Source organism: Lactuca virosa, chromosome 1 (genome assembly GCF_052849685.1).
Source record: "Lactuca virosa cultivar CGN04683 chromosome 1, Lactuca_virosa_CGN04683_v6, whole genome shotgun sequence".
NCBI lineage: Eukaryota > Viridiplantae > Streptophyta > Magnoliopsida > Asterales > Asteraceae > Lactuca > Lactuca virosa.
In genome coordinates this window covers 225329681-225401769 of record NC_136426.1, presented here as the reverse complement: position 1 = coordinate 225401769, position 72089 = coordinate 225329681, and the positions used below count along the sequence as shown (strand labels likewise).

The 72089-nt window shown below is 34.5% G+C and overlaps 2 protein-coding genes and 1 pseudogene across 2 annotated transcripts; 1 reads left to right on the top strand and 2 right to left on the bottom strand.

Moving 5' to 3' along the window:
* Positions 1–42537: 42537 nt before the first annotated feature.
* On the bottom strand, positions 42538–43119 carry LOC145127634 (uncharacterized). Its single transcript, XM_079062790.1, has one exon. The coding sequence runs from the start codon at positions 43117–43119 to the stop codon at positions 42538–42540; it is 582 nt and encodes a 193-aa protein (XP_078918916.1).
* Positions 43120–43285: 166 nt separating this feature from the next.
* Positions 43286–44620, bottom strand: LOC145127626 (uncharacterized). The gene has a single exon (XM_079062782.1). The coding sequence runs from the start codon at positions 44618–44620 to the stop codon at positions 43286–43288; it is 1335 nt and encodes a 444-aa protein (XP_078918908.1).
* Positions 44621–49221: 4601 nt separating this feature from the next.
* LOC145127618 (secreted RxLR effector protein 161 pseudogene) lies at positions 49222–49842 on the top strand (annotated as a pseudogene).
* Positions 49843–72089: the final 22247 nt, after the last annotated feature.

Below are 72089 nucleotides of genomic sequence, written 5' to 3'. Positions count from 1 at the left end.
TACAGTCGAACTTTGACTCCAAAATCGACATCACAGTCTATTTGTTCAACATCAACCCAAGAACAATAATATTCGAAATCAGATCCAACCAACCCTTCGTTACTTGCCATCGATCATTGAAATCATCCACATCAATTTAGCTTCTCAGTCGACACACACCTTTCGTTCATTATCGCCCCAATATCACCAACCCAGTCTAGCGTTCGTTCTTTAAAATCCTTTGACTTCAAATTATCGAAATCAAGTCATCAAAGTCTTCGGCCGTCGACCTTCCCATTATCAATTCATTCCAGTCGATATTTACATGAACGTTTACCACAAAGACTTCCAATTTCGAAATCAATTTCAAGTGACGAACAAGAACTTATGTCACTGTCTTTCACACCAGAACAAGAACACATCGAATTTTCGAAATTAATTCCCAAATTAGACTCGATTTCCTCATCCAAATCTCATATTCAACTCAAATCCAACGATTTCTACTTTCAATTCCCTGAATCAACCCATAGAACTCATGTTTGACTTTTCTATTTAATCAAAAATCAACATCTTGATCATAATCGATTTTATATTTGTAAAATCTAAATAATATCGATTCACAGGATGAATTCAATCAGCAACAATCGATCGATAAGAATGAATTGATGAAACTGAATTCATATGAACACAAACGTAGGAGAATAAGTGAACAAACACTTCAATTTCGATTCCAATTTTAGAAATCAAACAAATATTGGTAGTCAGATGGAAGATGCGATCTTAAACTAAGCGACAACAGATGAATATTTGAACATCTGAAAGAATCGATCATTAAATTGTATTTGATTGATATTTGAGATACGATGAACAGTAATTAGATGCGAACTTGGATCGGGCTTGAATAGTAACTGATTTATTGTTTTGGACTCAAGATTGGATTACGAATAGTAATGGATAAATTGGGCTAATTAGATGAATATGAACAGAAAAATAGAATGAATTATTTGGGCTTGATTCATTTGATCAATGAACAGTAACATCACAATTTTGGATCAAATGAACTTCATGAACAGTTATTGGACTTGAATATATCACGAAGTTGAGCTTTATGAAATATGGATCGAATCAATAGTATTAGATTGAAATTTTGATTTTGGCTTTGGACTTGATCTAAAAAAAATTATTGGATCATCAATGGGGTTTTTTAAGAAAAATTTGATCCAACGAGTCAAACGATCACAAATCAAAAATGCAACGCACGAATTCAATGAAATTAAGAGAGATCATAGAGAGAGACTCACCAAAAATTACTCCAATTGTGACAAATGTTGCCATACCGAGAATCGTTCTTCAAAAATCACGTTGATCTTGAAGACCCGCTCTGATACCAATTATAGTGATTATTGAACATGGTTTGGCATGCGGAATTAAAGATTGCACAATGAACATGGTGATTTTGGTGTTTAAGAGATGTATTGAATATGTATGGTGTTACACAAAAAGGGATCTAGATCTAAATCTACATAAATAACACACACTTACACACTCACTTTTACACCTCTCAAGCACACCTCTACAAGTGGACTAAACCCACCTTATATAGAGGTGTTTACATGTCTCTCTCTCACTCTCTATGTCATGCCACAATGCTAATGCACGACATGCAAGTGGGTCTACAAAAGTCAAACATTACAAAGTCATTCATGGAAAACTTTGTACCCCAACACCAGGGCGATTCACCCCACCGGGAAATAGATATCCCTGAACATCCCGCTTAGGGTCTTGACATTCTTTTTTTCATGCAAAACTGCGGAGACTCAAATGTATTCTCGGATACATTTCCCACAGGTAAGGCATTAACAGTTATTGGCATTAGGGCGATGCACCCTGCAAGGCACGATTATCGTTGAATGTCCCGCCAAAGGGCTTTGACCTCGTGTCATGCTAAACTGTGGAAATATGTCTGTTGGGTTTTGAGCATTCTAACACTCCTATGGTGTACATGCAACCCTATAAACATTGGATCTATGTTTTCTCTATTATACATGTAAATATTAACTATTCCAAGGTTTCATCCTAACTAGCATATTATGAAGCACCTATACTACAAAGTTCTAGTTAGATGACATACCTTTTGATGTAGCTTGATGTCTTCAAGCTTTAAGAGCTTAGCCCCAATAGTGTGGAAGCCTCAAATGGAATCACAAATCACCAAAACACCTTGGAAGAACTTGAGAGAATATGTATGCACACTAAAATCGACCCACTCTTATTTTGACACACTTGTGCCAATTTTGTGAGCCAAGGACCCCTTTATATATTATGGAGGATTAGGGTTACATCCATGGAAACCCTAATACCCATGACCTTTCATTTACATAGGATCCATGGGTTAAAAGCTCCATGGACCATCCATGAAAGCTTAGCCCAACCTAAATGAACTTGGCCCATTCCATATATATAAGAGTCCATATTTAATTAGTTCTTTTTGATCACTTAATTAATTCTTGATCAATACTAATTAAATAATATGATTCCATATTAATATATTAGAACTTATAATATATTAATATAAATCATAAATATACTATTCTCAAAAGACTATCCATATAAATTGTGTCGGTGAAGTGCAACCCAAATGGACCATGCCGGGTCGGGTCAAGTACATACCAAATATAGTTATGGACTTAGACATTAATCCAACAGTCTCCCACTTGGATAAGTCTAAAACTATTATTGAGTATGACTTCAAAACCTAACTGGCAATCGTAGCTCTTAAAGCCGTTGTCGAACTCTGACCTTGTCAATGACTTGTCCATTAGATAAGGGATCATATATTCCTCCATTCTAGATATCATATGGACTGAGACATGGATTATAATCATTCTCTCTGTCCATTTGTTGTTTCCCGATTTTCGATTTATGATGACTGAGTCATTGAACAAATCAAATCAGTCCTGGCTTGGCCAAGCACTCACATGTGTCATCGCTAAATCATCGAGGGGCCCACAAATATCGCTTTTATCCTGAAGGTAAAAGGAATGGATAAACTTCGACTCATATGGCTTGTTCTACTACTTGTTGAATCATACACAAAGGCACGTTTTATAACATCGAGTTACCAAATGCGTTTTCGTGCAATCAATGTATAACCAACTCATAGTAACAACTCATATCTCTAGGTTTGAAGAATATAAGATATTATCGTCTCATGATCACTCGTGATAAAATCCATGAAGTGATTCAAATGAGCGCGGGTTGAATCCAATACTCAGAACTTATGAGCACTCATGAGTGTTGTAGCACCACTTTGTCCACCAACTTGGACCTCTACAAACCAACCCATGACAGTCTTGATTCATATCTACTTCCAACATATGACCGACTGTGGATGGTTTGAATAACTTAATCATTCAGGAAGAGCGACTTAGTTATTCTGGAAGTCAAAACATGCAAAGTGAAACACAAGAATAAATGAATCAAATATGGTATCCAACCCTATGAATATAAATAAACACTTTTATTTATCACCATACTGATTACTCATTATTCATTGTTTCGGTTTTATCAACTTTATACTTGAATTAAAAACACTAGTTGTCCCATGCTCCAAGCATGTACACTATGTTTTTCTTAAACAATAGCTTTGCCATACACCAAGTATGCACTCTATGTTTGTCTATGATCCTTACTTTGTGAAATAAACCAATTGAACATAATTTCAATGATTCTAATTTCACACTCCCAAATCCTTATCGAAAAATGTGAGAATTTCAAATTCCTATCATTTATCGAAATCTGTTTAGATTTTAAACTTATATGCACTGACCCTCCTGTAATGAATATGTACAAAGTCACAAAGACTTGCCAACGGTCATTATAAGGTATTCCAATGGAGATCAACTCCATGGAAACTAAGTCTCATATTCAAAGTACATTGCTTTGGACATGCTTCTTGTATTAAGTTTTCTAATCTTACACATATAACTTCCACCTATGGAGACAACTCCATATTCTCATTTTGACTATCACTTCTGAATAAGAGATGCCTCTTTTCAGAATATGTCAATATGGTCCTTCCAAAATTAGCACTATACTTCCAGCTGTCCCTGAGCAACCAATTCTAGACCTTTTCCCTTCTTAATGCCTCTGGGCATTTGGAAAAATTTAGATATGACAAATATTATAGCACATGCAATCGATCCTGTACCCAAAGCAAATGGTACATGATTCATGATGTCACATAAAGACATGATTCTAGACCAGTCTTTTGCTACAATATTTTTATTTGCCATGTTTTCAAAATTTGACTATGAAGAGGGATACCGTAATCATAATCGAATTTTGAGAACGCAATATATAGAATTTCCTTAAGTTGAACCAATCCAACATGAAAATTCATATATATATTCTTGACTAAAGATGATTAAGGTCTCGATCTAAGCCTTTAGAACTGAAATGAAGTATATCCTCTCCCTTAATTATAGCAAAACAACTTTTTCAATCCCTACAGCCTCACGAATTGAAACTTTTGTTTTCTATAATTAACATTGCTAACTTGCAACACTAACAATAATTATCATGCTCCCACTAACATGATGATTATTAGCATAACACTTATGTTCCCACTAGCTTTGACATGTACTCAGAAATCAGCTGGACTTCTAGAAATCAATACTTTATTGACTTTCTTACCAAAGTTCAGATTTCTGATACGAGATGCTTTGATAAAACTTTATCAAAATCATACACCTTTCCTTAGATAGCATGAATGTGTGTCTAAACAATTTCAGAACTATGAAAAGGGATACCGTAATCATAGTCTCAATTGTTTAGACCTTTTGCCATCTGCTTCAAATCTACTTGGTGGAAGTGTTTCCTCACCATCATTTTCATGAATCGGAGAGAAACCTTATGACCCTTAGATTTTATGGTGTATGTGTTCTTATCCATGTGAATCGTCAAAACCATAGTCACAAGACAAGGATAATGACAAATCCAAACTCATATGGACCGAACTTATGCAATCTTAACTTCTTGCCACCTGGCAGTACAGGGCCTGTCATTGCTTCCAAGTTGTTATGCAACCAATTGAGAACTTTCAGAACTCCTATGCAAAGCCAACTTTAACTGGAATGGGCACAGAATATGTCAACACGATAGGTTATAAACCTCAAGTCGTGTGCTAGTGAAGAACCTCAGGTTTTATTCTTGATTAGTTCTTGAAATTCTTTTTAGGATCTTTAAGACTCCCACTATCCTCTTGACATATAAGACTATCTTGCCAAATATTCAAGAGATAGTGCAGATTCTTTATCAAGACAAACACTTCACACAATTCGCCTTAGTTGGTCTTTGTTTTATCCAAAACATCACAACTTACCAATTTCAAATGTACAAGAGTAGGACACTTTGACTCTTACATTTGACAAGTGTTTTAAACCTTTCTTTAAGATATGCCACTCAAGTTACAATCTTGGAGTATGACTCTAAGAATTGTTTTGGAACGAAGTATGACTCATCTTCCTGATCTAACCATTTCAACAATTCATGACTCCTCTTCTTAGTCATAAGAATGCACTAAGATGACCTTTAGAGGACTAATTGTGATATGATTTCTAAATCATTAAGATGATCACAAACATGATACTAAAGTACTCTCCTATTTTTTCAGATTTGAGAAACTTTTATCTTTCTGCCTAATTTTATTCTTCCCATTCGTTCTGCCATACATTGAGACTTTTCCAATGTTTCAGAATTATACTTAAACTTGTAAGTATAACCATATTTACTAAACTTTAGTAAATCAAATAGTCTTAACGAGCTTTGTGGTGGACATGACCAGTGCACAAGAATGTGTACTCGATCCCTTTAGTCCTTCACTTGACTCACACATCCATGTGAACAAGTAATTAGTCTTGATTTTCCAATGCTTGAAAGTTCTCATTCATCATACTATTCAACTTGCATGATTCCAAGTTTCGGTCCAATTGAAACTTGGGTGATGAGGAACTTTCCTGATTTGGTAAATTTAGACACTACCACAAATGAAAGAATCAAATCCATTTTCCAATATTGTTGTCAGTGGAATCATATAAGCAACAATTTTCCACAAATGCCATTGTAAGGATACTTCAAATAAATAAAATTAAACAATTTTCTTTTATTTTAAAACTTTGCGGAAAAACTTATCCTTACAATCCACATGGAAAATTGTTGTTATCTATTCCTTAGCAATATATCATAACTTCTTAAGCAACTGCTCAAAATTCTGATGCGATCGAAATCCACCTTTGCGATCAGAATCAGCATATACTTCCTTTAAGATTTCTCTCTATTCTTTGATTCTTAAAACATCAACATGTGACCCAGTCACATCATGTAATGAGGATCTCAGAATAGAACTTAACAAAGTTAGATAATGGGCTCTACCTGATGTAGAGTCAAACTTATTGACTTTAACATCCTTAGGTAAATTTGGCAGCTTTGCAATGAACGCCCGTTCCTTTGGCAAAATAAACATATGGACCATTTGGTAATAGGACTATCTCAGACTTAGCCTTTCTCTTTACCATTTGGTCAACCGGGTTGACTATGGCCAATCCCTTTCCATTGGGAAGAGAATGCTTTTTCTGGATTTCCAGTGTCACCATTGTCACTGTCCATAAAGTTTTTGGGAAGTTGATCTTCTAATCAAATTTGCTTTACTATCGTTCCAAATCATTGCTGATTCAGCAACACCAAGCAAATAGATATGATCATTAAGGTTCACGTCATAGTCTGTTTCATAGTAGTCCCAAAGGAACTCACTATGTGACTTAGAAAGTGATTGAACATCCAACTTTCTCAAGACTTTGACACCCAACTCTCCCGGCTTGTCAATATGTGACTTCATCTCTAAGATGTGATCACACATTGACCTTGCTTGCCATTAGGGCTTGAGTGACCTTGAACTTGTGGGTTAGGGAGAATAATTGGAGGAGGTGGAGGAAGAGATGTATGACTTCCATGAGCCAAACTCGGGAAGTCATATTCATTAGGAAAGCTTGGTTTGGGAAGATCATTGTTGTCTAAACCAGACATCAACAATGGGAGAAATTCACGTAAAGTTGATTTAAGTCCTTAATATAACACCCAATATGATATATTAAGGCTAGGACCCAACAAACTATTTTATAACTTGGAAGAGGGATGCCGTAATCCAAGCTATAAAATATTTGAAGGTAGGTGAATGACGATTCACCAATTTCCACCAAGATAAACGAAATGTATTATTAGGTTTTAATTGGTTTTGAAACTCCTAGATTCTTTTGAGATTCATTGAACTTTTCAATGGCATGTTTCAATCTCGAGTGTGCCCTTCAGGTTTTGTGACTGGGATGCCGAGGATCACAAAACAAGGTGTAAAGTAACCATGCAAATATACTTGGTACCCTTAATATTTACCCCTCAATCGATGTGCCGGTTAACCACACACGCTCCAACGATACTATGATAAACATTAAGTTACCCTTTGCCTACCTTGTTAAGTCTAGGTTAGTGTGCCGGTTAACCACACACGCTCCACTAACAGCTTAAACAAAATGCAAAGTGTAATTTCATGGATTAGCACCTTATTCACATTTTCCTAAGTAACTAAGATTGGGAATTTATAAGTGTTTAGTTACTTAGTATTTATCATTATACTTATAATGAAGGGAGAATTATAGTCCTTGTCCTACCTGTTCGGCTAACGACCCTCCACCGGTCAAGGAAGCGGTGAGTGAGAGTGGACACTCATTAAACTGCCATTTTATAGGCAGTAACCTTATACCCCCATTATAGACCGGCTTCGTGAATGAGGCCTACTAATGGTAAGACGACTTGCTCTTATACATATAATATATTAAACTTTTAATGTTATAATAGTATAAGGGTGTATTTTAGACATTTAAAATACTTGGTGGTTTAATCTATTAATTAAACTAGACTTTTAATTTAATTAAACTCAAACCATATATTTATGGATTAATAATACTCTTTTAATTCAACGCTTTAATTAACTATTAATAAAGTCCATAAGAGTTAATTTGAACTATTCAACAAAACATCATAACTGCAATTATTAAACTCAAAATTAAAACCATTTAATTAATTGTTTAAGTTATGAACCCAAGAGTTTTAGAATTCAATTCTTTTTTTCATAAAAAACTTTTCTCAAATTCCAAAACTTGAGGGCAAGTTTTGTAATTCTTGAAAACCTTTGGATTCCATAACCTATGGAATTAATGGTGTTTTATGATGAAACTTTCCATGTTCCATAACTTAAGAACAAGTTATGGAATTCTTTAAAACATTAACACCAAATTTTGTAACTCCATAAAAACTTTGAATCAATTTTTTTTTTTTAAAAAAAAAACTTTCATATCCATAACTTATGGAAGTTTCAAAAACCCTTAAGATCACAACTTAAAAAAAAATTTGAGCTCCAAAATTTTATGACAAAATATGTAACTCCTTAAAACATTTAGATCAAACTTTTAAAACTAATAAAATAATCATATCATTTTATCTTTTACTAAATTTGACCTAATTCAACTCATATAACAAATGATTCAAATTTTACAAATAATTCGTTTTTCACAAAACAAGTAATTATCTTAAAATTTGACAAACGTCATGTTTTTTTTTCCTTTTTTTTTCAACTTGAAAATAAAACAGTTGCATCAATATAACAGAAAACAACCCATGTCTCTGATACCACTGTTGGGTTTTGAGCATTCTAACATTCCTATGGTGTACATGCAACCCTATAAACCTTGGATCTATGTTTTCTCTATTATACATGCAAATATTAACTATTCCAAGGTTTCATCCTAACTAGCATATTATGAAGCACCTATACTACAAAGTTCTAGTTAGATGACATACCTTTTGATGTAGCTTGATGTCTTCAAGCTTTAAGAGCTTAGCCCCAATAGTGTGGAAGCCTCAAATGGAATCACAAATCACCAAAACACCTTGGAAGAACTTGAGAGAATATGTATGCACACTAAAATCGGCTCACTCTTATTTTCACACACTTGTGCCAATTTTGTGAGCCAAGGACCCCTTTATATATTATGGAGGATTAGGGTTACATCCATGTAAACCCTAATACCCATGACCTTTCATTTACATAGGATCCATGGGTTAAAATCTCCATGGACCATCCATGAAAGCTTAGCCCAACCTAAATGAACTTGGCCCATTCCATATATATAAGAGTCCATATTTAATTAGTTCTTTTTGATCACTTAATTAATTCTTGATCAATACTAATTAAATAATATGATTCCATATTAATATATTAGAACTTATAATATATTAATATAAATCATAAATATACTATTCTCAAAAGACTATCCATATAAATTGTGCCGGTGAAGTGCAACCCAAATGGACCATGCCGGGTCGGGTCAAGTACATACCAAATATAGTTATGGACTTAGACATTAATCCAACAATGTCCTCCTATATTTTTTTCACATGATGGTTTTGTGAGTTATTCCTAATTAACTCTCACTGGCACTAGAATGGTACACTCCTCTGAGATTCAGAAAGCATTGAACGTCTCGCCAAGGTCCAAGTTAACTTGTTAACTTGAAAATCTGCATTAAGATCTTTGATCAAGGATATGCAGGGGCTAACATCAAAAATAGCCATGAGTAGTTCTCTGATACTTAACAAATCGCAGTGCGTTCACACAGATACTACGAGTAGTCTCCATCTGAGCCAAGGCTGGGTCCTTGAACAACTTTGGTGAGAAGGGTCTTTATGACTCTGTGATCCACAGGGACTTTTTAGTCATGGTTACTTTTCAAGACGCATATGTGATCGACAAAGAATATTCATTTGAAGGAACAAGAAGTGAAAATTACTTTTTAAACACACAACCTTTCAACCCCAGAAGCAAGGTGAAGCTATATTTGAAGTTATGTGATGAGTTGCATTAAAACCTCCTCAATCAATTTGCTGCTATCTATGAACCTGCTGAAGTGATCCAGACGAATTGGTCTCTCTGTAATTATCTCTGAAGTATTTCAAAGCTGAATGGGCTGATTTGCAAGAACCTATACAAGAAGCCCCTATACCCAATGTGCATTCAAAGTCAAATTTTAAGGGAAGTCCAACTATTCAAGATGAAGTCATTCATGTGGAAATGCATATCTTCATATTGAAGTCGTAAAGAAATCGAAGACAAAAGCTGAAAGTCAAGATCAATGAGAAGATTAAAAAGAAAAGAAAGCTATAAACCAAGGAAGAGATTGTTAGGACATAATTTGTGGTTTATACTTTACTTTATATGGCTTTTAGAGCTCTCGGTCTAGGACCGAAAACACCATGAATTCGGTGGTGTTTAGACCGAAATCACCATGTGATTTCGGTTGGGCTTAATGATGCTTTCGGTTGTGTCTTGGGTTGGGCCTTTGTAATTAGGTCTAGGTATATATAGTATTGTTTCAGCCGTGTTCAAGGTTTGTCATTTCCATAAGCCGATTTCAAGTTTAGAGAGAGATAGAGAGAACCGAGATACATAGAGATCTTATGTACTAGACTATTGATCAATATAGTGTGCATAGAAGACTTGTGATTGTGTTCTTAACTCGTTATAACTGCTTTCGATTGATACATTGGATCGGGTTTTACATCATTCCAATTTGACCTTGGGCACGTGTTCATTAAGTCCCTAACTCACTCGAATCCTTACCATATTTTACAAAACCTATTCATGGTTCTACTGAGTTCGAGTATGTATCATGTGTGTATAATAGTACGGGCCCTATACTATTATACCCACATCATACATAATCGACCTTGAATTACCACTAAAAGATTATGATCCACTGGTTTAGCTTGTCCATACACTAGTCTTACTTCCATTACTCACTATAGAATCACTCAATGTAGCAATGTACAAGTTCATCTAACTTGTCTAAAGCTTCATAATAATCTAGCATGGCAATTCGTTTCTATCATTTGTTGCACAAAACTCTACCCAAATCGAGGCATAGCAATCCTATGACACATTCATACTTTCCATAACAAAATTCTAAGCAAGCATAGGAGTGGAATGATCCAATCCTAATACGCTTAAACTATGCTCTAATACCAAACTGTAATACCCCAATTTAAAAAAAAAACTTTTCAATACTATGGTTATCAAAATCATTTCCGTTGTTAACCCACATTTAACAAAATCCGCTCCCACAAAAACATTTACAATTAAAACATTGGTTGTTACCATTAAGCATCATACAACCATTTACAAATGTGAATTACATCAACACAATTAAAAAGGAACTTAAGAAGTTCCACTCCATTCTCTATCTTTTGACTTCTAACTTTCATCTATCATCCTTTCTCCTTAACTATAATTTGAGATACGTGGCATTAAAAGAGATATGTAAGATAATAATGTTTTGTGAGCTACATGGCTTTGTGAGCTAAAACATTTATCACATTTTCAGCAAAAACATTTCGTCTTTGCAAAAAAAAACAAATAGTTTTAGAATAAAACATTTTCAAGGAAAACTCTTTTTTCATTTTTTCATTTCTTTCAAAAATACATCTTTCTACATTTCTTTCTCTTTTATCAAGTGCTAACTCCGATATTAAACCGTTGCCTTTTTTATACTTAGGGTACCCCTAAGTGTAGAACAAGGTCGAAAGAAAAAATCAACCCACCAAGGCATCATGCTAACTAGGACATCTACTTCGCGAAGGGGAAGGCGCCACCCTAGTAGATTTTTCTAGATCCTATTATGGGGACATCATGGCTCGAACAATATATTCTTTTCATTACTTTCCAATTCTTTTCATTACTTTCCAATTCTTTTCATTACTTTTTCGTTTCTTGTCATTACATTTCATGCTTTACGCATTTCATACGTTAGTATCAAAATACTCACTTCTATACTTAAAGCATCTATATTTCAAAACATTTCAACACGTTATCAAACATTCGTTCTTCCAGAACGTTTTTTTCTTTCCAAAACATTCTTGACTTCAAGGCATTCTTTCAAAACATTCTTTTTAAAAACATTTTACAATTTCTTTTTAAAACATTTTATATATCAAAACATTGCATTTCATTATCATAAAATCATTTTACCATGTACTTTAAAGTGGGAAAAATGCCAACACGTACTCACCCCAATCACACGTAGATTAGCTAATCCTCTTCTAGTTCCTTTCCTTAGGGAAACACTCTCAAATGTCACCTATATAAAAAGTAGGCAAAGACAATAAAATGACGAACATACCCCTCAAGGGTTCCATAACTAATTTTTATTGCTTCAAATTGTTCCTAATTATAAAAACTATGAAAGTAGGCAAAACTCGTGCATAAATCTGAGTTCGTATGCAAAAGTTATGAAGAAAACAAGAAAACCTCTAACAGAGGCTTCCACGAGTCCTGGAAATTAAGGCATGAATATCCACGGGCCGTGTTTCAATGTTTGCACACACAGAAAACTCGATTTTTTCTCAAAATAACACCCTACTTTGCAAAGTTCGTGAAGACCCTTTTCCAAATGACTTTGTACCCTTTATTTAGTTTCTCACACATGATTATGAGTTGTTGTTATCATCCATACATACCCCACTTAATTTATTAAGTCCTCACTGAAACCATTAAGGATATAATGATCCTTAAGTTCAAATGAAATTTTAACTAGTCTACCTTCCAATTGCATATTCCAAAGTTCTTAATACTTTTTCCCAACTTATTGATTACCCAAACGAATGTTGTTAAGTACATAAAACCTTATCCAACCCCATTGCAAGTGTTTAATTTCACAATGGAATCCTTAATTCCATTAATACACTCTAAATTCTTATAATTACTCAATTGAAAGGGTTAAGAGTTCATGTTGCTCAATAACACTCTTCAACCCATAACACGTATTCCCAAATCATCTAAAACATCATTGGGTGTTGTCAAGTACTTAACATTACACAAATCTCATGTTAATTCCTTAATGGAGTTATGAAATGTCCAATTCCATTCCAACTTTCCCATTTTGTCCTTAAAACCAATAACTCCTTATATCAATCTAGGAATCAAACAACATATTCAGTTTTGAATTTAAATCATCCCTATAGTATTCATTCATGCTTATGAACTTCCTTTATACATCAATTGTTCAAATACAAAGGATTCCATTATTTTCATCATATTGTCCCAAATCCATTTCAATCCAAGCTTATGCATGATTATACCATCATGGATGAGTTTGAGCATTCCCATTGGGTTTATTGCTGCCAAACTTCTTCTAGGTCATTGAATCCAATCCATTTACACCATCACTTGCAATATCCCCAAATTAGATTTCTAGGGTTCATGGAGCTTCTTTCCCAAATCATCATTTCCATCAATGAGATGATTGGATTGAGATTAGAACCATGCAAACCACTCAATGGAAGTTAGAAAACCAAACCCTAATCATTATTGAAGCCAACATTCGAGATTGGGGGTTCAATCCTTAACCATGAACTCGAAAATATAGTTAGAGGGGAATGATTTATATCTTCTTAGCCTTTGACTACATATCTTCTTACTTGAATGTTTCAAAAATTCACTTGAATCAAACCTGAATTATCACTTCAACATAAAATTAGTTTTAGAATATACTTCCAATGTGAAACCTGAAATCAAGGTATAAGGGGTAGTGTTATACCTTAGAATCACAACATTCTTCACACTTGATGCCAAATGAACCCTAGCAAACTTAGAATTGAATCTACAAGTTGATCTTTATGGAAATCGCCATTCCCTCCTTGTTATTCCTCTCCAATCTATCCATGTTATGAAAATACAAGAGATTGTGTTCTTATTTTCCGATTTTACAACTTATACCCTCTAATTTCACATTTTTGGCAAAAATGGTCCCCTATTCCAATATGTGTGACTTTTATTTGAAATGGGACATACTAAGTCCCTATCCATCCATTTAATAACATTGGTAGTCCCTTACACTAAATCAATCAGCCCTTTGGTCAACTCACTTTGTCAACTTGACACTTTTGGTCCTTTAACTTTTAAAATGTTATCATTTTTTTAACTTTCTAAACTTCATATGAACTAATAATATGATTATTCCTTAATGATTTAACTTTATAAATCATTTTCATTTATTTACTATATTAGTTTAAGAACCCGGTCTTAAATTTTAAGATGTTACAACCATGATGAACTGCTCGGTCTGATAAATCCCTTGTCTAACTGCTTCTGTAGCTGTGTAGACAACTCTTGCATCTCAGACGATGCTAGACAATAGGGTGCCTTGGGTGTTAAAGCTGCACCAGAAACCAAATCAATCTAAAAATGATTTTTCTCTCAGGAGGCACGCTTTTCAAATCCTTAAGAAACACGTCGGGATACTCCCGAACAATGGGCTCATCATCAATAGTCTTCTTCTCCTTAACTCGAGTATCCATCACATAAGTCATAAATCTAAAACATGTCTGCTGAAGGTATCTCCAAGCTCTTACAGCTGAATAGAGAATCGGTCCACGCTTATCAACCTTTCTATATATAACCAGTTCTCCCTACTTGGGGTTTGAACTCTCACTAACTGATGCTTGGAATCAATTATAGCCCCATTGGGGCTTAACCCGTCCATGCCCACACTAATCTTAACCCCTTCCATAGGAATAAGGAATAGATTAATCAGATACTTCTCAAGAATGCAACCCTGATAGACACTCAGAGCACTCACTGGATGGTCTACTGCAATTTATACCTTCAGCGGGTAATCCAAAACTCCTGGAGAATCACTAAATTTCTTGCTAAGCGCAAGAGACATGAAAGATCGGGTAGCACCTGAATCAAATAGAACATGAGCAGTCAAACCATTAACTAAAAACATTCTTATACACAATGAGATAAAACATAAGCATAAATAATGAAAACAAGAATAAACATGATAAATATACATACTAGTGACAACATTTGGTACTGCTCGAGCCTCCTCGGCAGTCAACTGAAAAAAGCTATGCTCCTCACCACGAGAGACTTTTCGTCACCCTGGCGTCCCTCAGTGAACCTCAATGTAGCAGGGACAGATGTCGACACCGCTCATCCTAACAACCTCGGACAGTCGGCCTTATTGTGTCCTGTCTGATTGCAATGGAAGCAAATCATACTCGATACCTGAGTATAATCCCTACTAAAATGAACAGTCTTGCCGTACTTGTAGCAGCCTGAACCACCTACTCGGTACGCCCCTTCATGCGATTTCCCGCACTTTCCAAAACGGATCCAACCCTGCTGGCTTCTAGAACATGAGTCAAAAGTATTGGGCTTCTTTACCGGGCCCACCGTTGTCTAAACCTGCTCTGGCTTGCACTTCGACCGAAGCTCCAACTCAATCCCCCGTTCCCAGGCTTTGGCAATCATATCCTCCAAGGTCCTACAGCTCGACATGCTCAGAAACTCTTAAATGTCATCCCTGAGCATGCCATGATACCTCGTCTTCATCATCTCCTTATTCACAACATACTGCAGAAATAGTAAAGCCCATTCACTGAACTTGGGGGGATCTTCGCCACAATCTCCGTTGTCTGGAGAAGGTCGTGAAACTCCCTCGCCAACTGCTTCACCTCAATAGCATATGCGAACTCCGCTCTGAATCTCACCACAAAATTAGTCAAAGTCATGGGCGCCACAGTCTCAGCTCCTAAGGTATGACCAACCTCATCCCACAAGTCACGGTCTCCATCCCTCAAAAGGCAAGATGTAAAACCCACCTTCGATCCCTCAGGGCATAAAATCGTCTGTTGAGCATTCTCCATATCACCAATCCACCATCTACTGGTGTGACAACCGTCAATATTGGTCAAGCAAAGTCAAACAAAGTCAACTAAGTCAACACAACTAGCATTAAGATTTAAGACAAAAGTTAGGTTTCCTAATGTACGACTTGCAATTATAATACAAAATATCTCTCACTCTCTCTCTCACTAAACTTTCTCTATCTCAAATCTCTCCCAAATCTCTCTCTATATCTCAAATCTCTCCCAAATCTCTCTCTCTCTCTCTCTCTCTCTCTCTATATATATATATATATATATATATATATATATATATATATATATATATATATATATATATATATATATATATATATATATATATATATATATATATATATATATATATATATATATATATCTCAAATCTCTCCCAAATCTCTCTCTATATCTCAAATCTCTCCTAAATATCTCTCTCTATATATCTCAAATCTCTCCCAAATCTCCCTTGATAACTAAAATAACACTTCTCACCCCCGGAACACTTCTCAACCCCGAACACTTCTTAGTCCGGAACCCTCTCAGTCCGGAATCCTCTCAGTCCGGAACCTTCTCACTCCAGAATCCTCTCAGTCCGGAACCCTCTTAGTCCAGAACCCTCTCGCTCCGGAACCCTCTCAGTCCGGAACCCTCTCAGTCAGGAACCCTCTCACTTCGGAATTTTGACAGCTTCGGACTTTTCTTCATTTTTAAGAGTTTTGGCGTCGAGATTTCCATCAAACTCATATTTTCCACACCTTAGACCCTCTAAACTCAGATTTTAAGCCCGTCTTGAAGCTTTATTATATATAAAACACATTGCATAAAATAATATCTAAGATTATAAAGATATTATGTTACTTCTCCTAGCCTCCATTAGTCAATTCATTGTCCCAATCATAACTCCTCCCATCCACTTGCTGCACTTCTTCCTTATAACCCACGATTCACCAGTTTGTTCTTCATTTTCACCATTTCTTCCACTAATTAACATTTCTCTCCAAGAATAACTCTCACACTCTCTCTCTAGCAAGGACTTTTTCCAATATTGTTCTTGAATCTTTTTGGTAAGCATTTTCCTTCAACTTCTAATACCTCTATACTAATCTTGAAACTTTTACCCACATATTCATATATTAATGTCCATGGGACCATCAAATCTTCAATTATTTTTCAAGTGTTCTTAACTTGAAACTCCTCATGAACAACCTCCCACTCTTCAAGAAAACACATAAGGTGAGTTCATGCACCCACCATTTTCGAGTTTTTCCATATTTTAGGGGGGGGGGGGGGGAATACGAGTGAGATACTAGTAAACAAAATAATATACAAGTTGTTATAAATATTTACTTGTATGTTACGTAACAAGATATTTTCTAGCAAAAATGGTCGTAATCCGGCTATAACATCATTTTTGCGGGTTTTTAACCAAAGATATGTTGTTTAAAACATATATATATATATATATATATATATATATATATATATATATATATATATATATATATATATATATATATTCAACTAGATCAAAAAATCTCAAAAAGGCGAAAATAAGTTTTACGTAACCATATTCTCGTTATTTGCCGTTAGTAACAGTTATAAGTCAAAAACTAGTAAAATGGACGTTTCATGCTAAAAACTCATTTATTTGCATTAAGTATATAATACTTGTTATTTAAAGTATTCTAACCCACTTTCATATGTGGAAATACATACTTTTGGGTACGAAAAACCTATACTATAACAAACTATTTATAGTTTACGAACCGTTACACTTTTGTAACCCGTTGAGCAAAGTGTATAATTATATAAAAATACATATATAATTATTTCACTTTCATATTAATTTTATCATGGTAAAATGATAACATTTCATACAAAGGTTTTCATTACAAAAACACGTAAACTCGTTGAATCAATTCGTGTGAGACATTGTCTTCATGTACCTACTAGGGTACCCACAAAAGTCATGTTTTATAACCAGAGTCTCCCATAAGAGAGTGTGATACTTGTCTTTGATCTATACGGGAATAACAATCCCGCACCTAAGCTGCTTGCAACAGCTAGACCGACAGGTCTGGGGTGACAAATGTCATAACATTCTGACGCTCGAAGAACGTCGTAACAGGGCATCTATGTCTTTAGCACGGTTATAATAACTCACATGGGAAAACAACGATACATATAGTTTACAAGGATACATTCACTCAAATGGTTTTATATAATTTAAAACTGCATATACTATCATAAGTATGGAAAATACTTATACATTTCGGTCTTTGGATTTTAAGACTACAACTCATTTTTAAAGGAAAATATTGGATTTTCTGGAACGAACACTATCTGTTTATAAAGAAAGGCTTTCAACTCTACATACAAACACTTATGAACTCACCAACTTAACTGTTGACAATCTTTCAAAACTACTTGTATTCTCAGGTAATCACTAAAACATGTAACTACCAGCTTTTGAGGATGGGACGCTAAGGCGTCAGACAAATCATTTTAATCATCATATTGTAATTCATTTTGAAACATGTAACTCATGAAACAATGTAACCTTTTCAATTATTTTTGTGATGCTTGTGTTTGCTTTGGTCACTATTATTCTCTATGTTATGATACAATACATGAAAGTCATCCACCCCCAGACGTTTCCGCCATCCTGGTTTGGGGGTGTGACAACTGGCCATAAGCTCCTTTTTCTCAAAGAACTCTGTGGTCTCGCAAGCCTTGAACTCCCAAAAAGAGAAACTTTGTTCCCTGAACTGACTAGTTTCAATCTCAGAAAGAAAGGCCCCTAATCAATCATCCAACAACTACATGATTCCCTCCTTGAGGGTACCGAACATCTTCTGAGTCGCATCCAAAATACCACGAGTGATCTCTGACCTAATGAACTCGTGTATCCTCTCATCAATCGGCTTAGCACCAGAGGCTGAACCAAAACCTGAACCAGAACCTACTCCTCTAGTGCTCACCACCATAACAAAAGGCAAACATATACATGATCAGTACATACTCGAGGGAACTCTCACGCTACAAGCTCTTTAATATCTATGTGATTTTCCCTGATTCGAGTATGAATCTTGTGCTTTCAGTAGTACGGTCCCAATACTACCTTGAACACCTATTTGTACTTTCCTCAAGAATCACCTTGGATCCTCTAAGTTGCTCCACTATGGCAACTCTCATGAGCCTTATACTAAACAGGATACATATCTCGCTACAACACTCCCTAGGATCTCCTACAGATCCTCACTCACTCTCTTCTGCAATACTATAAACCTCTACCAACACCGCTAGTTGCCTTATCCATACAAATTATACACAATACGGGATCAAATAGACTGTCGAATAAATGATTCTACCCAGACAAGGAACAAGAAATAAGGCTAAATCAATCATTCTATGGCTATATGATAATAATCGTATAAACTTTTGAAACATACACTTAGCAATTAACTTTGCCAATATAGACTCCAAGTAATACATATCACCCAATTCCTCCTAGGCTACAAGGCATCACACAAATCATATAATTCTATCATGCAATTCATGAAGGTATCCTTAGCCCTATTCTAGCATGCAGTTCACATAAGCGCATAATACTCATGTATGGGTATTTTGGGAATCGCTTACTTGAGCTCGGCTAATTGCACGCATCATAACCCTTTCTTTATGAAAATCTTTTTTAAATTTTTTTTTTCTGACAAAAAGATTTATCAATTCCCCAGTTTGAGTTCCGACATAACCGGAGGTGTGCCTTAGTCTCTCAACCCAAGGCTCTGATACCAACTTCTAACATCCCAAAAATATTAGTAAAAATTTTTATTTTCAAACCACCAAATCCATACAATCATTTGTTCAAAAACCAATCATAGTAAAATGTATCTCTCAAACATCATAATAAAACAAATAATAATCAATGCGGAAAAAGCCTTCAGGGGATGCAGTGTGATCAATTCGGGCCATTCCCTTTGGAAATGGAAGTAACTGAAAACATTAACATAAACCGTAAGCACAAAGGTTAGTGAGTTCCCAAAACTACCATATACCATACATACATTCTCCATTGGCTACCCCCGTGGTCTTTCCCAGAAAGGTCATGGGCTACCCATATGGTCTTACATCTAAGTGTCATGGGCTACACCCATGGCCTTTCCCTGAAGTGACATGGGGTACCCCCATGGTCTTACATCTAAGTGTCATGGGCTACCCCATGGTATTTCCTTGAAATTCCATGGGCTACCCCCATGATATTACGTCCACGTGTCACATGCTACCTCAATGGTCTTTCCCTAAAATGTCATGTCCCACCCCTATGGTCTTACACCCAAGTGTCATGGGCTACCTCCATGGTCTTCCGTGCAAGTACAACAAGACAATTAGCATCCTACATAGTATAGTGAGACGACTCACCTTACAGATGTAGTTAATATCTAACTGTTGGATTAGTGTCTAAGCCCATAACTATTTCGGTATGTACTTGACCCGATGGTGCATGGTCCTTTTGGGTTGCTTTCACCAAAGCAACTTGATAGGATGAATTATGGAGAGAGAGGATTAATTATGATTTATTATATTATGAGAATAATATATTAAAGGAGAAATCATATTGTTTAATTAATATTAGTCAATAATTAATTAAGAATTAATTTTGTGGCTAAAAGAGATTAATTAAACTTAGGGGACTAGAACTATCAATTGTGTGATAGTTGAATATTGGGCTAATGGACTTCTTATTAGAGGGGTGGACGAATTCTATGGGGAAACCCATTAGAAATCGTCCAAGGCCTCTAAAGGAGGAGTCCATGGGTTGCTTAGGGCCTAAGCAGTCAAATTAGGGTTTCCTTGTTTGATAACCCTAATAGCCTCACTATTTAAGCACCCCTAGGGCACCAAAAACGTGGCTAACTGATTCCTTAGGGTTTCTAGATGTTTTTGAGTGCCTCTCCTCTTCTCCTTCTTCACCCTCTTTCCCTTGGTGTTTGTGAGCCATTAGAGGAGTGACATTTGTGACTCTAAGCTTTTAGAAGCCAATTATTGGAAGGAATAGATTGTTATTGCTACATAACAATCAAGGTAAGATCTAAACACTATTCTCATGTTAATATTGATTATCACATGCTAGATCTAGGGTTTATGGCTTTGGATGATTATTGCATGTTCATTAGACAAACTAGATCCAAAGCTTTAGGGTTTGCATGTACACCATAGGAATGTTGTAGTGCTCATAATCCAACAGTGGTATTAGAGCCTAGGGCTGTTTGTTAATGAATTTGATGCTTAATTGATCGAAAATTGCTTAAAAATCGAATTTTTTTTTGTTCTGACTGCTTGACTCGCCGAGTCACTTGGTGAACTCGCCGAGTCGGCTGTACTCGACTAGTCCAGGCCTGGACTCGACGAGTCAAAGGGTCTGGCAGCATTTTTTTCGCGATTTTCTTGCTGTTTTGGCTTGGGATACTTACCATAAAGTTTTTAATTAGTAAAATCCGATTTTTATTGATTTTGAGTGAATATCCTTGTCAAAATAGTAGATAATTTCCAATTAATCAAATATTTGTTGCCTTATATGATAATGTTTAATTATTTTAGTTATTTGGTGAATTATCTTGCAAGTAATTGGACTAGGTCAAAATTAGATAACCAAATTAATTGTTAATTGCCTTATTTGAATTGTTGATCTAGAATGTTCATGATAAAGTTTGGAAAAGTTTCAATTTTTCACCCTTTAGGTTTTATAGTTTAAATTTGAACCTTAAAAATTTTAGTTTTGAAATTTAAATAGTTAAACCCTAATGTTTTGAAATGTTTCAAAACTTGCCCTCAAGTTTTGGAATTAAAATTTTTTGATTAAAAGTTTAATTTTTGAAATTTTAAATTCTAAAACCCTAGTTTTGAAAAAGTTCAAATTACACCCTTATGGTTTTATTAAGTTAATTAAAGGTATAATTAAAAGAAAGTTAATAAATCCATTTTGATATGGTTTATATTTAATTTAAATTAAAAGTGTAATTTATAAAATTAAACCACCTAGTATTTTAAAAGTGTAAAATACACCCTATACTATATATAACATTAAAAGTCTAATATTATATATGTATAACTTAAACTGCTAGTCTTACCGTTAGTAGGCCTCATTCACGAAGCTGGTCTATAAGGGGTGTTTAAGGAAATTGCCTATAAAATGGCGATTGAATGGGTATCCACTCTTACCCACCGCACTCTTGACTAGTGGAGGGTCGTTAGCCGAACGGGTAGGATAGGGCAAACCCCTCTCCTCATTAAAAGTATGATGAATAAAGTAACTAAATGTTTTACGAAAGATCCCAAATCTTAGTTACTTTAGGAAAAAGTGAAATCGATGCAATTCCATGGAATTACACTTTGTACCCTTGTCAAGACAATTAGTGGAGCGTGTGTGGTTAACCGGCACACTAAGTTGGGTTTGGCATTGGTAGCGAAGGGTGACTCGGTGTTTGTCATAGATCAATGGAGCGTGTGTGGTTAACCGGCACGTCGATTAGGTGACTGTAACATTAAGGGCACCACATACATTCGCATGGTTGTTCACACCTTATTTGTCATCCTCGGCATCCCAGTCACAAACGAAGGGCATAATCGAGATTAAACATGACATTGAAAAGTTCAATGAATCTCAAAAGATATTTAAAACTTAACCTTCTTTTCGTTTTTCATGGTGGAAATTGGTGAATCGTCATTTACCCACCTTCAAATGTTCTGCGAATTGGATTACGGCATCCCTCTTCGAATTTGTAGGATATTGTGTTGGGTCCTAGCCTTAATATCACATTTGGATGTTTTATTAAGGACTCAATCAACTAAACTTGAATTTTCACCCGTTTCATAGATGTCAAAGTCTGACAACTATGGTCTTCCTAAATCCGTTGGAAAAAAGTTTTCCATGTGAAGATGATGTTCCACGATTGTATTGTGGAAATGGAAATCATGCTTCATTTCCTCCACCTTCTCCAATAGTTCTCCCTGACCCACGTGTTCGAAGACTTGAAAAGTTCAAGGTCATTCAAGCCCTATTGGCAAAAGACATGAAAATGGAAAGTCTATATATGCTCATGTCTTAGATAAAAGATTACATATTGATAGATTGGGATTGTTAGGTGTCGATGTTTAAAGGAAGTTGGCTGTTGACTTGGTTCTTCACTCAATCATATGGTAAGTTCGTTAGAGAGTACTATATGATGGACCACGGCATGACCCTTATTGATTTGACTTATTTGCTTATTACTGCTGAATCAGAAATGATTTGGCGCACTGGTCAGCAAATTTGTCTGGTAAATCAATATCCCAACCCTCTAAGGGAAATGGTAACATTGGAAGTCCAGAAAAGTTTTCTCTACGCAAGAGAAAGGCTGAATCTGAGATAGTCCTGTGTACCATTCTATAAGAATCCATGTGTTTCTACTGCCAAAAGAAGAGGCATTGGTTACGAATTGCCCTGACTACCTGAGAGATCTAAGAGATGGGAGAGTCAAGATGTATGACTCTGCTTCAGGTAAAATCCACTATCTAACTCCTTAAGTTCCTATTTGGAGATTCTTAATACATGATGTGATAAGATTACATTTCGATGTTTAGAAGGATCAAAGAAAGGAAAGGAAGCTTAAAGGAAGGAGCAAGCTGAGTCTGATCGCGAAAAAATGGATTTTGATCGCATGATTCAAGGATCAGATATTTAAGCTACTACTTTAGAGTTAGGATAAATTGCTAAGTAATATTTACATAGTTTTCATTTGTAGTCGCATTGTAAGGACAATATTTTTCCGCAATAAAATAAATTTAGATTTATCTTATTTATGTTTCCTTGCGATGGATTTTATGAAAATTGGTGTTTGAATGGTTCTATTGTTATCAATATTGTGAATGGATTTGATTCTTAGTTATGTTATTTGTGGTAATGTCAGAAATTTACCAAATGAGGAAAGATTCTCATCACCCAAGTTTCAATTGGACAGAAACTTGGAATCATGCAACTGGTATTGTGTGACGAATGAGAACCTTCGTATTTGGAAAATTGAGACTAATTCCTTGTTCACATAAGTATGTGAGTCAAGTGAAGGATAATGATATCTGGTACACAATGTTGTGCACTGGTCAAGTCCACCACAAAGAACGATACGATTATTCGTCATGATTTACTAAAAGTCTAGCAAACGTGATTATGCTTACAAGATTAAGTGTAATTCTGAATCATTGAAAAGTTTCAATGAATGACAGAATGAATACGAATAATAAATTAGGCAAGAAAGATAAAAGTTTCTCCAATCTAAGAAGAAGGGAGAGTACTTTTGTATCATGTTTTATGATTCTCTTAAAGATTATAAGAACCATATTACAATTCATCCTCTAAGGACACCTTAGTGCACTAGTATGGATAAGAAGAGGAGTCGATAATTGTTGAAATGGTTAAGTCAATAAGATGAATCGTACTTCGTACCAAAATCAATTCTTAGAGTCATACTCCAAGATTGTGAATTGAGTGACATAATCTTAAGTATGAATGTTCTTACATTTGCACATTTTGATAAGTTGTGATGTCTTGGATAAGACAAAGACCAACTAATACCAAATTGTGTGTAGGTTTGTCTTGATAAAGACATACACTGACTCTTGAATATTTGTTTTGTCAAGAAATGTTTCTCGACAAAAGAATCTTATATGTCAAGAGGTCAGTGGGAGTCTAGAGATCTTGAAAAGTTTCAAGAACAAATCAAGAAGTAAACCTATTAAACACTAGCACACTACTTGAGGATTGTAACCTATCGTGTTGACAAAATTTAATTTATGTGCCAATCCAGTTGAGTGATTATGCATATGAGTTCTATTAGTTCTCAATTGAATGAATAAGGGAAAACACCTTTATCAATGAAAGTACATTGACTGGCATAGGTGAGCTGCTAAATAACTTGGAAGCAATGGTGGGACCCTTGATGGCAAGAAATCAAGAATGAACAAGTTTTGTACATAAGAGGTTGAATTTGTCACAAACATTTTCTTACGATTATGCTTATGACAAATTTGCATGGATAGGAACACATGCACCATAAAATCTAATTGTCATAAGGTTTCTATCCTTCATGAAAATGAGTGTGAGGAAACGCTTTCACTAAGAGAGATTTTAAGGAGATAGCGATTATGTTAATTGCATTCTCAAATTCGATTATGATTACGGCATCCCTCTTCATAGTTCGAGTTGTGAGATTTGGCAATTAGTCTAAACATTTGGGACTTAGTGATATAAGTTCTGAATTAGTTTAGACACACATGTGAGCTATCCAAGGAAAGGTGTGTGAATTTGAGAAGCTTAGATAAAGGCTTATCGAAGCACATCGTATTGGAAATATGAACTTTGGAAAGTCAATAAGTATTGTTTTTTAGAAGTCTGACTGTTTTCTAAATACATGTCAAAGCTAGTGGGAGCATAAATGTTATGCTGGTATGGATATAATCATCATGTTAGTGGGAGCAAGATTATTATTGCAAGTTAGAAATATTAATTATAGAAAACAAAAGTTTCACTTTGCAAAGTTGCATAGGTTGAAAAGATGTTTTGCTATAATTAAGGGAGAGAATATTATACTTCGTTTCAAATCTAAAGGTTTAGATCGAGAAATTTTTAATCAAATTTAGTCAAAAAGATATATGAATGTTATGTTGAAAGGATTCAACGTAAGAGAATTCTATATATGGAAATAATTGTTGCGTTCTCACACTCGATTATGATTACGACATCCCTCTTCATATTTCGAATCGTAAGAACATGGCAAATAGAAATATTATGGCAAAGACTGGTAAAGTATCATGTCGTTGTAATATTCGACCGTCCTAAAATTTTCCAAATGTATAGGGCATTAAGAGGGAAAGAGGACTAGAATCGGATTTGACTGAATTAGTTAAACAACTGTCAAGGATAATCTAAAGTTCGCCAAGGATTGGTCGCTTGTGAACAGTTGGAAGTATAGTAATGGAAGGACCATATTGACATTATTATTATTAGATATGATTCTATTAATAATGAGTTGTCATATGGCAAATATGGAAATGTTTCCTTATTGGGAGTTGGACGTTAAGAGTTTATGTGTAGATTAGAAAAACGTTTATGCAAGAAGGATGTTCAAAGGAATGTACTTTGAATGTGAGACTTCATGTATATGGAATTGTCTTGTAACAATCTCCAATAGAGCATTTTTGTAATTTCATTGGCCGAGTCTTGGTGACTTTTGTGCCATGACATTACGAAAGGACTGTTGCATAAAGTGTTAGAATCTAACATATTCTATAAGTGGCAAGAATTTGGTATTCTTACACTTGTGGTAAGGATTGGGAATTGTAAAATGAGTGTGATTGAAAATGTTTTTCAATTATACTATTTCACAGAGCAAGGACCATAAGTAAACATAGTGTGCATGCTAAGAGCATGGGACAATTGTCGTTATAATTCAAGTAAGAAGTTGATTACCCGAAACAACAAATAATGAGTAATCAATATGGTTATTGAATAAAAGTGTTTTATTTATACTCAAAAGTTTGGGGCCATATAAGATTAGTATTATTCTTGTGTTTCAATTTGCATATGTTGACTTCCTAAATAATTGAGTTATTTGAGAATAATCGAATTATTTGAACGTTCCACAGTCGCTCATACTTTGGGAGTAGGTATGAAAGAAGATTGTCATGAATTGGTGTGTAGATTGTCTAAAGTGTATTAGACATAGCAAAAGTTTGCTACAACGTTCATGAGTGCTTACGAATATGATTTGAGCATTGGAGTAAACCCACACTCACTTGGATCGCTTCATGGATTTTATCACGAGTGATTGGTGAGACGATAATATCTTATATTCTTAAAACCGAGATGTGTGAGTTGTATCTTGCGAGTCGGTTATACATTGATAATATGTAAACGCACTAGTAACTTGGTTTTATAAAACGTATTGTTGTGTGTGATTCGGTGAGTAAGTACAAGCGAGCATTGAGTCGAAGTTTATCCATTCCTTTTACCCAAATTGGGATAAAAGCGATATCTGTGGGCCCCTCGATGATTTAGTGATGACAAAGGAAAGTGCTCGGCCGGGCTAGGACTAATTTGATTTGTTCAATTAGTCAGTTTTCATAAATCGGAAATCGGGAAACGACACATAGACTGAGAGAATGATTTCAATCCATGTCTCACATCTATACAATATCGAGAATGGAGGAATATATGATCCCTTGTCTAAAGGACGCGTTTTTGATAAGATCAGAGTTGACAGCGGCTTTTGAAAGCTACGATTGCTGATCAGGATCTGAAGTCATACGCAGAATAGTTATTAGACTTATCCAAGTGGGAGACTATTAGATTAGTGTCTAAGCCCATAACTATTTCGGTATGTACTTGACCCGATGGTGCATGGTCCTTTTGGGTTGCCTTCACCAAAGCAACTTGATAGGATGAATTATGGAGAGAGAGGATTAATTATGATTTATTATATTATGAGAATAATATATTAAAGGAGAAATCATATTGTTTAATTAATATTAGTCAATAATTAATTAAGAATTAATTTTGTGGCTAAAAGAGATTAATTAAACTTAGGGGACTAGAACTATCAATTGTGTGATAGTTGAATATTGAGCTAATGGACTTCTTATTAGAGGGGTGGATGAATTCTATGGGGAAACCCATTAGAAATCGTCCAAGGCCTCTAAAGGAGGAGTTCATGGGTTGCTTAGGGCCTAAGCAGTCAAATTAGGGTTTCCTTGTTTGATAACCCTAATAGCCTCACTATTTAAGCACCCCTCGGGCACCAAAAACGTGGCTAACTGATTCCTTAGGGTTTCTAGATGTTTTTGAGTGCCTCTCCTCTTCTCCTTCTTCATCCTCTTGCCCTTGGTGTTTGTGAGCCATTAGAGGAGTGACATTTATGACTCTAAGCTTTTAGAATCCAATTATTGGAAGGAATAGATTGTTATTGCTACATAACAATCAAGGTAAGATCTAAACCCTATTCTCATGTTAATATTGATTATCACATGCTAGATCTAGGGTTTATGGCTTTGGATGATTATTGCATGTTCATTAGACAAACTAGATCCAAAGCTTTAGGGTTTGCATGTACACCATAGGAATGTTGTAGTGCTCATAATCCAACACTAACAACTCCCACAGCCAATGAACGGGTATTATACACCTCCTTATAAACCACACAATGTGAACCCTTAGTCCACCTTATAATACTAGCAAATTGACCAAAAGTCAACGAAGTCAAACTTAACGGTCAAAGTCAACCTCAATAGGTTTCCACGTTGTGGCCCTCCATAGGCCACATCGTGGCTGCCTCTCGACAAAACAGTCGAGCAACACCTAGTCGCCACGCCGTGGCGAGCAGATTGCCACGTCGTGGAAAGTGGGCTCTCACAGCCTAATGGATTAAGCTTTCAATCCATTAAGCCTTTCCATTCAAACTTTCTAGAAAAGCTTCCTAAGGTCTAACACAATATAAAAACCGATGCTTTTCATTCATGCATGTCCAATGCAAGTGTAACACTTACACTAGGTCAAAAATGGAAACACAACACTAAGATCCCATGCATGGAGATCATTACGCCAACAAACTTCAGATCTGGAACATATTTCCACCAAGGGACCTCAATGATCCATAATGTTGCCAACATTATGGAATCCATGCACTCAAGTCCACCCAACATGGAGAAAAGTGGGTAGAAACCTAGATCTAACATGATATGACAAAAAAGGTGAAGACTTTATACTACCAAGATTAGCTCTTTTTTCCTTCAACCTTCTCAAAATGACTCCAAACACTCAAAACACGCACAAAGGGCTAGGGTTAGGGTAAGGGTTTGTTCTCAGAAAATGAAAGGGCTAGGGTTAGGGTAAGGGTTTGTTCTCAGAAAATGGAGTCTACCAAATGAGGCAACCCTAAAAGTTAGTTCCCTTAAATAGGGCACCAATCCCGAAAATTAGGGTTTGACCCAAAATGGCTGCCACGTCTTGGCAAACATACTGCCACATCGTGACATCAGGCAGATACAAGTTTCTTCAATAATGGATGCAATGACGTAGCCCCACAAGTTCCAGATCATGGTCACGAAAAAATCCATAAAATGTGGTAATTAATTCACAAAATGAATACCAGAGATATTGATGTTACAAAGTTACCAAAATTATAGGCTGTAATTTAAATACATTTAACTGATTTATTAGTCAATTACCAAACTACCATTATGTAGGTTTTTGAAATGATTGATCCGTATTAATCCTTACATCCGCACAACAGATGTAGAAAACACATGAACCTAATTCTCTCTTTTTCTATCTCTCTCTCTCTCTCTCTCTCTCTCTCTCTCTCTCTCTATATATATATATATATATATATATATATATATATATATATATATATATATATATATATATATATATATAAGAGTTTTATAAACTTGTGGATGTGAAGATACTCTTTTTATGTTATTATTTTGCTATAATTTTTAAATATTTGTTGTATTGTATAAATTCTAGGGATATTGATTCTTTTAACTTTTGAATTCTGACTTTTTTAATTAATTCATTTTTAGTTCTAACATAATTTTTAATTTTACTCGATTTTATTCTTTTAGAATGCAATTCTATTAGAACGATATTCTATGAAAATGCCAGAAAATATTCTAATAGAGTATATATTTTGATTAAAGTAACTTTTTGTAGAAAAACAACATTCTTGAACATTCATTTGAAATATAACATGATCCTTATATATTCAAACATTGTAATGCAAATATAGATTCATACATATATTCTTACAGAATAATAGTCTAAATAACATCCTTAAATATACAATTATTGAACAGATATATTTGATTACTAAAATTAATTAATAGATAACATTAAAAATTACTTTATTTAATTAATTCTAAAACTATCTTGCCTAAATTAAAGGGATTAATTAAATATTTATTTAATTACTAAAATTAATTAAAAGATAACATTAAAAATTTACCTTATTTAGGTTTTGAAATGATTGACTAACATTTATTCCTACATCCACACAATAATTAATAATTAGTTAAAATATTTGAATCTAGCTATATATATATATATATATATATATATATATATATATATATATATATATATATATATATATATATATATATATATATATATATATGTTTTCTTGGCAGTCATAATAAAATTCTTTTCTTCTGGTGTAATATAGAAATCCCACCAACCTTTAAGAGTACCAGTAAACCCAGAAATAATAATATTAACAATTTGAACATCAGGAAGAGAAGGTCTATTCCAATAATTTTTAATAGTTGGTTTTGGATTATTACCAAAAGAATTAATCTTATTTAATCTTGAAAAATCATTTGTAAGCTGATTTATATCATCATTATCATTTATGAATTGTTGAGTAAGATTGTCTAAATTTAATTCACTTTCATTATTACTTTCGTCAGATTCGTCAAAAGAGTCATTATTTGTTTTTAACATATTTATAGATACGTTTTTTGAAATACGAAAATTAGTAAGTCTTTTTTCTAATTCATCAATTAAATCTTTATTTCCAAGATTAAAATTTCCATTTATTTGATGAGGAATAAAGCTGACATTACTAGAGCTTGCTATATTATTATAGAATTTTTTTGTTTCAATTTTATTTTCTTTTGATAACTGTAAATTTATAGTATTTTCTTCAATCCTATTTAGTTGATCTGAAATAGTTAAAAGAGTTTCATTCAAATAATTATTTTGATAAATAATATTTTGAAAACATTTTTCATTTGTTATCTGACTCGGAACTTTAACTAAAGGAGTTGCAATAAAATTATTATCAATAATGATTTCCTTTTTTGGCGGATATTCAGAAATAATTTCTTGATTAGTAATAACATCCTTGTATGTTTTTGAAGAAACAGGAAAAACAGTTTGCATTTTAAAAGGATAATCTATATTATGTTTAGGAACATAAATCAATTCGAACCATTGAAAAAACGGAGAGTGAATTTGATTTGATAAAACATAATCTTCCCAAAGTCCAAAATGTAAAAATCTTATATAATATGAAAATTTTTCTTCATGCCAAATTCTTTTTGTATTATTATAATCTTTATAATATTCTTCTTCTTTTAAATAATCAAAATTAACATATGAATGTATTTTAGAAATATCTATATTAATATTCATTTTAACAAGTTGATTGATTTAATCTGAAAGATATATTTTTAATAATACTAAGTTGAGCACTAATAACAATATATTTATTTTTAATCATTTTTGATAAACAATATATTATTTCCTTTTGAATATTATAATTATATGTGTCCTTTTCAATATTAGATAATTTAATTTCTTCGTCTTCTTTAAGTTGTTTAATTCTATTTATTTCTTTAGAAACGCTTGCAATAATTTGCCATCTAGTCTTTAATAAATTATTCCAAAAAGTATTATTATTACAACAACTAATCTGTCTTTTAGAACTCATTAACACGTATATTTAGATAAATTTGTTAAATAATTATCAAGATGTATATTAAAGGTTTTTAATACTGCTTTTATGTTATTAATTTCTTGTTCTAATTCTAATAGTTCCTTATCATTAATTATTAAATTTATATTTTTTAATTCTAATACTTTCTCTTGTAAGAGTTTTTTAAGTATTTTTATTGAATTTCTTAATCTTTTAATAGCAGTAACTCTATTTCTGTTTAAAGAATTACAATTTATTTGAACTTTATTACTCATAATTGTTGTCTATAATTTTGAAGTTCATTAATAAAATCAGATTTAGTAGGACTTGGTAAACTTGTATCACTAGTTTGATCTTCTTGATAAAGAGGTTTAGGAATAGAACTAGAATAGTCAACAGTTTTTAAATTTAAAGACTTTGATTTTGAAAACGAAGATTTAGAAGTACCAATTTCAGGAATAGAATTAGTAGAAAATCTAGATGATGAAAAATTTATAGAAGAAAAATTTATATCAACTGAGCCATCATTATGCTCAATTATATTTGAAATTTGTTTTGAAGAATCTAAAGATTTTGGTTCAATAACATTTTGTAAATTCCAATTACATGATTGAGTAATTTCTGACCATTTAAGTCGTTTAGGCATATGAACTTTTGTATGATTAGTATTTGCTTCGTAAATAATTGTTTCATTTCTTGGACTTGACAAACGGGTTTTTGGTTCTAAAGTAGTTGTCATGGTTTTATAACAAACACGATAAATGATTGCTAAAGGTTTAGAGTTATTTTTAAATTCTAAATTCTTTGTTTCAACAGTTAAAACCAAAGTGTCTAAAATATTTTTGTCAAATAATCCTACAGAAAAATTTGGATAACAATTAAAATAAATTGGTCCATTTGCGATATTTGTTTCTGCCATAGCTAAAATAGAATTTTGAAAATCTGTATGTCTTTTATCTCTTAATATTAAGAGAACAGGAGCATCAACACCAATTCTAAAAAGAGGTTTGATAGCAATTTGAACAAGACCTAAATGAAGAAATTTATATTTTTGTCTATGTTCAAAAATAGATCTTGATGATAACAAATTTATATTTTGTTGGTCTTGACCAATGGATAGGGTTTGTTCAGTCATTTTAATTGAGTAACTTTGAAAATAATCAAAAGTCCCTATTCTATAAATTGTATTTATATTTGTTTTAGGTATAGTCCAATCATTTAAATTTTGTTCTATATTATCAATAGTTTCTTCAATAGAGTTTATATGGTTATCATCATAATCTTGTTCTTTATTCATGATATTTTTACCAGTATCATATTTTTTAGATAATATGCGTGAAAATCTACTCATATTTAATTAATTTTAGTTTAAAGATTTTATAAGAAAACTTACTTGTTCTATTTAGGATGAACAGAGAGGGCATCGGCCCAACGATGATTGTGGTCCGGCTCCGCGACTTACCATACTTGCACGTCTTACGCTAATCCAACCAATCACTGGTCTGGTCTCTGTATCATTCTTAACAAAACTCATAATTTTCTTAAAATTCTTCAAACAAAAATTAACCAAATAACAAACAGAATTATCATACATAACTATCAAAAATAGAACATGGCTCTGATACCAATTGATTGTTGAACAAATTAACAAGTAGTCTTTTAATGCGGAACAAATTAACAAGTAGTTTCAGATATTTTTTGATGATAAAAATCATACATTATTTTATAAAACTGTTTTCTATCTTTGCTTATAAACTTATGATTATTGATTAGAACTTGTAAAGCTTTTAATTGATTACAATAATAATGACGATTAGCTTGTATCTTTGAATCAGACATGATGAATAATAAAAGACCAAAAGTTATTTAAATATTTCAAGCATGAATTTGATTAACTTGATTATTATTAAATGCGAGTATTATTTTAACAAAAATTTCAAACTTTGTAGAATTAATAGTTAGAATAACTCGAAATGAGATTGCCATAGAGATAATACAACAATTGAATAAAATTCTTTATATATTACCTTCTTTTAAATTACAATCAGAGCATCCGTCTGGAGCAAGTATGATTTGAAAATCTAAAGATTTTGAACATCTAGAAGTAGATAGGAGAACACTTCTTTTCTTAGACATGAACTAAACATTTGAGAGAAATTTAATGAGAGAAATTTTTAGAGAACCTAGAGCTGATTCTAATTAAAACATATCTCCTCAATATATAGGAGTCTTGGAGTCTTGAAATATCTTGAAACGGGAAACCGAAGGATTACCGGATCAATCTTGAGAATTATTGAATCAACTTGCATTTGTCGGAGTGTAGATGTGGCAGACAAAACTCTAAAGCTTTTGACAAATTGGCATCATATTTTGTCATTTTTTGATAATGGAAAATCTTCTTTTGCGATAATGGAGCATCTTCTTTCATCTTTGTAAAAGTTGTTTGTTTTCGTGTAATAATTTAGCATCTTATCTCTGCAGAAGATTTGATAATATTTTTGATAATTGATGTACTCACACAGTGTATAAATTTGATAACAGTTGAATAAATACTAACACAATTTGATAACACCTGAATAAATACTAACACGTACTACCCCCCCTTGAATAACAAACACTTTTGCAAAATACCTAAAAAGGTATGACACCAAGGGTGGAGGGTGAAATACGAAATGAAAGAATACCTTACATTGAAGGTATAACACCAAAATTAAAAATTTAATTAATCTGCAAATGGATCATCAAAAGGATCTTGAGCATCTTGAAAATTATTTTTGACAGATGTGGGAGAATTTTCTGAATTAGTTGGAGAATTGCGAATTTCTTGAAGTAATTGTTATAGATCTTCAGGGGAAGAATTTGCAGCGGCACGAATTTTGCTAATAAGATTAGCATCTGGAGAAAATAGACTCTTGATAAGATTCGCTTCAATTTCTGGCTTTTGATTATACATTGATTGATAATGATTGAAAACAGCCTGCTCGTTTGCTTGAGAAATTGTGACTTTATCCCACCATTTTAGACGAAATTATCTATTGAGCCAAGGGGGATTTAAGTCTGTTGCTTCTTGATAAGAGAATGTCCAGGACATGATCCATGGAACTTTGAATAACATGGTGAACTGTAACAAATATTCAAATTCTGGGATTTGTTGAATAAATAGTTCTTTGAATTTAGAAAATCCTTTGAGAATTTCAGTGGGTAAACAAATAGGAACAAGTCCCATATAACGATAACAGTTGACAAACCATCTGGGGTATTCACAGTTGAAATTTTTATCAAAGAAAATGAACCATGAATGAGAATAGTTTCGAAGAAAAAATGCTTTAGTCCAAGCTTTTTGGTAATCATAATATGAATATCTTGGATAAGCAGGAAATTGATAAAGGGGTTTTTCGAAGGAAAGATTGGATGACCAATTTTCTGGAGAAATGATTTTAAGAATTCGGGCTTTGCTAAAATCAATAGATCCTTCCTTATTATTAGAACGGTGATCAATCTGAACAGATCCAGATTCTTGTAGAATGGTTTGATAATATTCTCGAGATTTGTAAGAGTTTTCATGAAAGGTTTTTCCTCGACCAAAGAGGTGTTCAGTAAGAACATGAAAACCTTGATTAAGCTTAAGAATTTGATAATCTTCAAGTATTTGGATTTTCAAGAGATTTGGATTGAGAACATAAGGGGCTTTATTTGTAGGTTTAGGATTTGTTGAAATTTGTGTTTCAGAAGGAATAGGTTTTGAAAAAGGGCTAATTGATTGAACTGGAGAAATGTTTGGAGTAGCTAGTTTTGATTGTAGCATGTTTGAATAAAGTTGAGAATTTTTTGCAATTGGAGTTAATGGGGAAAAACGATTTTGACTTGAGAAAGGAACAAGCTTTTGATTAACTGGTTTCTTGTCTTCAAGCTTGGAGGAAGACGAGGAACTCATTTTCCCTGCAAAAATTCACGAGAAAGAAAATCTGGTAATGAATTGCTTTCTCCTTTTATAAATTCAATATCGAAATCAAAATTGCCAACAATGCTTGCCATCTAGCAAAAATTTGTTTAGAAATAATATTTTTAACATCTTTTTCTAAAATTGATTTTGCAGATTGACAATCAATTCTTAATAAAAAAAATTTCATAAATAAATCATCTTCAAATTTAGTAATACATAAAACAATACTTAAAATCTTCTTTTTAACAGTTGAATAATTCTTTTGAGTATTATTCCAAGCACCTGAATAAAAACGAACCAATTGTTCTTCAGAAGAATTTGATAACTTTTGTTTTAAAATACCTCCAAATCCAATATCACTAGCATCAGTTTCGACTATGATATTAGCATGAGGATGTGGTAAATTTAAACAAGGTAAAGAAGGAATTTTTTGTTTTATAAGTTTAACAATATTAGTATGTTCTTGAGTCCAAGGTTCTAGATTGTTTTTTAATCTATTATAAAGAGGTTTGCAAAGAGTTCCTAAATCTTTGAAAAAATCATGAATATAATTTAAACATCCTAGAAACCGTTGAAGTTGTTTTTTATCTATAATTTCATCAGGAAATTTATTAGAAAATTCTAAACTTCTTATAATAGGTTTAATAGTATTATTAACAATGTTATGTCCTAAAAATCTAATTTCATTTTGAAATAAATGCATTTTCTTAGCTGAAACAGCTAAGCCATTTTTATAAATTAAATCATAAAACTGATTTAAATGTTTGAAATGTTGATCAATAGATTTTGAAAAAATAAGAACATCATCAATATAAACAATTGAAAAACTATTTATAGGAATGATAATATCATTCATAACGTTTTGAAATTCAGAAGGAGCATTCTTTAAACCAAAGGGCATAACGTTCCACTCATAATGTCCAAAAGGAACATTAAAACCTGTATTTATCTTCTTCATGAATTTGAATTTGCCAAAAACCAGATTTCATATCGAATTTTGAAAATATTTTTGAATCATAAAGTTTTTTCAATAAATCTCTTTTATTAGGAATAGGATATCTAATCCAATCTAAAACTTTATTCAAAGGTTTATAATTGATAACTAATCTTGGTGATCCTCTTTCTAATTCAGCAGCATTCATAACATAGAAAGCTGAACAAGACCAAGGAGATTTAGAAGGTCTAATTAATTTTTTGTCCAATAAATCTTGAATTTCTTTTTTACAATGAGCTTCTAATTCATTATTCATATGAATAGCTCTTGATTTTGAAGGAATATCTTTTTCATTGAAAGTTTTAATATAATGTAATTTGACAATATGTTGTTTTCTGTTCCAAAAGGCGTTTGAAATATTTGAGCAAACATTATTTTCAAACTTTTGTTTTAAAGCTATAATTTTGTCTTGAATATACTTATCTTGTAATTGATTATGTATACGAAAATCATTAATTTCATTGATAAGGTAATTTGCTTGTTTTGTTTTATAATTAAGAATATTAATAGTTGAATAAGACGGAGGTTCACAAAATTTAAACATAATTTCTTTTCCAAAAACTTTAGTAATAATTCCATCATCTTGAACCATAAAAGGATATAATTTAGTAATAAAAGGTGTTCCTAAAATTAAAGGAGAAGTAAGATTTTTTACTAAAATTAAATGAGTTTTATAACAATAATCTTGATTGTTACAAATATGAACATCGGAAACTTTATAATTTATTTTTAAACTGGTTCCTTCAGCTCCAGTAAGCCTAGAAGAAGTTTTTTCATAAAATTGAGTGGGAAATATTCCTTCTTGTATACAGTTCATATCAGCACCACTATCAATTAGAGCAGTAATATCCATTTTAAAATTATCCTTTACTAAAGTTATTTGAGTATTCCATTTTTGAGAAATTTGATCATTTATAATTCTTTCGATAACCTTTTCATCTTTATTATCATTATTTTGTGAATTAATAATATTTTTTCCCTTTTCAAGAGTTATAATTTTGCCTTTAATTTCTTTTATGTCTTGTTTAACTGATTTTAATTCTTCTTGAAGTTCTTGCATGGAAATGGGTTTTGTTTCAGAAAATCTTTCATATATGTCTTTTAAATTAAAAAATTTTGTATTATCTGAAACAGAATTTTCATTCTTATTAAGCATTTGTTTTATTAACAATTCTTGGATATTTTTATCTTTAATGAAATCTAAATTTTTTAAAAGATCTTTGTCATTGTTTGTAAGGACATCAATTGAATAATTACAATTACATTTTCCAACACATTCGCATGTATCAGAATCTTCCGAACTTGAACTATTTTGCTCTAAAATGTTTAAATCATTTTCTTGAAAATCGGAAAAACTAGAATCAGAATCGGAATCAGAATTTAACATAATTTTTCTAATTTGTTCTTTTAATTCTTCCGAAATATTTAATTCATTAATTTTTGTTTTTGCATAACAATTATTAGCATTATGACCATTACGACCACATTTATGGCAAATAATAATGTCTTTTGATTTTCTTTTAGATTTTTTATTAGATTGTTTATAAGGGTTTTTTGATGTTGAAAATTTATTTTTCTTATAATTCTTATAATTTTCTGATTTATTATATTTCTTTTTCTTGAAATATTTTGAAGATTTTTTATTATATTTTTTGGTTTTTGAAGTAGACGGACCTGTTAATGGTTGATAACCATATTGTTGACAAAAATTTCCTAATTCATTTTTACTATTAATTCTATCCTTTTTAAGTTTTTCTTTAAATCTAAGGTCAGCACAAATAGCTAATCCTTCTTTATTAATATAATTAATTAAATCTCCATAAGTTAGGTTTTGATAAGGAATTGTATTATTAAAATTTTCTCTTAATTTTTGTCTAATTCTTTCGGCAAAAAGTTTTGGAAGTCCAGCAATAAAACGTTCTTTCCAATAAGATTCTTTACAATCAGGTCTTGAAAAAACTTTAACGAGATAATTATCTTTGTACCATCTGAAATCAGTTAATTTTCTACAATGTAAGTTCATTAGAATTTCAGAAGTTCTTTCTTGAAAAGTAGTAGGATCTCCTACAAAGTTTTTGATTATAGCAAAAATTAAAGTATTAACCATATCATCCTCTTGAGTTTGAATAGGTAAATTATTTTCTTGTATATATATATATATATATATATATATATATATATATATATATATATATATATATATATATATATATAGATCCGGTAAGAAGGAAATTTTTGGTAGGAAGGTAAGAAGTTTTTTTTCTATATATTTTTTTGACGAACAAAATAAATGAATCACTAGATGATTCATTTGTAAGATGATTCACAAGAAAAAATTACCAAAAAAACATCTTTATGATTCATTTTTAAGTAAATTAAGAAAAAATTCACTTTTGTGACAATTTTAGTGAATAACAACAAAATCATTGTATAAATTAATCATCGAGATGTTTTTTTGAGAATTTTTTCTTGTGAATCATCTTACAAATAAATCATCTAATGATTCATTTTGTTTGTTCGCGAAAAAAATATGTAGAAAAAAAACTTGTTTCCTTCCTACCAAAAATTTCCTTCTGATTTGATCTTGACTCTATATATATATATATATATATATATATATATATATATATATATATATATATATATATATATATATATATATATATATATATATATATATATATAAGGTGAGGTTCAATAGAGAATCATAATTAACCAAGGAACCAAGGAACCAATCGTGAGCGTCGGAAATCATAACGATCAACGGCCAAGGAAATAGATGTGCACTTTTACATTGGACGCACACACACCGGATTATACCAAAAAATCCACCCTTTACAAAAACCCACCATTTTTTTCGTTTATATTTTTTTAGGTCATGTTTTTATCAAACAAAAAAACCCGAATATACCGTTGTTCACAATTTTTCATCCTCTTTCCATAGAGATCCATGATGATATATAAAAAACGAACTTTTTTTTTTTCGAAAAAAACCCACTTCATTTTCTTTAATGAAAAAAGTTAAGGTCTATTTTTTATAGAAAAAAATTAATAAATATGTCAAAATTTTTATTTTTTGTACTTTTTAAACATAGATTCATATTCATGTTAAAAAAAACGATATTTCAGTTCAGATTTACATTGTAAACCTGTTCATATTCATATTGTAAATCTGTTCAGATTCACAATGTGTATGCACATTGTGAATCTGAACTGATCGGAGCTTTTTCACATTGTGAATGTTAAAATTTGAAATATTCATAGTGTGCATAATAGTAATTCAGATTCACAATGTGAATCTGAACTGTTCGACATTTTTCATATTGTGAATGTTAAAAATTGAAATATTTACAATTTAGATTCACAGTGTGAATCTACACTGTTCGATTTTTTATTTATTTATTTTTAATCGGTGTTGATGTTTATTAATAGAATACAAAAAGTTAATATTTTTGGTATAATTAGTTTTTTTTTGATAAAAATAAACTTAAATATTGAAAAAGCTAAGAAAATTAAGTGAGTTTTTTTCGAAAAAAAAAAGTTCGTTTTTTATATATCATCATGGATATCTATGGAATTTTACAATCCTTCCTTCTATGGAAGTTCGTTTTTTATATATCATCATCATCCGGTACATGTGCGTCCATTATAAAATTTTACAATCCTTCCTTTTGCCGTTGATCGCTTTAAATTCTGACGTTTTGGATTGGTTCATTGATTAATAATGGTTCTCTATTGGATTTTTCCATATATATATATATATATATATATATATATATATATATATATATATATATATATATATATATATATATATATATATATATATATATATATATATATGGTGAGGTTCAATAGAGAACCATAATTAACCAAGGAACCAAAAAACCAATCTTTTTTTCAACTTTTAGAACTTATTTTTTATTAAAAAAATAACTAAAAATACGGAAATTCATAACTTTTTATATTTTTTCCAATGCTATCAAATTCAATTTTTTTTTTACGTCAAATTTACAATGTGAATCTTTGAAAATTCACAAAGTGAATCCGGATTCACACTGTGAATCCGAAAAATATTTTTCACATTCACAATGTTAATATATGAATTTAGATATTTTTTGATTTTTTTTTGATAAAGAATATGCTTTAGAAATTGAAAAAAATATTTGGTTCTTTAAAGAACCAATAATTATGGTTCTATTGAACTTTTCTATATATATATATATATATATATATATATATATATATATATATTACCGGCAAAGCCCGACTTCTGTATGTAGTCCAAAATATTTGGAATTTCTTTTTTCTACTTGTTCTAATACTTAAAGTTTGTACAACCATGTAAAAGAAAATATACCACTACAAACGATTTTTTATTTCCGTGCTACACCCAGTAGGAAATACTGCGTCCACCTTGTATCTTGCTATAGAAGCAAATCATATAACCATTTACAAAGCTTCTCTAGTGTTGTCACTACCACTTGCATCATGACCCTCTATTCTACGCTTGCTTTGTAAACCAAGCAACATTAACAAATTACTCTTAAATGTTTCTTCGTGATTCATCCAATTAAAGTTAAGCCACATGCGTTTTTGTATGAATCATATAATGGTGACAGTTTATAGAGACTATCAGAATATTCTTTCAATATGTCTAATATCTTTTACTAAAGAAAAAAAAAACTATGGATGAACTCATATGATCAGTACTATCAACATAGTTTTAAATGATAGCTGACTAATGAAAATGGGTTAACGTGACAAGTTTAGTAAAGATTAAAAATAGTGGAATTATTTTTACGGAGGTGAATACTAATTCAAGTTTATGATTACAAAACACATCTTTCCATGATTATGGTCGTAAATTTGTGCCCAGTCATAATCATAGTTTAAGATAACTCTTCGCATGTATATAATATCTTAGCGGCTATTATGTCGGAAGCTTTTTGCGTATTATAAATAATTTAGCATACTGCATACATACATACAAAATGATATATTTGTAAGCGTTAAATAAATATATACTATTTGAATAATACCATTAGATGATTCAAATAACAGTTTCTCTTTCTTAAATGTTATATCGTAGAAATTGTTTCACCATCATGAACATGAAAAAGAATAATAAAAATAAAGTCTATTACTAGCTACTCTTTTCGTATTCAAGTATCGACTAGGTTTAAATATTTTTGTCGTAAATTATTATAAAATTGTTTTTAATTCAACATTCGGAACTTTTTTATATATAATTATAAAAAGGTCCAAATATAATGTGTGATAATTATGGACTTCAATAAAATAAATTTTCCTCTTTTACCTTTTATATTAAAAGATAAATGAAAGATAACTTTCGAAACAATTACATGAACAGTGTTAATGATAAAAGCTTGCTTTTATAATTATATCTTGGCCATGAAAAGCAAATATTCGGTGTAAAGCAAATTAATATGAATACTTTATTTTTCTCTTGTACTCAATTATTCTATTTATACCCAAAACAATCTCAACATTCACATAAAAAGGGTTGAAGAATCTTCTGAACGTTGTGTTGATCGATCTGCTAGACAGATTTTTTTGTGTGATGAAAATATATTGTATTATAAAATAAACTAGAGACAGGTTTTTTTTTTTTTTTTTAACAACAGAGACATAGGTACACACTCGTTTCGGTAATGGAAGGCTAATTATGTTTATTAATACTCTAGATTGCCAATTTTTGTAGTAAAAACTTGGAGAAAAACGATAGCCAACATTCTCTAAAAATAAATAAATAAATAAATAAATAAGTAAATAAATGATACGCATCTTGCAAGACGTTGCAAGCTTTTTTCTGGCCATCTGTAATCGAAGCCTCCTAAATTAGAACTTTGAGCTTCCTTTACGAGGGCGCTATATTCTAACTAGACAAGCCACATGATCAGTGGCGGAGCTAGGATTTAAGATTAAGGGGCTCACAACGTAATAATATATTAAAATATAATGTTATACCCGAATTAAGTAATAGTCTAAAATTTTAAAAGAAAAAATCACAAAGAAATAAAAATTTGTCTCCATTAACCTCAATCTTCAAATGTTTTCAACTAACTAAAAGCATCCACTCATATTCATCCATTAACGTGCAAGTATTAAAATAAGTAATTATAATATAGATATATATGGTTCATTTTAGAAAATTAATATATATATATATATATATATATATATATATATATATATATATATAAACATAAGAAATAGTACCTTATGCACTTTAAGTTGTGCTCGTCTTTGTTTAATGGAATAGAAATCATCTATAATATCATCCGTAGGAAATGTATCAGCAATCTCTCTCTTTCGATGTTAACAAGCAAACAACTTTTAAGAAAATCATCATTCATGGTATTTCGGAGACGTGTTTTCACAATTTTCATTGCTGAAAATGCTATTTCAGATGTCGTGGTAGAAACAGGGAGAGTCAATATAAGACGAATCAATCTATCAAGCAAAGGATAAGTACTTGACTTTCCTGTTTCATGTAGGCCTCTACACAACTCAGAAATTGTAGACGAATTTTTCAGTTGTGGGTGATTTTGGACATCTAGTTCATAATGTTGTAACTCAAGTTTCAACAAATTCCTTTCGTGCTCTGTAAAGTCCATAGGATAATATGATGTTGCCAATTTACATATATCCTCAACATTTAAGGATTTTCTTGGATCTAGCATAACACTAAGACGGAGAAGCTCTGTTGCAGACTCATTAAATCTAGAGTTCAACTCTTGCAACTGACTATCAATAGCAGCAATGAATAGTTCAACTCGGTAGTGATGCTCTGTGGTTGTATTGTCTTTGTCACGACGTTGGCGAATTACATATCTATACGTTTCATTCATGTTAGGGATAAGAATGCTATTTTTCTCACAAAAACAAACCACTTGGTCCAAAAGCGATTGCCAACCTTCATCTCTCAACTTTTGAATCAATATTTTTGTTGTAGAAACCAAGGATAGAGCATTAACAATATCAATAGATTTTTGTTGTAAAGTTTGGCAAAGCTTGTCAGTTATCCCCATTATTTCTTTCATCATGTGCATAACAATGAAAAAAATCAAATGACAATGCATGGGTAAGTGCATATGCCGCATCACCTCTTTGAGAAGATGTAGAACCTTTTATATCAATGTCATTCAATACTACACAAGATGGACCAAACAATCTCATCAAACTGCATACTGATTTGAAATGAGAACTCCACCTAGTATCTCCAGGCCTCTGCAGTGTTTGTATTTGATTGATGCCTTTTCCACTCTCAATTTCTCCAGCATCAGTTAAATGAGAAATTTCAGCAATTTGAGCATCTTGCAATTGATCATTACGTTTGGAAGAAGAAGATATGACATTAACTACAAAGTTTAAGGTCTTAAAGAAGTTATGTACCTCAGTCACATCTTTAGACGCTGCAACTAGAGCCAATTGTAGTTGATGGGCAAAACAATGTATATAATAAGCGTACGGACATTCCTTTAATAATAAAGCTTGCAACCCATTCCATTCTCCACGCATGTTACTAGCCCCATCATATCCTTGACCCCGAATATTTTGAACACTAAGTTTATGATAAGATAAAGAACATAATATCTCATTTTTCAAGGTCAATGAAGTTGTATCTTTAACATGAATTAAGTCCAAAAATCTTTCTTTGACATGCCCATCTTGGTCGACAAATCTCACAACAATAGCCATTTGCTCTTTCTTAGATTCATATTGAGACTCGTCAACTATTAAACAAAATTTTGACATCCCGATTTCATCACGAATTGCTTTTTGTACATTTGTAGCTAAAACATGTAATATTTGTTTTTGGATATCTGGTGATGTGTACTTGGCATTTTGAGGAGCATTTTCTAACACAACATCAGCAACAGTCTTGTTATAAGAAGCAAGGAACTTTATTAATTCAAGAAAATTCACTTGATTTCTTGAGTTAGGTCGTTCATCATGACCTCTCAAAGCACATCGGTGAAACGTGAGCCATTTAATGGCTTCAATAGAAACTTTAAGGCGTAGTCTATTGTCCATAACTTGTTGAGTCGTTTGCTTCTCTATCACATTCTCTATGTGACATAACTGGTTTTTTAGATCTTCATAGCATCTAACAGAAAAATTATGTGCTGAGGCTGGAGTCTTACCTTCATGTACGATGAAAGCACAGTCTTTACCACAATTTACCTTTTTCCATTTATTAAACCCTGATACGGTAAATGTATCTGATCCGACTTTGCCAATAGGTTTTTTATTGAAAAGGAAGCAAGGGAAACAAAATGCACCATCTTTTTTCTTAGAATATTCCAACCACCAAAAATTCTTGAACCAAGCTTGCTGAAAACTACGCATAGATCCTCTAGGACCACTAGGACTGAATGAATACTTTGATTTTTGAAGTTGGTATGGTCCAAGTTTAATATATAATCGTCTAATCTCATCACGTTGGTTAGTTGGATAGCTTAAGATTGAAGGCCGTTCCCCTAGATCACGAATCAAAGAATCTGACATATCATTTTTTTCATGTTCAATATTATTGGGCTCTTCAATGTTACTATTCCTATCAGGTTGTGAGTGTGTATTATGAACATCTTCTTCAATAGTATCACTAACCGAATGAAATTGTGGGTCATGCACATCCTCCGTTCGTTTGAAAAAAGAATCGATGGTTCTTTTCTTGCTCACAATTTACCCTATAAATTTATAATTATAATAAACCAAATTAAAAAAACCATAATTAAAATACTAATTACAAATAACAATAAATAAAATATGCAATAAAAAATAAAATTTACATTCTTAATTGAAATCGCTTGATGTAATGTGTTGCCGGAAAACAATTTTTTACTTGAAATTTAACCTCTTGTTCTATTCGATGAATAACAGTAGTTGCACACTGTCTTGAACCCTTAATAAAGCATCGATTAATAAACCCTTTTTATAAACGAATGGGGTATTCTCCTATGGGTATTGCTTAATATTTGATAACCACTTAAATAAAATATATATAATGGCGGCGGTAGTAAAAAAAATAGGCATGGGCCTCAATCCTCATAATTCTACTCATTGTATTATTTATATATATAATATAAAATTATTTTTTAAAAGAATGACAGCAGGGGCTCAACAGAATAACTTAACCGATGTGGGCTAGTATTTTATTGTTGGACTTTTATTTATCAAGAATATACCTACAACTAAAAATAGATTGGGAGGGGGGCAGAACACCCGGCAGCCCCCTGGTACCTCCGCCACTGCACATGATGATAACCAACATACATGTTTTCAATAAATTTCATGAAACAAAAAAATAAAGTTAATTTACTACTACAAAACTAAGTATCCGCTCCGGTGACTGTGAAAGAAACTGTGACTGTGAATGTAGGGGGTGACGAAGGAGCCGCTCCGGTGCCTGTGAAAGAAACTGTATCGACCTCAGTTCAATGTCCCATGCTCAATTCCACAAATTACACAGTTTGGTCCCAGCGTATGAAGGTTGTCTTAAGAATTCATAAGGCATGGAGTGTAATTGACCTAGGAACAGAAGCGAATGAAGAGAAAAACTACCTGGGTATGGAGCTTTTGTATCAGGCAATCCCCGAATCCCTGATTATGCAGATCGGTGATGTGGATTCTGCAAAAACGCTCTGGGACGCAATCAAAGCTCGTCATATTGGGGTCGATCGTGTGAAGGAGGCTCGCCTGCAAACCCTAACCGCCGAGTTCGATCGAATCAAGATGTCAGAGTCGGAGTTAATTGACGTGTACGTCGGAGAATTGTCTAGTATCGCCTCGAAATCAACAGCCCTCAGAGAAACCATTGATGAATCCAAGTTGGTAAAGAAGTTTCTGAAAACTCTACCCAATCGAAATTCATCCATATAGTAGCATCACTATAACAAGTCTTGGACCTAAAATCTGTTGGCGTTGAATATGTAGTGGGACAACTCAAGCCGTACGAGGAAAGGTTCAAAGAAGAGGAGAACGATGGAGGGGGTCAGGCGAGAGTGATGCTTACAAAATCAGCATCGTCTGGCGATGATGGATCATCGGGGCATCAGCGAGAGGGAAGAAGAAAAGGGAACTGGAAGGGAAATGATGGGTCGAGTGGGTTTAACCAGGGAACCGGGTCGAATGGTGTGTCAAGTGGATCAGGCCCAAGTGGGTTTAAAACAAAACATGCCCAAGGTGGAAGGCCTAATAGCACTCGGTCTAATAATAACCAGTCCAACAACAGGCCCAATTTCAATTCTGATCCGAACTGTAAATCGAAAAAGGACCGATCCAATATTATATGTTACCGGTGCGATAAACCAGGCCACTTCGCGTCTCAACGTCCAGACTGACTCCAAAAATTACAAGAAAGTAATTTTGCCGAATATAACGATACCGACGAGACCGTATTTTTACAGGAGACCTTATTTTTAAACGAAGAAAAGGTGATACCATCTCGATACGACTCACAAGATAACGATGTGTGGTATTTGGATAACGGGGCAAGCAATCACATGACGGGAAACCAGTCATTTTTCTCCGAACTTGATGAAGGCATAACCTGGAGGGTTAAATTTGGAGATAATTTGTGTGTAAAAATCAAGGGGAAAGGTGCTATACTTTTCCAAGGCAAGAGGGGTCAACAAAGGCTAATGACAAAAATTTACTACATACCGGATCTCAAGAACAACATTATAAGTACAAGCAACCGAAGTCGGGTGTGATATTCGAATGAAAGACAACTATTTGACCATGCACGATGCCGATAATTACTTATTAATGAAAGTACAAAGAACTCCAAACCGCCTTTATAAAATAAAGTTGAAAATTGGAGCACCTATTTGCCTTCATTCAATACTAAGTGAAGATACGTGACGATGGCATGCAAGACTTGGGCACATCATTTTCGAGTCAATGAAAAAGATGTCCAACAACGGTCTAGTCAAAGGGTTACCACAATTTGATCATGAGAATCAATTATGTGAGTCTTTATTGGTGGGCAAGCAAACAAGAAAGTCATTCCCGACTATGACGACATACAAAAATAAAACGACCATTGGAACTAGTTCACGGTGATTTATGCGGTCTGATCACGCCGACAACCAAGGGTCAAAATGGGTATATTTTTACACTAATTGATTTATCTCATGAAAGAAAAAAGTGAGGCATTTACACACTTCAAAAAATTCAAAGCTTTGGTGGAGAATGAAATTGGAAAGCCTTTGAAGGTGTTTAGAGGTGATCGAGGAGGTGAGTTTACTTCTATCGAGTATAATTCTTTTTCTGATCAAAATGGAGTCAAACGCCACCTTACCGCCCCATACTCTCCACATCAAAACGAAATTGTGGAACAAAGAAACTGAACACTTATGGACATGACACGAAGTATTGTGAAGGCAATGCATGTTCCAAACTACTTATGGGGAGAAGCGGTAAATCACTCTACAAATCTAATCAATCGTGTTTACACAAGAGTCCTTGGTGATACAACTCCTTACAAAAAGTTGTATAAAAGAAAACCGAATTTAGAAAATGTTCGTATATTTGGGTGTCTAGCACATGCAAAAGTTGAACCGGTTAACCTAAAAAAGTTGGATGCAAGATCAAGACCACTAGTGAATGTTGGTTCCGAACCGGGTACGAAATCTTATCGGTTATTTAACCCGGTAACACAAAAAATAATCGTGATTCAAGACGTTATTTTTGATGAAACCAAAGGGTGGGATTGGATTAAAGAAGTAGGAACCAACAATGAAGAACCAGGCTCATTCTTAATACCATGGGACTACGCAGAAGACGAGGCGAATAACAATCAAGGAAATGATGTAAACAATGACCCAATAGAATCGATTGAATTGGATCATGGGATTAGAGACGGAGCGGAAGTACAAGATAGTGAACAACCAAGTATGGTTAATAATAATGTTCAACAAGGAGCTGCAAACCAAAGGTCCTCGAGAACAAGAGTACCTCCAAGATGATTTCAAGATTATGAGCTTGATCTTGATAATCTCGAAGAACTTCTTCTAACAACCAATGACGAGTCGGTATCGGTTGAAGAAGCGAAGAAAAAACCAGAGTGGGTCAAAGCCATGGATGTGGTAATTAATTCGATAAACAAAAATAATACTTGGATTCTCGTGAACAAGCCTCTGGGGGTGAAGCCAATTAGTCTCAAGTGGGTGTTCAAATTGAAGAAAAATGCAGATGACACCATTAATAAATACAAGGCAAGGTTGGTTGTTAAAGGTTACGTGCAACAACCCGGTATTGACTTTCAAGAAGTATTTACTCCAGTAGATCGAATCGAAACCATCCGGTTCCTTATAGCCTTAGCTGCTACAAATGGGTGGGAGCTTCACCAATTAGATGTTAAAACAACGTTCTTACATGGAGAATTGAAGGAAACCATTTACGTATCGCAACCGAAAGGCTATATAAAGAGAGGCGACGAGCATAAAATATATCGTCTTACGAATGCACTATATGGTCTAAGACAAGCACCTCGAGCATGGAACACGAAGCTTGACGGGATTTTGAAGAGTATGAAATTTCAAAAGTGCATGAAAGAACCATCGGTGTACTGGAAAAGTGAAGGACCTAACTTGCTAATTTTAGCAATTTATGTTGATGATTTATTGGTCACAGGTACAAATTTGAGCAAGATCAATAGGTTCAAATTTGAGATGTCCAAGAACTTTGAGATGTCGGATCTTGGAAGATTGACTTATCACCTTGGCATTGAAGTTAAGCAAGAGGAATCGGGGATTACTATAAAATAAGAAGCATATGCTTAACGCATTCTAAAAGAAGCCGGTTTACATGATAGCAATCCGACCCATATTCCAATGGAACCGGGAAATAAATTATCAAAGGCCGAAGATGAACCCGAAATCAACCCGACACAATATCGAAAGGTGGTGGGATGCCTCAGATATCTCTTGCAAACAAGACCTAATATGGCATATGCGGTTGGAGTTGTTAGCCGATACATGCAATGTCCAAGAGAATCACATGGTGTTGCAATCAAACATATCCTAACGTACTTACGGGGAACAACGGGGTACGAAATCAAGTACGAGAGGATGGGACAAAGGCGACTTATTGGTTATAGTGATAGTAGTCATAATGTTGACCCGGATGATAGAAAGAGCACAACTGGTCACATTTTCTACTACGGGTCATCTCTGATAACATGGTGTTCTCAAAAGCAAGATACCGCAACTTTATCATCTTGCGAGGTGGAATACATGGCAGCCACGACGACCACATGTAAAGCAATATGGCTTCAAGATTTGCTCAAAGAAATCGTGAACAAAGCGCAAGAGAAAGTGGTTCTTAGAGTTGATAACAAGTCGGCTATCGAACTAACGAAGAATCCCGTTTTTCATGGAAGAAGTAAACATATTCACACAAGATTTCACTTTATTCGTAATTGTGTTGAAAACGAACAAGTGGAGGTGGAGTATATTCCCGGTGAAGAACAAAGGGCGGTCATTCTTACCAAACCTCTAGCTCGAACCAAGTTCAAGGAAATGCGGAGCTTGATCGGGATTGAAGAAGTCTATAGAAGGACTTAGAGATTCGGGGGTGATTGTTGGAATCCTAAGTCGAGTAGGACTTGGAGACCAAGTAAGCTTGGGGCTTAAACAAGTTGGTTTAAGTTTCCTAACCTTAGTCTACAAGTTGGTAGTCTAGGAATATATATATATATATATATATATATATATATATATATATATATATATGAATATGTATATATATGAATATGTATAGATACCGAGCATGGACTATGCAAAAAACGTTATTGAGTTTTTGAGTTATATTTTCTCAATAAAATAGGAGAGTTATTCCTCTTTGTTTTGTGTTATTTTGATTAGAGATTCTAATAGGATACATGGGAAGCCTATTGGATGACTATGAAAGACATTCTAAATATACTTATGAAAAACTGAAGAATGCTCATGAGTTGCTTAATTTAGAAGGATGTATTGATGTAAATTGTTATACAATATGTTGACTTCAAAAATAGATAGGGAGAATTATGAATTATAATCGGCTTATGATTTAATTATGAATGAAGATAGGTTTTGTTGGAATGAGCTCCAAGTAATTTTTTTTGCATGAACTACTACAAAATAGGAATACACTGTTACTTGCAAGGCCACAATTCAATATGATTTAATGAATAAGTTAATTAGAAAAGAAGATAATGGATCCCCTAGAAATCGTTTTTGACATCGAGAATGTATTTACTTTAGCTAAGGATTAAAAGTCACATCATAACACCAATCATATTCTCCAAAGATTTAACTATATTTGGAATAATAGCTAGGTAAGGAGATAATTATATTTGAAGAATTCACACATGTTAGAGTATAGTTGGACCCACTCACAAAACCCGTCCATAAGATTAGCAAGAAAGGTTGTACTTGAGCTGTAAGACTTTTCTATTCTAGTAATGGGATTTGATTTGGATTTAATATTTGGATATTCGAATATAATAACAACAACTATAACATTGTTTAGATATATTGGGATATGATCTTTTCAATATCATTTGTTATGTTCTATATTAACATGTTTAATCCATGAATAATCTAGCTATTCTAAAAGACCATAATCGGTCATATTTGTTAGAACAACTATGGTGTACGAGTAATATGAATTGGATTAGTTAACTTTCATAAGATGAAAGTAGGCAAAGCATTGTAGCTAAGTTCCTAGATACATGTGAGAGAACAAGTATTGGACATGACCCATCTCAAGATCACTTAATGGATCACTATTATGAATGATACGTGATAAATATTTGTAATCGTAGACATAATATACATAATTGGTAATTGAGTGTAGGTAATGATATATTTTCACATGGTTAAATGCTATTCTTTGAGCAGACAATTATAAAGGCCATTATTAGGTAAAGTCTGACCTCGGTAAGAGGCATATGTAGTCAATATGAGATTTATTTCTTTTATGTGTTGAGAGTTAGACATCTAAGGCGGCTTACTAAAAGTTGAACAATAAATGAGATTTATTTGTGATCTATATCTCATGTTCAACATGAAGTCTCTGACAAAAGGATAACCGATAAACTTACCTTATACATCATTTAAATATTTGAGGTTTAGGGAATTGGATGTTGTTGAATGGAACTTTGTCACTTGTTTTTAGAGATAGTGAAATGTTGCTAGATGTTCACCAATGTCTGTATCAATCTATAATGAGTCTTAAACAAGTGGGAGATTGTTGGATCTATATGTTCAAGAATAATCTTAAAATGATAATTGTAATAATATTTGATATTATAGGGTCACATCAATAAAAATTTGATGCAAATGTATTAATTATAAGAATTTTATTCTTGATAAATAATTATAGCTCTTCAAATTAATTGAAAATTATTTATTTTGAGAAAATAATGTTATTCCAATGAGAGTATCATGGTTTATATCATAAGCTATGATATATAAAGTCATGTACATGTTTTTGGACTTAAAGGCTTTTTTCTTTTAGCTAACATTCCATGGCTTTATAAAATATAAAAGTTAGTTTTTTTTAAATCTCTCTTTATTTTATTTAAAAATAAAAGCTAGTGAAAGTGGAGACAAAGCATCGCCTGTTGATTATTTTATGAAGAAAGACTTGCTTTAGAAGTATGTCTTGAAAAATGATTAAAAGTATGGGCCTTAAAGTATTAAGACTCAAAGGGTAAAGACTAGGTTGTAAAGTGCTTCAACGCTTTCAACCTATTCTTCTTTCCCTTAGCCATATAGACAAAATTTTCATCCTCTCCCTTCATTCTCTCTTAAAAGTGTTAAGATCTTATTTTGCAAGAAGGATGACTAACATCCAAGTCAATTTGTTAATTATGGATGGATACTTCTAAAGGAGTTCTCTGTTGTTCTCTTCTGATCAGTCCATCAAGTTCTAACCTCCACTTGAGGAATCAAAGAATTTAAAGGTTGTAATTCCTTTCTTTCTATGGTTGTGTTAATTTTTTCTTACATGTAAGATGATCCTTGGTAGGATAAAATAGTTTTATGTTTATTCAAGATTTTAAAGCTTCCGTTTCCATTTTTAGTATTTTTAGAAACCGATTTTTGAATAACATCCAACAATGTAAACATCTTGGCATCATTGGTTATTTCGTTTACTTGTTCTTCTAACTCAGCACACCTCCTAATTAGCCTTTCAAGCTCCCAATTTTGATATTCAACTCCAATTTTTTGATAGATAAACCCTTGGTCTTCAACACAAGATCCTTATCCCTCTTCTTTAGCTCCTTCTCCTTCTTCAAAAAGCTTATCTCAAACTGCCTCTTTAAAGCTTGAAGATCTCCCTTGAATTCCTCGGTACCCTTCAACATTAGGGTAGCAGTGCGAAAAAATAATACCTATCTTTATTTAACACTAACATGTAAATGATGCAAAAGTAAATGAACATATAGTTTGGTTGAGCATGATCATCTTTTGTTTGATATCGAAAGGGCCCAATCCTTCAAATACATCTTGACTTGCAAGTTCCAAATTAATTTTCCTCTTCTTGGGATCATGACTTGTTGGCTTGGTATCCACTTTTCTTGGAGCTGGAGGCAGAAGCTTTTTAATTTTCATAGAAGGGCCTAAAGATAATAAGTCCTCAACATCAAAGGAGGTGAATACAAAACGTAATAGAGTAAGCCTGGAACTTGAAAAAGAAGATTATATATTAGAAGAACTTTAGAGGAAAAAACAAATTCAACTTACCCCATAGATATTTTGGTTTGCTCAGGATCCCTCACTACCATAGATGTATTGTGATCATCCTCATATGAACAATCCACCAAAATCTTGAAACTTCTCTTCTCCGCTGGAAGCTTCAAAATAAAACAAAAATTAGGATTAGTATCTAGAGAAAAACCATAATGAAAACTCTAGAAATAGGAATCCTACCCGGGTAAACAAAATCTGTGGGCAAATAATCTCCCTGCTTGAGAAAATTGATGGGTTTTGAGCAATACATCAATCCTATGGTGTACATGCAAACCCTAATAGCTTTGGATCTAGTTTGTCTAATGAACATGCAATTGATAATCCAAAGCCATAAACCCTAGATCTAATAAACTATAACTGAAATTGGGGTTTAGATCTTACCTTTGAATGTTATATATCAATAACAATCAATCCATGGCTTCAGAAAGCTTAGTGCCTCAAGTGTTGCACCTCTAATGGAGTCACAAACACCACTAAGCAATTGGATGAAGGAGAGAAGAGAGAGGAGGCACCAAAAACGGCTGGAAACCCTAATCCAAGTGTTAGCCACGTTTTTGGTGCCCAAGGGTTCCTTATATACTTAGGCTATTAGGGTTATCCAACAAGGAAACCCTAATTTGACTGCTTAAGCCCTAAGCAGCCCATGGACCCCTTCTGGAACATGCCTTGGACGATTTCTAATGGGCTTCCCCATAGAATTCGTCCAACCTATTATTCCAAGGTGATCCATAGCCCAATTGCAATTATCTTATAATTACAATTCCAGTCCCCTAAGTTTAATTAATCTCTTTTAGCCATAGAATTAATTCTTTATTAATTCTTGACTAATATTAATTAAACAATATGATTTCTCCTTTAATATATTATTCTCATAATATATTAATAAATCATAATTAAACCTTTCTCTCCTTAATTCATCCTACATATTGCTGTGGTGAAGGCAACCCAAAAGGACCATGCTCATAATCGGGTCAAGTACATACCAAAATAGTTATGGACTTAGACACTAATCCAACAGTCTCCCACTTGGATAAGTCTAATAACTATTTTGTATAACTTCAGAACCTGATCAGCAATCGTAGCTTTCAAAAGCCGCTGTCAACTCTGATCTTATCAGATACGCATGTCCTTTAGATAAGGGATCATATATTCCTCCATTCTACAAGATATCGTATAGACATGAGACATGGATTTAAATCATTCTCTCTGTCTATGTATTGTTTCCCGACATCTGATTTATGACGACTGACAACAGACTACAATTGAACACATCAACTTAGTCCCAGCTTGGCCAATCGCTTAGGGTGTCATCACTAAATCATCGAGAGGCCCACAGATATCGCTTTTATCCCACTTTGGGTAAAAGAAATGGATAAACTTCGACTCAAATGCTCGCTTGCACCTACTGATCGAATCACACACAACAATAAGTTTTATAACACCAAGTTACTGGTGCGTTTACTTAGCATCAATGTGCAACCGCCCAACAAATAACAACTAACACGTCCCGGTTTCAAGAATATACAATGTTATCGTCTCACTAATCACCCGTGATAAATCCATGAAGTGATTCAAGTGAGCGTGGGTTTAATCCAATACTTTAATCTTATCAAAGCACTCATGAACTCTGCAGCAAAATTGTGCAATGTCTAAACACTTTAGACAATCTACAGACAAATTCATGACAGTCTTCCTTCATACTTACTTCCAACGTATGACCGACTGTGGAGGTTCGAATAACCCAGTTATTCTGGAAGTCAAAACATGCAAAGTGAAACACAATAATAATATTAATCCTATATGGCCCCAAAACTTTTGAGCGTAAATAAAAACACTTTTATTTAAACACCATATTGATTACTCATTATTCATTGATTACTGTTTTAGAAAATCAACTTATTACTCGAATTATAACCACAATTGTCCCATGCTCCAAGCATGCACACTTTGGTTTCCTATGGTCCATACTTTGTGAAATAGATCAATTGAAAAACTTTTCCAATAAAACTCATTTCACAATCCCCAATCCTTATTATTAGTATAAGAATACCAAATTCTTGCCACTTTTAGAATATGTCAGATTCTAACATTTTATGCAATGATTCTTTCGTAATGTCATAGCACAAAAGTTACCAAGACCTGGCTAATGAAATTACAAGGTATTCTATCGGAAATTGTTACAAGAGAATTCCATAGACGTGAAGTCTCACATTCAAAGTACATTCCTTTGAACATCCTTCTCGCATAAAAGTTTCTAATCTCGACATATTTCTTAATATCCAACTCCCATTAATGGAAACATTTCCATATTTGCCATATGACAACTCATTCTTAATAGAATCTTATCTATTCATAATAATGTCAATATAGTCCATCCAGTACTATACTTCCAACTACTCACAAGCGACAAATCCTTAGTGAACCTCAGATCGTCCTTTGATAGTTCTTTAATTATTTTAGTCAAAACCGATTCTAGTCCCTTTTTCCCTCTTAATGCCCTAGGCATTTAGAAAATTTTAGAACGGTCAAATATTATAGCATATGCAATCGATCCTATACTCGAAGCGTATTGGACACGATGCATAATGTCTCACATAAAGACGTGATACTTTATCATCCTTCTGCCATAATATTTTATGTGCCATTTTCCCACAATTCGAACTATGAAGAGGGATGCCTTAATCATAATCGAATTTTGAGAATGAACTATGTATCCTTGACTTAATTTATTAACATTTCTCGATCTAAGCTTTAGAATTTTGAAACGAAGTATAATATTCTCTCCCTTAATTATAGCAAAACAACTTTTCAACCTTTGCAACTTTGCAAAGTGAATCTTTGTTTTCTATAATTAATATTGCTAACTTGCAATACTTACCATAATAATCATGCTCCCACAACATGATGATTATTTTCTTACCAGCATAACACTTATGCTCCCACTAGCTTTGACATGTATTCAGAAAACAATTGAACTTCCAGAAAACAATGCTTATTGAATTCCTTAAGTTCATATTTCTAATATCTAATGCTTTGATAAGACTTTATCTAAGCTTTTTAAGCTCATACACCTTTGCCTTAGATAGCTCACATGTGTGTCTAAACAATTCAGAATTTATGTTACTAAGTCCCAAATGTTCAGACCAATTGCCAAATCTCACAATTCGAACTATGAAAAGGGATGCCGTAATCATAATCGAATTTGAGAATACAATTTTCACAATTGCTATCTACTTAAAATCTCTCTTAGTGAAAGCATTTCCTTACAATCATTTTCATGAAGGAGGAAAACCTTATGACACTTAGATTTTATGATGTATGTGTTCCTATCCATGTGAATTTGTCAAAACGAAGGTTTGCGACAAATCCAAAACCATATGGACTGAACTTGTTGAATCTTGATTTCTTGCCTCATGGTAACACGAGTGCCCACCATGTCTTCTAAGCAACTCACCCTTTCATATCAATGTACTTTCCATTGATCAAGGTGCTTTGTCTTTATGCATTCAAATGAGAACTCATAGAACTCACATGCATAATTAACTCAATTGGAATGGCACAGAAAAAGAGTATGTCATCCATGATAGGCTTTAAACCTCAAGTCGTGTGCTAGTGATGATCAACTAGGTTTAACTCTTGATTTGTTCTTGAAACCTTTCAAGACCATTAAGACTCCCACTGACTCCTTGACATATAAGATTCTCTTGTCAAGAAACATTCCTTGACAAAACAAATATTCAAGAGTTAGTGTAGTTTTTATCAAGACTATCACTTCACATAATTGGTTCTAGTTGGTCTTTGTCTTATCCAAGACATCACAACTTACCAATCTCAAATGTGCAGAAATAAGAAGACTTTTTCCAATTCCACATTTGTTGAGTGTTATAAACCTACTAAAGTCGTGTCACTCAAGTCACAATCTTGGAGTATGACTCTTAAGACTTGATATTGGAACGAAGTATGATTGACTTATTGATTTAACTATTTCCATAATTCTCGATTCCTCTTCTTAGACATGCAAATGCACTAAGACTCACTTAGAGGACCAATTGAGAAATAGTTCTTAATCATTAAGACCTATCATAAAACACAATAAAAGGTACTCTCCCTTCTTCTTAGAATACAGAAACTTTTATCTTTCTGCCTACTTGATTCTTCTTATTCGTTCTGCTATTGATTGAAACTCTTTGGTTCAACTCAGAATTATACTTAATCTTATAAGTATAACCGAATTTACTAAACTTTTAGTAAATCATGACGAATATCTTTATCACTCTTGTGATGGACTTGATCAACGCACAACCTAGTGTACTTGATCTCCTAGTCCTTCTCTTGACACTTTGTCAAAAATAGTCTAATTTCTAAATATGAAGTTTCTCATTCATCACGCAACCTAGTTGTATGATTCCAAGTTTCTGTCCAATTGAAACTTGGGAGATGAGAATCTTCCCTTATTTGGCAAATTCTCGACATTTCCACAAATAAAATAATTAAGAATCAAATCCATTATTGCTAATAATAGAAACAATTAAACATCAATTTTTCATACACACCATTGCAAGGATAAATAAATAAGACAAAATCAAAATTTATTTTATTGCGGAAAAATTTGTCCTTACAATGCAATTCAACTGAAAAACTATGCTATTTCATATTTGTTATCATTCTATCCTAACTCTAGAGTAGCAGCTCAAAAAATCTGATCTTCGAATCCATGCGATCGAAATCCATTTCTTCATGATCAGATTCAGCACACTTCTTGCTTAAGCTTTCTCTCTTTTCTTTGATCCTGCAAAACATCAAAATGTAATCTTATCACATCATGTATTAAGAATAAAAAATAGGAACTTACGGAGTTAGATAATAGATTTTACCTGAAGTAGAGCCATATTCCTTGACTCTCCCATCTCTTAGATCTCTCAGGTAGTTTGGGCAGCTTCGTCTCCAATTCCCCTTCTCTAGGCAACAAAAGCAAATGGACTCCTTTGGCACAACACATGGGACAATCTCATGCTTAGTCCTTTCTGGACTTCCAATGTTGCCAGTGTCCATTGAAGTTTGGGAGTTTGATTCACCAGACAAATTTGCTTGACCAGCACGCCAAATCATTGCTGATTCAGTAGCTATAAGCAAATAGGTGAGATCAATGAGGGTCACGTCGTGGTCCATCATATAGTACTCTCTAACGAACTCACTATATGATTCAGGAAGCAACTTAAGAACCCAGTCAACAGCCAACATCTCTGAGATATCAACACCCATCATCCTTAACCTATCAATGTGTGACTTTATCTCCAAGACGTGTGCACACACAGGTTTCCCATCTTCGTGTTTACTTGCCAATAGGGCTTGAGTGAGCTTGAACTTTTCAAGCCTTTGAACTTGTGGGTTAGGGAGAATAATTGGAGGAGGTGGAGGAAGTGAAGCGTGACTCTCATTTCCTTGATCGTATCGTGGAACGTCATCTTCATTTTGAAAGCTTGTTCCAAGGGACTTGGGAAGACCATTGTAAGATTTAGACATCTACAAAATGGGAGAAAATTCAAGTTAGTTGATAAGAATCCTTGATGTAACACCCAAAAGAAACATCATGGCTAGGATCCAACACAACACTCTACAACCTAGAAGAGGGATGCCGTAATCTAGTTACAGAATATTTGAAGGTAGGTAAATGACGATTTACCAATTCCCACCATGAAAAACAAAAATGAAGTTTAAGTTTTAAATGAATTGAAACTCCTAGATCTTTTGAGATTCATTGAACTTTTCAATGGCATGTTTAATCTCGATTATGCCCTTCTATTTGTGAATGGGATGCCGAGGATCACAAATAAGGTGTGAATAACCATACGAATCTACGTGATGCACTCAATGATACTATCACCTAATCAATGTGCCGGTTAACCACACACGCTCCATTGATCTATGATAAACATCGAGCCACCCTTCACTACCAATGTCAACCCCAAATTAGTGTGCCGGTTAACCACACACGCTCCACTAACGTTTGACAAGGGTACGAAGTGTAATTCCATGGATTAGCATACAATTTCACATTTTGCCTAAAGTAACTAGAATTTGGTAATTTGTAAAGCATGTTGTTACTTTGTACTTCATTATACTTATAATGGAAGGTTTCGTCCTATCCTACCCGTTCGGCTAACGACGCTCCACTAGTCAAGAGTGCGGTGGGTAAGAGTGGATACCCATTCAATCGCCATTTTATAGGCAATTTCCTTAAACACCCCTTATAGACTAGCTTCGTGAATGAGGCCTACTAACGGTAAGACTGACTGTTTACTCATACATATATATATATATAATATTAGACTTTTAATGTTATATATAGTATAGGGTGTATTTTACACTTTTAAAATACTAGGTGGTCTAATTTAATAAATTATACTTTTAATTTAATTAAATGTAAACCAAAACTTTATGGATTTATTAACTCTCTTTTAATTATACACTTTAATTAATTAACAAAACCATAAGGGTGTAATTTGAACTTTTCAAAATGCGAGGGTTTTAGAATTTAACATTTCAAAATCAAACTTTTAATCAACTTTTAAATTCCAAAACTTGAGGGCAAGTTATGAAACTTTTCAAAACATTTGGGATTAGAATTTAAATATTTCAAAATTAACTTTTAATCAAAAATTTTAAATTCCAAAACTTGAGGGCAAGTTTTGAAACTTTTTAAAACATTAGGGTTTAACTATTCAAATTCCAAAAACAAAACTTTTAAGTTCAAATTTAAACTATAAAACCTAAAGGGGAAAATTAAAACTTTTTCACAAGATAATTCAAATCTAAATTACAAATGATCAATCTTTATCTAATAAAACAAAAGATTATCTAAATTTTGACAATTATCTTCTATTTTGGCAAGGATAATCTCCAAATATTGATAAAAATCGGATTTTATTAATAAAAAACGTTTTAGGCAACTATCCATAGCCAAAACAGGTCAAAATCCCGAAATCTGCTCCATCTACAACTTTGACTCGTCGAGTCTAGCTTGGACTCGTCGAGTTGACTATGGACTCGGCGAGTCTAGTCCCCAGAAACCAAAAATTTTCGATTTTAACCATGAATAATCAACTATAGCATCAAATACATCAAACAAACAACCCTAGGCTCTGATACCACTGATGGGTTTTGAGCAATACATCAATCCTATGGTGTACATGCAAACCCTAATAGCTTTGGATCTAGTTTGTCTAATGAACATGCAATTGATAATCCAAAGCCATAAACCCTAGATCTAATAAACTATAACTGAAATTGGGGTTTAGATCTTACCTTTGATTGTTATATATCAATAACAATCAATCCTTGGCTTCAGAAAGCTTAGTGCCTCAAGTGTTGCACCTCTAATGGAGTCACAAACAACACTAAGCAATTGGATGAAGGAGAGAAGAGAGAGGAGGCACCAAAAACGGCTGGAAACCCTAATCCAAGTGTTAGCCACGTTTTTGGTGCGCAAGGGTTCCTTATATACTTAGGCTATTAGGGTTATCCAACAAGGAAACCCTAATTTGACTGCTTAAGCCCTAAGCAGCCCATGGACCCCTTCTGGAACATGCCTTGGACGATTTCTAATGGGCTTCCCCATAGAATTCGTCTAACCTATTATTACAAGGTGATCCATAGCCCAATTGCAATTATCCTATAATTACAATTCCAGTCCCCTAAGTTTAATTAATCTCATTTAGCCACAGAATTAATTCTTTATTAATTCTTGACTAATATTAATTAAACAATATGATTTCTCCTTTAATATTTATTCTCATAATATATTAATAAATCATAATTAAACCTTTTTCTCCTTAATTTATCCTACATATTGCTATGGTGAAGGCAACCTAAAAGGACCATGCTCATAATCGGGTCAAGTACATACCAAAATAGTTATGGACTTAGACACTAATCCAACAAAAAAATCTACTGACAAAAAAGTACTTCTTTCAGCAAACATCAATTGAGGAAATCCTAACAATAAAATGAGTTTACCTCAATTATATATTGAAAATTATAAGAGAAAAACTAAAGGTGCGAAGATCATAGACACTTACTATCTCAAGTAATTCAAGATTCATACCATTAGATTGATTATGATTGATGACCCAAAACAAAATCCGCCACACCAATGGCATGATTTGGACATAAAATAACTTGATAAATTCGAAAAACATCAAAATCAAAGGTAAACAAATGAAAAGAAAGAACAATTGAGAAAGGAACATCTTAAACAATGATTCATGTTGGAGAAAGAAAATCGGACCTTAACTTTGTAACAAAACCCTAAAAACGATACCATTAGGAAACTTCCCTGATGATCGAAGTGAATCGATCTCAGAATTAGAATAAGAAGAATTTTTAATCCCATCTTGGGTAATATACCTGATAACATATCCCTACCGCGGGCCAGGGGAACAACCCCGATCCCTGCAAGCCTGGGCGGCCGCTAGTGGGACTGAGGATTCCCGAAAACAGTTGGCGAACAAATCCCCACGCCCGCGGGAGCCGCAACTCCCCGATGGACACTTCCGACACACAACAAAGATAACGGCCCTAAGCGAAAAAGTCAATGCTCAAAGCACTACTACATGAACCAATCACAAGCTTTGACATGATTAAGATCACAATCATCCAATCAGCGTGTCTGATCCTTATCGAGTCTGACGCTCTTGTCTACCATATGGACCAACTGTGAAACCTTAGTATAAAAAGTGTCCCTTGTCCACCGGAAAAGTAAGTCTCGCTCAATATACTCTCACTACCGCTACTATTTCAGGTAACTAACTTGACCGCTGGAGCGTTCTATCGGAAACCCCTTTCTATGGAATGGGTGACCGATTGTTTTCTGTTATAATCTCCAGATCTTCGTCGTTGCCTTCGGAACCTAAATTGAAAACAGAGATTTGAGTCACATCATTTGGCGTCATCCGGTGTGTGAAAATCGATACTAAAAACCACACATCAAGTAACTTTAGAAATGGTGAACGAAACCACCGACAAAGGAAGTGACGTACCCATGACTAATATACACTCAATGTCGTCACTAGAACGTGTTCTTACTCCGGTAACACCATCAGCGCCACATAAGGACACCATACCTGCATTCAACTTTCAAACAGAGTTTACTACATCAATAAGCGAAATGTGGAGACCAACGTTGTCTATCTCCTTCTTAATTTAACCCCAAAGACCGATTACACCACTAAGCACCCTGATCCCTCTCGTGGTTGTAAAACCAAATAACCAAATCCTACACCTCCCCGCAAATTTCATTTTCAATATTGTTTTCACAACCAAACTCAAACATACCGCAACAACAAGCGTTACCGCCAACAACTTAAACAAAAATGCCCACCATATTCTTTCCTCACCATGCAATGATGCAAAGCGCAAACATCCTTATCGACATACAACAACATGTTCATGAAACCATACATACCACTACAACAACCTCATCTCAAGTATGGTCTCCAGATCCTGAACCAAGACAGCTTCTCAAAAAGTGTCACTTCTCCATTCGCAAAGGAACTGCTCGACTATGAAATACCTAACGTAACAAAATTGTTGCATATGAAGACATACAACGACACCATAGACCTAGACAGTCACATAGACACATCCAAATGGAAAATGACCTTGTTGAAACTCAACGAGCGGTTTAGGTTCAGATACTTTGTGACAACCAGAAATTTCTATTATGTACAACCGTTCACTTCAATAGAAGTCAGAATAGTTTCTGCTAACTTTTGAGCTGTGTAGAGTCAGTTTGAGTGTTGTAAAGCCTAGTACTTCAGGAGATAACAGGAGAGAGGATTCCCTAGGGTTTATTGTGCAACAATAATGTCTTAAAACTCCAAGAGTTTGGAGTTTACGGCCTAAAAAAGGTGTTTACGGCCGTAAACCCTAAGGGGGTATAAATATGACACTTAGTCATATTTACCACTTTTTCACATTTTCAAGATCCAAAACTCAAATCCTCTCAAGTATCATCTGATTTTCCTTCTTGATCTTCAACTTTGTAAGTGTTTCTTACCCTAAAAATTTGATATCTTACTTAATCTAGTGATCTTACATGATTCCATCCGCCAAATCATTCCATATGTGTAGATCTTCAAGTTTCACCAAGAACACCAAGAACACACACTAGTGTTCTTGGACTTCTAACACCTTTTCAAGCTTCTACATAGTAAGTACTCTTACCCTAGTGTGTTATAAGACTTGCTACACTTCTTAATCATCTAGAAAACATAAGGAAACACAAGATCAAAGGTGTTTACGGTCCAAGATGTTCTTGGACCGTAAACCCTAATGAAGGGGCCAAAGTGTGCCCTAGTCCCTTACCAAGCCTTGGATACTAGTCTAGATACCATCCTTGATGTGCTTAGGACTTAAAACATCAAAAAGACCATAAACCATTTGGGTTTACGGCCGTAAACCCAAGGAGAAATGGTCCAAGGACCGTAAACTCCACAAAGGGGTGAAATGGTGCCCTAATCACTTCCTAAGGCTTAAACATGAAGTAGGAATGCTTCTTATGACCTTTAAAGCTTCAAAACACAAAATGGTAAAAGTACCATGAGTTTACGGCCGTAAAATCATGGGTTTACCACTGTAAACTCAATGAGAGTTGGTCCCAAAACCGTAAACTCCAAAAGAGTTTACCCTTGGACCCCAAACTCAATAGCCAAGTCCTACAACCCTTAGATGCAATCCTTAGTACTTATAACACTTAAATCAAGTGTTTTACATGTCTTAGGATGTCTTAACTTGGTTAATTAGTTACTAAATGACTAATTGGATGCATATATGTGTGATTATATGTTAAGTAGGATCCTTGTGTGTGTTCAAGTCTTCACTTGACACTTAGCATCCTATACTATCCGTTCATCCAAACCACTCACTACAGGTGAGTTCATACCCGTTAATCAACCTTTTAAATGATTTTAAATGCTTTTATGGGGGGGATACATGTTGAACTATTATAGTTATTATATCAATCACATTTGATTAATAACTACCAAACAAGTGGATTTCTTACTTTTCAAACTGTGTTATCAAACTGTTTTACTTCAAACTGTTTTACAAACTGTTTCACATATCAAATACTTTTATTAAACCCTTTTAAACTTATATTCTGTTAAATGTGTACTTATATAGATATAGTTATATAAGTAGGATTGAAAGGACTTAGGACTGATAGCTCACCTTACTTCCTGTTCCTTGTTTGGTTGTGGACTTAGGGTATTCAGGTTATTTGTCCGAAGGTCGTTTGAATCCTAGTTATATATTATGTATATGTATATAGGTATAAAAGTTCCTTCTTTCATTCAGTTCAATACCTTTGGGTAGCAAAGGTATGCATACATGTTCATACATTCAAACAACATTACTAGTAAGCTATAAGAGGTATAGTTTAGGGATATACTAATACTATTACTAGAACAGTGAAACATACAAAGAGTCAGTTCATACATGAGTCAATACTATACAGAGAGAACATAACATACAGATAGAAAATACTATGATGAGAAACAAACAATACTATACAGAGAGAACATACATACATGCTAGACAGGGAGAGAACACACAATACAGCTAGCACATACATATACTAGAACATTACTACAGTTATGTGAGCCACGTAACGGGGCATGGCACTACCTGTCATGACCGTTTTGTATCTAGAATCTCCATAAGTGGGGAGGGTATGATTTTGTGTATAGATCTATACTGGATTGACTATCCTACACCTCGCTGCTCGCTACAGTGGGACTTGCAAGTCTACGGGTGCCAAACGTCATTTCTTCCGACATCTTACATTGTCGCGTTCTATAGTCGGTAGCAGGGTACAGGCCGATCACATGGTACTTTAAATAACAATTGGTTTAAGGTAGTTAGTACAACAGTAGTTACTTAATACAATACTACAGTACTATTTCATTTTCCCATTACATTCACTTTGTGATCTTCACACAATAAACAATCATGTAAAAACTATATTTTTGGTTAATGATAGTCAGATTTGGGAAAATACACACTCTTACAAGAGACACACACAGATACTAGATGCCTTGGTAGAAGGCTACTTTTAGTAGGAAACATAGGGTTTTCTAGGGGAGTTCAAACAATTACAAACTTTTACAACTTATACAATTACATAACTACAAACACTTTCATACAAATACAGACACTAATATACTTATGATCTCACCAGCTTTAAAGCTGATAAACTCTTTCAAAATAACTTGTATTCTCATGTCACCAGTAAACAGATACCGGTGCCAGGTTTTGAGAAGATGGAGCTCGTTCAAGACTCATCTTTTATTTTGATTCATATTTTTGGTGTCTATTAAACTTGACAGAACACACTTGTATTAAATTATATTATTAATGCAATGGATGATGTTGTTGCTTGTTTACTACTTTGCATTGTTATGATATTGTACATGACGTCCTCCACCCCCGAACGATTCCGCGTTCCTGTTTTGGGGTGTGACAGATTGGTATCAGAGCCTTGTTTATAGTGAATTGAGTATATCAACCCATAAAAGATATACGAACTATAAACACAGCGGGATTAAAATACTCTGATAAAGAGTTTATACTTTTAAATAATAAAATATTTAACCAAGTATACATACCTGCATTCATACTAAAAATCAGTGTCACGGACAGAACAAAAGTATTACGATTGTTGGGCAGCACAAGTAGACTTAGAGACATATAGTCAAAGCTGGGAGGATATAGCCTGATCAACTATCTTATCCGAGGATGGACTAGCATGTGCCTAAGTGTGGTTGTGAGGTTGCAACAAGTCTAAAAACTTACCAACACTACTACAATGAGAACATTAGAACAGAACATAAACTTAAAATACTATAGGAGTATTTTGTGTAACTATAATTACTTATCTGAGAACTAAAGGTCTTTATTAGTATATTAATAGTTGCTGAGTGGATACACTAAGGTTATATGTACTAGGATGTCATAGACTTAGAATCTGTGACCTTTGCTTTACTTCCTGTTCCTTGTTTGGTTGTGGACTTAGAGTTAGGGTCACTTATTCGAAGGTCTATCCTGTTTTGAGTACATATAACTGGTATGCACTAAACAAGTATTGAAGTAACTGATAAAGATCATCACTATGCTGAGGGTTTTTCTGATGGTTCCGACTCAGAGCCGGAAGTCAACAACCTACCCCCAGCTGCTCAAGACCCAAACCCGAACCCTCGTCCAGCATTTCAAGGACCCACACCTCTGTGGGCCACAAACTTGAATAGATGGAGTTAGGAACAGGGTCAACCCATTCCCTACAATGGAGACAGAAGCTTCTAACAACCTCACCGAGGGAGGTTCAGCTGACAGGGTCCTACCCATCATGGTTCGTAGGATTTCTCGGAACACGGAACAAGGTCGAGCGACTATCGACCGAGTCATAGAGATTGACGCCAACTTTGGCGTTAACACGGTCCGCATTCGCCAACTAGAGTCTGCTCATGAAAGGACTTAGGTCCGCAATGCAGTTCTGCAGAGGGAACTTGCTGAAACCCAAGCTGAAGTCAGGGAACTTCGAGCTCAGCAAGTAAGATCTGAAAGGCGTATGAGGGACATAGAACGTCTTCTGTCGGATTCAAAAACTCACTCTAGTAGTTCTCGTCGCCGTTAGAGTCTCATCGACTTCTCTTTTGGATATAACCTAGTTTGTGTAAAAACTCTAGTCTAATTTCCTATCTTTGTAAATCTTAGACCTGTTAGGTCTTGATTAGGTCATAGTTCTGTCAAAATTTTCCCATCTTGGTTGATGTAAGACCTACTTCTAGGTCATTTTTCCCGAACTTGTTACATCTGTAATACCAGTATTATTGACAGATACCTAATCTTATGGAAATCAATATCCAATTGCTATCATCTGCTAGCACTAGATCATCCTTCAATCGTGCTATTCAATTGTGTTGTTGGGCTATGGAGAGTTAGTCCACGAGTCATTCTCATCAATTTTCCTATTAAATTCTTATCAATGTCTTCATCTTTCTAAACTTATAGTTAAAAGATGCCTCCACGTCGATCAACAAGACGCGATCCTCCGATAACTGCAACACGACCTGCTCCTCAAATCGATACGGCATCATTAAATGCTGCTGTAGCTGCGGCTGTGGCTACAGCCATGGCTGAATATCATTCATCTGGTTCCACTGGAGGAGGAACCCCTGTTCAATCTACTCTTGGTGAAGCCCTTGTGCGCTTGAGAGAGTGCTCCTATAAGGACTTCACTAACTGCAAGCCCAAGTCCTTTAAAGGGACTGGCGGAGTCATTGCCCTCTCGCAATGGTTCGAGAAGACCGAATCGGTTTTCGAAATCTGCTCCTGTCCAGAAGGGAGCAAGGTCAAGTTCGCTGCTTGCACCTTTGAAGACAAAGCCCTGACATGGTGGAATAGCCATGTCAAGTCACTATCTCTTGTGGTGGCTAATGCTATGGGCTGTGAAACTTTGAGAGACCTCATGATTGAGGAGTACTGCCCGAGAGGCGAAATCCAAAAACTGGAGGAGGAACTGTGGAGCCTAACCATGAAGGGCTCCGACATAGTCTCCTATACTGCCAGGTTCTGTGAACTGGTGGCCCTCTGTCCCAACATGGTTCATATAGAGGGGAAGAAGATAGAGAGATTCATATGGGGGCTGGTGCCTCCATTCCAGGGAAATGTTTTGGCTTCAAACCCCACTCCATTCGATAGTGCCAAGCGATTGGCAGAACGGCTTATTGACCATGGGGTTCGTACCCCGGCCGCGACAACAACCCTGGCCATCTCGGAACCTTCCAAAACCGCTGATTCTAAGCGGAAGCTTTGAGATGACAAGAATAAGAAGAAGGCTGCCAAAAAGCAGCGGGTCGTGGCAGTTCATGCTGCGATAGCACCTGCCACTGCTGCTGCTCCGGTAAAGCAGTACGCTGGAAGCTTGCCTAAGTGCAACCAATGCAACTTCCACTACACGGGAGCCTATCGAGAAATGCAGTGTTCAAACTGCAACAGGAAGGGGCACACCGCCCGTTTCTGCAAAGCTCCGGCGAGGCCAATCAACCAAGTCCCCGGCGTAGGAGTGGGCCAAGCTTGCTACAGTTGTGGCGAGGTGGGCCACTACAAGAGGGACTGCCCTAAGGCAGGGAATGCCGGAAGAGTGGGAAGAGTTCTGGCCATAGGCCACGAGGAAGCGGTTGCCGACCCCACAGTGGTTACTGGTACGTTTCTCCTCGATAACTCTTATGCATGCATACTGTTTGATAGTGGAGCGGATAGGAGTTTCGTGAACCAAAAATTTGCTCATTTACTTAAGCAAAAATCACAAACACTTAAAGAACCGTTCACTGTAGAAATGGCTAATGGAAAGACGGAGAGCACTAGCAGTATACTCATAGGGTGTACCCTAAACTAGATAGCATTCTTTTTCGATCGAACTCATGCTAGTCTCAATTAAAAGTTTCGACGTCATTATCAGTATGGATTGGTTGAGTCTTCATCACGCCGACATCATGTGTTATGAAAAGGCTGTTCGCCTTAATCTGCCGTCTGGCGAAACTCTAGTAGTTTATGGCGACAAACCCGGCACGAACCTTCGTATCATCTCGAGCATTCAAACTCAGAAATTTTTGCGAAAGGAATGTCGCGCATTCCTTGCTCATGTGGTCGATGTGAGCCAAGAAACGAAAGACATTCAGAACATTCAAGTAGTACGCGACTTTCCCGACATCTTTCCTGAAGAACTCCCAGGATTACCCCCGCAACGTCAAGTCGAGTTCAGAATCGACTTAGTTCCAGGGGCTACCCCCGTAGCCAAATCGCCCTATCGTCTAGCACCTGCAGAGATGCAAGAACTATCCTGTCAACTTAACGAACTGCTCAGCAAGGGCTTTATAAGACCAAGCTTCTCCCCCTGGGGAGCTCCAGTCTTGTTCGTCAAGAAGAAAGACGAATCGTTTCGTATGTGCATCGACTACAGGGAGCTCAACAAACTTACCGTCAAAAATCGTTACCCTTTGCCTCGTATTGACGATTTATTTGACCAACTTCAAGGGGCGAACTTCTTTTCAAAAATTGACTTAAGATCCGGATATCACCAACTACGAGTGCTAGGGGAGGATGTTCCGAAGATAGTCTTTCGAACTCGTTATGGGCACTACGAATTCGTAGTGATGCCGTTCGGATTAACAAACGCGCCCGCAGTATTCATGGATTTAATGAATAGGGTGTGTCGTCCTTACTTGGATCAGTTCGTCATTGTCTTCATCGATGACATACTCATCTACTCTCATAGTAAGGAGGAACATAGTCAACATCTGCGACTAGTCTTAGAAACACTACGTTCGGAGAAGCTCTATGCGAAGTTCTCGAAATGCGAATTTTGGATCGGAAGAGTCGAATTCTTAGGGCACGTGGTTAGCGAAGAGGGAATACAAGTGGACCCTTCCAAAATCAAAGCCATTGAGAGCTGGTCAGCACCGAAGACGCCTACAAAAATTCGTCAATTTCTAGGCCTCGCTGGCTACTATCGCAGGTTCATTCAGAACTTCTCCCGCATCGCGAAACCTCTTACAACACTGACGCAGAAAGGCATGGCCTTTGACTGGGAAGAGAAGCAGGAGAGAACGTTCCAAACGCTCAAGCGAGCCTTGTGCACCGCGCCAGTACTATCCCTCCCCGAAGGGATAGAAGACTTCGTTGTCTATTGCGATGCGTCAAATCAAGGGCTCGAATATGTTCTGATGCAACGAGGTAAGGTCATCGCCTATGCCTCGAGACAGCTAAAGACACACGAGGTCAACTACACTACCCACGATCCTGAGCTAGGAGCAGTTGTGTTTGCTCTGAAGATCTGGAGACACTACTTGTACTGTACAAAAAGCACTATCTTTACAGACCACAAAAGCCTACAACATATATTCGACCAGAAAGAGCTCAACATGAGACAACGACGGTGGGTCGAGCTGCCCAGTGACTACGAATGCGAAATTTGTTATCATTCGGGTAAAGCCAACATAGTAGCTGACGCCCTAAGTTGGAAAGAATATTCAGGTCGTAGAGTCAAATCTGTGACTATGACTATCCATTCACACTTGTCCACACAAATTAAGGAGGCTCAGCTCGACGCTTTGAAACCTGAAAATGTGGTGGGTGAATCCCTGAGAGGGATGGACAAGAACTTCGAGGTTAAGGGTGGCGGAGCTTATTATCTCATGGATCGGATCTGGACCCCGAAACTCGGTGGTTTCAGAGACTTGGTCATGACCGAGGCACACAACACTCGTTATTCCGTCCACCCAGGTTCAGATAAGATGTATCTGGATCTTAAAAAGCTATACTGGTGGCCTAACATGAAAGCAGAGATTGCTACCTTCGTGAGTAAATGCCTTACTTGCGCCAAGGTCAAGATCGAATACCAGAAACTGTCAGGATTACTCCAGCAACCGGAGATACCTGAATGGAAGTGGGAGTAGGTCACTATGGACTTCATAACCAAGTTGCCCAAGACAACGGGTGGACTTGATACCATATGGGTCATCATCGACAGATTGACCAAGTCCGCACACTTCCTGCCTATCAAAGAAACAGACAAGATGGAGAAGCTTACAAGGACCTATATAAGGGAGATTATACGACTGCACGGTGTTCCCATATCCATTATCTCGGACAGAGATAGTAGATTCACTTCGAGGTTCTGGCAGTCGCTACAAAGTTCCCTAGGAACTAGGCTGGACATGAGTACAGCCTAGCATCCACAGACCGACGGACAGAGTGAGAGGACTATCCAAACCTTTGAAGATATGTTGCGAGCCTGTGTAATCGACTTTGGGAAAGCATGGGATACTCATTTACCCCTTGTCGAATTTTCCTACAACAACAGTTATCACACGAGCATAAAGGCTGCTCCATTCGAGGCCCTCTATGGCCGAAAGTGCAGATCCCCTCTGTGCTGGACTGAGGTGGGTGATACCCAGTTAGCTAAAGGACGAGTTCCTGATAGCACTCTCACAGGTCCGGAGATCATTCGGGAAACGACAGAGAAGATCGTTCAGATTCGTGAACGATTGAAAGCCTCTAGAGACCGACAGAAAAGCTACGCTGATAAACGAAGGAAACCGTTGGAATTCCAGGTGGGCGACCGTGTTCTATTGAAGGTCTCACCCTGGAAGGGCTTAATACGCTTTGGAAAGCGTGGAAAGCTAAATCCAAGATACATAGGGCCTTTCGAGATTCTCGCAAGAATCGGCCTTGTAGCTTACATGCTTAACTTACCACGCGAACTCAGTAACGTACATTCTACTTTCCACGTCTCGAACTTAAAAAAGTGTCTGTCCGACGAGTCTCTTGTAATCCCACTAGACAAGATCGAGATCAACGAGAGCCTCAACTTCGTGGAAGAACCTGTAGAGATCATGGACCGGGAGGTCAAGCAAACGAAACAAAGCCATATCCCGATAGTGAAGGTTCGCTGGAACGCCAAGCGAGGACCTGAATTCACTTGGGAGCGAGAGGATCAGATGAAACTGAAATATCCTCGTCTTTTTACCTCGTTATTTGTAACTACTTATTTGCTTAAACTCTAATTTCGGGACAAAATTCCTTCTAACGGGAGGATGATGTGACAACCCAAAATTTCTATTCTGTACAACCATTCACTTCAATAGAAGTCAGAACAGTTTCTGCTAACGTTTGAGCTGTGTAGAGTCAGTTTGAGTGTTCTAAAGCCTAGTACTTCAGGAGATAACAGGAGAGAGGATGCCCTAGGGTTTATTGTGCAACAATAATGTCTTAAAACTCCAAGAGTTTGGAGTTTACGGCCTAAACAAGGTGTTTACGGCCGTAAACCCTAAGGGGGTATAAATATGACACTTAGTCATATTTACCACTTTTTCACATTTTCAAGATCCAAAACTCAAATCCTCTCAAGTATCATCCGATTTTCCTTCTTGATCTTCAACTTTGTAAGTGTTTCTTACCCTAAAAAGTTGATATCATACTTAATCTAGTGATCTTACATGATTCCATCCGTG

Coding starts and splice junctions, on each gene's coding strand:
- LOC145127634 (XM_079062790.1), bottom strand. CDS start 43,119: ATGAATGAAACGTATAGATATGTAATTCGCCAACGTCGTGACAAAGAC.
- LOC145127626 (XM_079062782.1), bottom strand. CDS start 44,620: ATGCGTAGTTTTCAGCAAGCTTGGTTCAAGAATTTTTGGTGGTTGGAA.